The 54,794-nt window shown below is 43.7% G+C and overlaps 1 protein-coding gene across 4 annotated transcripts; it reads left to right on the forward strand.

Annotated features, from left to right (window-relative positions):
* Positions 1 to 488: 488 nt before the first annotated feature.
* On the forward strand, positions 489 to 47,959 carry LOC130368750 (stimulated by retinoic acid gene 6 protein-like). 4 transcript variants are annotated; one of them, XM_056572904.1, is made up of 19 exons: positions 489 to 570; positions 8,101 to 8,183; positions 14,097 to 14,193; positions 16,479 to 16,576; positions 16,659 to 16,798; positions 17,041 to 17,161; positions 20,284 to 20,332; positions 20,540 to 20,662; positions 20,880 to 20,953; positions 24,248 to 24,359; positions 24,528 to 24,648; positions 24,741 to 24,816; positions 25,845 to 25,914; positions 26,135 to 26,183; positions 27,500 to 27,617; positions 31,862 to 31,981; positions 33,920 to 34,083; positions 41,086 to 41,205; positions 47,467 to 47,959. In XM_056572904.1, exons 2-19 carry the CDS (start codon positions 8,158 to 8,160, stop codon positions 47,637 to 47,639), a joined length of 1,851 nt encoding a protein of 616 aa, XP_056428879.1. In that variant the 5' UTR covers positions 489 to 570; positions 8,101 to 8,157; the 3' UTR covers positions 47,640 to 47,959. The 4 variants fall into 4 exon arrangements, with proteins under 4 accessions (XP_056428879.1, XP_056428880.1, XP_056428876.1 ...); XM_056572905.1 differs by lacking the exons at positions 489 to 570; positions 8,101 to 8,183 and adding an exon at positions 9,384 to 9,573; XM_056572901.1 differs by lacking the exons at positions 489 to 570; positions 8,101 to 8,183 and adding an exon at positions 9,393 to 9,821.
* The last annotated feature ends 6,835 nt before the right edge of the window (positions 47,960 to 54,794 follow it).

Below are 54,794 nucleotides of genomic sequence, written 5' to 3' on the forward strand. Positions count from 1 at the left end.
TACTCTGCTGATCAGCATTTGAAACAAACTGTTCCGAACGCTGAAGCTGGCGCCGGGAGCTTGTGACGTCATAGCCCTGCCCCCTCATTATGTCATGCCCCGCCCCCTCATTGCAAGTCTATGGGAGGGGGCATGACGGCCATCAGGCCCCCTCCTATAGACTTGCATTGAGGAGGCGGGGTGTGACGTAATGAGTGGGTGGGGCTATGACGTCACGAGCTGCCAGCTCCAGCATTTGGAACAGTTTGTTCCAAACACTGAGCAGTGGAGTACCCCTTTAAATAGAGTCGTAAACCAGTAATGTCTGCCGTATATTTGAAAGTATGGAAAAAATGTAGATCTTCTTCACCTTCCCTGAACAAACTGGACATTGCTTCTAATTCTAGATTTTTTTCAGGCTCACTGCAGGAAAGGACTAGTACAGGATCAGATTTAGGCTTTGTCTGCAATATTTGATACTGAATTGGCCTCTCATAGGTTTGATTTATCAAAACAGCATCTAAACTAAAAGAAGTTGTCCATGGAGCAAAAAAGGTTCTGGTTGTCTTGGAAGTTCTGAGATAGGAGGCGGTAGGTACTGACTCCAATAGCTGCATGATGTTAGCGATGTTGAGGAGACATCTTGCACCTCTCTTTTAAGGTAGTTTCTAACTATCAGATGTCGGTTTATAGTGCTTTTATCTTTCAATATTTCTAATATTAGAAATGTTTATTTTAACCATAGATTTTAATTAAATGTAATGCAGCGAGATATTGCATATAAGCTGTGTTGTGGTCTTTTTTCATTAACGCATGCCTTCTAAAAATGCATTTCTTTTCTGTTAATGCCTACTACATGGGTTGCTCTTCCTGTTCTAAAGTTTTTTCTTTGCTCAGCACTTTGTTTTCCCCAATCAGATGGCTCCGTTATCTTTATGTTGGTTATGTGGAATACCAAAAGGGAAGCTGCAGCTACACCCCCCTCCACCATGTCTACTGTTACGCCGAGCGCTCCGGGTCCCCGCTCCTCCCCGGAGCGCTCGCTACACTTCCCTCACTGCAGCGCCCCGGTCGGTTCCACGGACCCGGGGCGCTGCGTTACCACCTCCGGCCGGGATGCGATTCGCGATGCGGGTAGCGCCCGCTCGCGATGCGCACCCCGGCTCCCGTACCTGACTCGCTCCCCGTCAGTTCTGTCCCGGCGCGCGCGGCCCCGCTCCCTAGGGCGCGCGCGCGCCGGGTCTTTGCGATTTAAAGGGCCACTGCACCGCTGATTGGTGCAGTGGTTCCAATTAGTGTTTACACCTGTGCACTTCCCTATATCACCTCACTTCCCCTTCACTCCCTCGCCGGATCTTGTTGCCCTAGTGCCAGTGAAAGCGTTCCTTGTGTGTTCCTTCCCTGTGATTCCAGACCTTCTGCCGTTGCCCCTGACTACGATCCTTGCTGCCTGCCCCGACCTTCTGCTACGTCCGACCTTGCTTCTGTCTACTCCCTTGTACCGCGCCTTTCTTCAGCAGCCAGAGAGGTTGAGCCGTTGCTAGGGGATACGACCTGGTCACTACCGCCGCAGCAAGACCATCCCGCTTTGCGGCGGGCTCTGGTGAAAACCAGTAGTGACTTAGAACCGATCCTCTAGCACGGTCCACGCCAATCCCTCTCTGGCACAGAGGATCCACCACCTGCCAGCCGGCATCGTGACAGTAGATCCGGCCATGGATCCCGCTGAAGTTCCTCTGCCAGTTGTCGCTGACCTCACCACGGTGGTCGCCCAGCAGTCACAACAGATTGCGCAACAAGGCCAACAGCTGTCTCAACTGACTGTTATGCTACAACAGTTACTACCACAGCTCCAGCAATCATCTCCTCCGCCAGCTCCTGTACCTCCTCCGCAGCGAGTGGCCGCTTCTGGAATACGACTATCCTTGCCGGATAAATTTGATGGGGACTCTAAGTTTTGCCGTGGCTTTCTTTCCCAATGTTCATTACACTTGGAGATGATGTCGGACCAGTTCCCCACCGAAAGGTCTAAAGTGGCTTTCGTAGTCAGCCTGCTGTCTGGAAAAGCCCTGGCTTGGGCCACACCGCTCTGGGACCGCAATGACCCCGTCACTGCCTCTGTACACTCCTTCTTCTCGGAAATTCGAAGTGTTTTTGAGGAACCTGCCCGAGCCTCTTCTGCTGAGACTGCCCTGTTGAACCTGGTCCAGGGTAATTCTTCCGTTGACGAGTATGCCGTACAGTTCCGTACCCTTGCTTCAGAATTATCCTGGAATAATGAGGCACTCTGCGCGACCTTTAAAAAAGGCCTATCCAGCAACATTAAAGATGTTCTGGCCGCACGAGAAATCCCTGCTAACCTACATGAACTCATCCATCTTGCCACTCGCATTGACATGCGTTTTTCCGAACGGCGTCAGGAGCTCCGCCAGGATATGGACTCTGTTCGCACGAGGCGTTTCTTCTCCCCGGCTCCTCTCTCCTCTGGTCCCCTGCAACCTGTTCCTGTGCCTCCCGCCGTGGAGGCTATGCAGGTCGACCGGTCTCGCCTGACACCCCAAGAGAGGACACGACGCCGCATGGAGAATCTCTGCCTGTACTGTGCTAGTACCGAACACTTCCTGAGGGATTGTCCTATCCGTCCTCCCCGCCTGGAAAGACGTCCGCTGACTCCGCACAAAGGTGAGACAGTCCTTGATGTCTACTCTGCTTCTCCACGTCTTACTGTGCCTGTGCGGATGTCTGCCTCTGCCTTCTCCTTCTCTGCTGTGGCCTTCTTGGACTCTGGATCTGCAGGAAATTTTATCTTGGCCTCTCTCGTCAACAGGTTCAACATCCCGGTGACCAGTCTCGCCAGACCCCTCTACATCAATTGTGTAAACAATGAAAGATTGGACTGTACTATACGTTTCCGCACGGAGCCCCTTCTAATGTGCATCGGATCTCATCATGAGAGGATTGAACTGTTGGTCCTCCCCAATTGCACTTCTGAAATCCTTCTTGGACTTCCCTGGCTTCAACTCCATTCCCCAATCCTGGATTGGTCCACTGGGGAGATCAAGAGTTGGGGGCCCTCTTGTTCCAAGGACTGCTTAAAACCGGTTCCCAGTAAACCTTGCCGTGTCCCTGTGCTTCCTCATGTAACCGGTCTCCCTAAGGCCTATATGGACTTTGCGGACGTTTTTTGCAAAAAACAAGCTGAGACTCTACCTCCTCACAGGCCTTATGATTGTCCCATTGACCTCCTCCCGGGCACTACTCCACCCCGGGGCAGAATCTATCCTCTGTCCGTCCCAGAGACTCTTGCCATGTCTGAATACGTCCAAGAAAATTTAAAAAAGGGCTTTATCCGTAAATCCTCCTCTCCTGCCGGAGCCGGATTTTTCTTTGTGTCCAAAAAAGATGGCTCTCTACGTCCTTGCATTGACTACCGCGGTCTCAATAAAATCACGGTTAAGAACCGCTACCCCCTACCCCTCATCTCTGAACTCTTTGATCGTCTCCAAGGTGCCCATATTTTTACCAAACTGGACTTAAGAGGTGCTTATAATCTCATCCGCATCAGAGAGGGGGATGAATGGAAAACGGCATTTAACACCAGAGATGGACACTTTGAGTATCTGGTCATGCCCTTTGGTCTATGCAACGCCCCTGCCGTCTTCCAAGACTTTGTTAATGAAATTTTTCGTGATCTCCTATACTCCTGTGTTGTTGTATATCTGGACGATATCCTGATTTTTTCTGCCAATCTTGAAGAACACCGCCAGCATGTCCGTATGGTTCTTCAGAGACTTCGTGATAATCAACTCTATGCCAAAATAGAGAAATGTCTGTTTGAATGCCAATCTCTTCCTTTTCTAGGATACTTGGTCTCTGGCCAGGGACTACAAATGGACCCAGATAAACTCTCTGCCGTCTTAGATTGGCCACGCCCCTCCGGACTCCGTGCCATCCAACGCTTTTTGGGGTTCGCCAATTATTACAGGCAATTTATTCCACATTTTTCTACCATTGTGGCTCCTATTGTGGCTTTAACAAAAAAAAATGCCGATCCCAAGTCTTGGCCTCCTCAAGCGGAAGACGCCTTTAAACGACTCAAGTCTGCCTTTTCTTCGGCTCCCGTGCTCTCCAGACCTGACCCATCTAAACCCTTCCTATTGGAGGTTGATGCCTCCTCAGTGGGAGCTGGAGCTGTCCTTCTACAAAAAAACTCTTCCGGGCATGCTGTTACTTGTGGTTTTTTTTCCAGGACCTTCTCTCCGGCGGAGAGGAACTACTCCATCGGGGATCGAGAGCTTCTAGCCATTAAATTAGCACTTGAGGAATGGAGGCATCTGCTGGAGGGATCAAGATTTCCAGTTATTATTTACACCGATCACAAGAACCTCTCCTACCTCCAGTCTGCCCAACGGCTGAATCCTCGTCAGGCCAGGTGGTCTCTGTTCTTTGCCCGATTTAATTTTGAAATTCACTTTCGGCCTGCTGATAAGAACATTAGGGCCGATGCTCTCTCTCGTTCCTCAGATGCCTCTGAAATTGAACTCTCTCCTCAACACATCATTCCTCCTGACTGCCTGATTTCCACTTCTCCAGCCTCCATCAGGCAAACTCCTCCAGGAAAGACCTTTGTTTCTCCACGCCAACGCCTTGGGATCCTCAAATGGGGTCACTCCTCCCATCTCGCAGGTCATGCGGGCATTAAGAAATCTGTGCAACTCATCTCTCGCTTCTATTGGTGGCCGACTCTAGAGACTGATGTGGTGGACTTTGTGCGAGCCTGCACTATCTGTGCCCGGGATAAGACTCCTCGCCAGAAGCCCGCTGGTTTTCTTCATCCTCTACCTGTCCCCGAACAACCTTGGTCTCTGATTGGTATGGATTTTATTACTGACTTACCCCCATCCCATGGCAACACTGTTATTTGGGTGGTCGTTGATCGATTCTCCAAAATGGCACATTTCATCCCTCTTCCTGGTCTTCCTTCAGCGCCTCAGTTGGCTAAACAATTTTTTGTACACATTTTTCGTCTTCACGGGTTGCCTACACAGATCGTCTCGGATAGAGGCGTCCAATTTGTGTCTAAATTCTGGAGGGCTCTCTGTAAACAACTCAAGATTAAATTAAATTTTTCTTCTGCATACCATCCTCAATCCAATGGACAAGTAGAGAGAATTAACCAGATCTTGGGTGACTATTTACGACATTTTGTTTCCTCCCGCCAGGATGACTGGGCAGATCTTCTACCTTGGGCCGAATTCTCGTATAATTTCAGAATCTCTGAATCTTCCTCCAAATCTCCGTTTTTCGTGGTGTACGGCCGTCACCCTCTTCCCCCCCTCCCTACCCCCTTGCCCTCTGGTCTGCCCGCTGTGGATGAAATTTCTCGTGATCTTTCCACCATATGGAAAGAGACCCAAAATTCTCTCTTACAGGCTTCTTCTCGCATGAAAAGATTCGCAGATAAGAAAAGAAGAGCTCCTCCCATTTTTTCCCCTGGAGACAAGGTATGGCTCTCCGCTAAATATGTCCGTTTCCGTGTCCCGAGCTATAAGTTGGGACCACGCTATCTTGGTCCTTTTAAAGTTTTGTGTCAAATTAATCCTGTCTCTTACAAACTTCTTCTTCCTCCTTCTCTTCGTATCCCTAATGCCTTTCACGTCTCTCTTCTTAAACCTCTCATCCTCAACCGTTTTTCTCCTAAATCTGTTCCTCCCACTCCTGTTTCCGGCTCCTCGGACATCTTCTCTGTCAAAGAGATCTTAGCCTCAAAAAAGGTCAGAGGAAAAACTTTTTTTTTAGTGGATTGGGAGGGTTGTGGTCCAGAAGAGAGGTCCTGGGAACCTGAGGACAATATCCTGGACAAAAGTCTGATCCTCAGGTTCTCAGGTCCCAAGAAGAGGGGGAGACCCAAGGGGGGGGGTACTGTTACGCCGAGCGCTCCGGGTCCCCGCTCCTCCCCGGAGCGCTCGCTACACTTCCCTCACTGCAGCGCCCCGGTCGGTTCCACGGACCCGGGGCGCTGCGTTACCACCTCCGGCCGGGATGCGATTCGCGATGCGGGTAGCGCCCGCTCGCGATGCGCACCCCGGCTCCCGTACCTGACTCGCTCCCCGTCAGTTCTGTCCCGGCGCGCGCGGCCCCGCTCCCTAGGGCGCGCGCGCGCCGGGTCTTTGCGATTTAAAGGGCCACTGCACCGCTGATTGGTGCAGTGGTTCCAATTAGTGTTTACACCTGTGCACTTCCCTATATCACCTCACTTCCCCTTCACTCCCTCGCCGGATCTTGTTGCCCTAGTGCCAGTGAAAGCGTTCCTTGTGTGTTCCTTCCCTGTGATTCCAGACCTTCTGCCGTTGCCCCTGACTACGATCCTTGCTGCCTGCCCCGACCTTCTGCTACGTCCGACCTTGCTTCTGTCTACTCCCTTGTACCGCGCCTTTCTTCAGCAGCCAGAGAGGTTGAGCCGTTGCTAGGGGATACGACCTGGTCACTACCGCCGCAGCAAGACCATCCCGCTTTGCGGCGGGCTCTGGTGAAAACCAGTAGTGACTTAGAACCGATCCTCTAGCACGGTCCACGCCAATCCCTCTCTGGCACAGAGGATCCACCACCTGCCAGCCGGCATCGTGACATCTACTTTACCATCATGTTATGTCCATATTACTACTACCAAACTCCAAAGAGAAAAAATTGCTGGCACCAGCGTAACAACCTCCACAATGTATCAGACTCAACAGCTAATGAATAGATTCAGGTGCATCCAGGAAGCAATAACGGTACACGCCAAAAGAAAGCAGCATATATATAACACCAAAGAAGAAAGAAAGCGGAGCACTCACCGTGATGATTGCAGGCAGGTCACCGGGAACCTTCACTTTATGGACCTCATCGGTCTAAGCAGGGAGGTGGCAGGTGAATCCGGGGGGAGCACAGACGTCGGGCCACGAACTGTATCACACCCCTAGGCGTTATTTCAGGCTGCTGTAAAGTTACCTGTAAAGGCCTGACGAAGCGCCTGGGGGTGTCATACGGTCCGTGGCCCGACGTCTGAGCCCCCCCGGATTAACCTGCCGCCTCCCTGCTTAGACCAATGAGGTCCATGAAGTGAACGTTCCCGGTGACCTGCCTGCAATCATCACAGTGGGTGCTCCACTTTCTTTCTTCTTTGGTGTTACATATATGTCCTTAATACTGTTGACACATTTTTGTGGGACTAGGACATTTTGTAGTAAATAATGTTTGTGAACATTTACTACTTTACTACTACAAATAAAATGATGACATTTCCTGTTTTTCTCCCTACTGATCCTGTCAACAGAAGCTCCAATAAAAATGTCATATGTAGACTGTCCACTTATTATGGGCTTATATCAAACTAGCCACAGTTTAAAGGCTCATTCATTCTTACATATTTTGTTTAGTATTTTACAATAATATTTGTAAGCTAAAACCGAGAGCAGAACATAAACTTAAAGGAGTATTCTGCTGCTCAGCATTTGGAACAAACTGTTCCAAATGCTGGAGCTGGGAGCTCGTGACGTCATAACCCCGCCCCGAATGACATCACAACCCACCTCCTCAATGCAAGTCTATGGGAGGGGGCGTGACGGCTGTCACGCCCCCTCCCCATAGACTTGCATTGAGGGTGCGGGGCGAGACGTCTTGAGTTCCTGTTGCCGGCTCCAGCATTCGGAACAGTTTGTTCCAAATACTGAGCAGCTGAGTACTCCTTTAAGTCATTAGATTTTTTTTTTTTTTTAAAGACCCTGTTCATAATCTAGCTCTAGTACCTCTGCTAGAACATTTACCAGTTGCTGACTTTAAGGAAAAGACACATTGAATACGTTGATTTTTTTTCCCTTTTTGGTAACATTATCTTGCAAGCCACAAGAGATATTTTTGCCTTTGTCTGTAAGTAGTTTAATTGATGGTGTGGGTTTTGCGTATGAAGCTTTGCTAATATGTACATGTTGTAATAGGAGGTTTCTTTTATATTTTATGTGAGGCATATGTAATAAATGTCACCATGTGTGGACACATTTTAACAAATCATCCTGGTAATGTTTTCATTGGTTTCCGGCTGATAACACATTCCCTGTGTTTTACTTTTCGCCTGGCTGGAAGCAAATTGTAGGCACACCTTATGACCCATTACTACAGCAGCAGCAGCCGTAGAGACCCATGGAGTCTGTTCCAACCTATGAAATGTGAGTAGAACTTAATGAAGGACGAATATAGTGTTATTATGATAGAACCTTCAGATTAAATATGTATGAAATGTATTCTGTTTTATTGTGGTACTGTACTGGTTAAGTGAGAATTTCAGGAACATATAGATCTATCAGCTGAAGACTCTTGCTAAAGACAGCCAGTCCTTTATGATGGATCCAACACAACTGTTGTTGCCTTGTTGTTAGGTCCAGCACTGAAGATGCCATGCAGTGTATAGTGTATAGTAAAGGATATTTAACACCAGTATTTTATGTAGTGTAAAGGGTGTGCTCTTACATTCAGGGTTGGATATAGATTTTAAATTCAAACCCAAGACTGGCTATAAATAATGGAAATGTTTCAATGTCTCCTTATTGTTTGTTCCCTATTTATGATCCATTGTTCGCTTTGGTTTCAACAACTGCACCAAAAACACACCCTTAGGTTATGTTCACATTGAGTAATGTGAACGGAATCTCTGCTCGCAGAATTCCACAAGCGGACATTCCATCTGGCGGCCGCTGCTAAAATACTAAGGCGGTAGGACCACACGGCCCCATCACCATTGACGGCAATGCAGGACTCGTGGACTTCTGTGCAAAGAATGAACATGTTCTGTCATTGCATGAATCAATTTCAGCTATTGCCTAACTAGCAGAGTACTCGGCATTGCCGGGTCTTTCGACCTAAATTTTGTGGGAGAGGAAAAGCAACAATAATGCTCTTGTCCTAATATTTTGTCCTCATATCCGGGTTTTCAAACCCCCTACCTCATATGCTGTCCTCATATCCTGACCTAATATCTCTTCCTCATATCCCAACCTAATATCCCGTCCTCATATCCCGTCCTCAGGTGAGGCTGTGCTGTGATGAAGAGATGGCAGGCAGAAAATAAAAGTGGGCGTGGCTTGTGGGAGGGTGTGTACATACATACACACATTAGGGGAGATTTATCAAAACCTGTCTAGAGTAAAAGTTGCTGAGTTTCCCATAGCAACCAATCAGATTGCCTCTTTCATTTTCACATGCCTTGCGATCTGATTGGTTGCTATGGGCAACTCAGCAACTTTTACTCTGGACGTTTTTTTTTTATAAATCTCCCCAATTGAGTTTGAGATATATATATATATATATATATATATATATATATATATATATATATATATATATATATATACACATATATATACTGAGAGCCACTTCCCTTCTCGGAGTCACCAGGGAGAAGTTACAGTAACCGAGTAAAGTCGTGTGTGCAAGGGGGCCCGCGGCATCTGCATAGAAGGCTGGTCCGGGGGCTGGGCGCTGCTGCGGCCGTGTCACGGGCGTGAGGGTTTGTGCCCTGAGATACGCCTGTTTGCCAGGGATGGATGTGCTGCAGGCCTGGTTTGTTGCTGTGTGTGTCTATGCTCACCCTGGCATTTGCCGTTTTCCTCCTCCAGCACGCCCAGTTCAGTACCTCATTAACAGCCCACGGCTGAGCTCCGTCGGGGGAGACGGCGGTTGGGGGCATATGGTTTAGGGCTGGGGTGCCTATAGCGGGCCTCGGCGTGTCGGCATCCTGCTCTTAGCTGACCCTATGTGATGTGCTACGTCAGCGTTGGGGTAGCTCCTAGTTCTATCTATAGGTCAAAGTATGTGTTGTTTCATGTGGCTAAGTAAAATTTTTCAGCTGCATATTTATATACACACCCCCATATTGGTGATCGTAGTAGTCATTTCAGGTACATTTTTTTCATAAGTATTCAATTCATTAATACGCTCACTGTGGTAATTTCATGATTACACTCCCAATTTCAGTTATACGCGGGCATAGTATACACCGCACAATTGGTAAGCATTACTTTCAGGGCAAACGTTTTCATACACGTTCGTAGTTTGGCAAGGTGCATATGGTTTTAGTGTGTTTTCAGTACATATGGTCAACGTATTTACCTACAGTGAACACACATAGTATTTAGATATAGTTCATACGGTCACAGTTTTTATAGTTTTTATGCAGTGTGTACAGTTATAGTCTTGTATACGGTACATATGCATAATGTCATATGCAGTGCATACAGTTATAGTGTTGTATACAGTACATACGCTCATAGTGTTACATGCAGTGCGTACAGTTATAGTGTTGTCTACAGTACACACGCTCATAGTGTTGCATGCAGTGCGTAGTTATAGTGTTGTATACAGTACACACGCTCATAGTGTTACATGCAGTGCATACATTTATAGTGTTGCATACAGTACATACACTCATACTATTATATGCAGTGCGTACAGGTAGTGTTGTATACAGTACATATGCTTATAGTGTGATATGCAGTGCGTACAGTTATAGTGTTGTATACAGTACACGCTCATAGTGTTACATGCCGTGCATACAGTTATAGTGTTGAATACAGTACACGCTCATAGTGTTACATGCAGTGCGTACAGTTAGTGTTGTATACAGTACACGCTCATAGTGTTATATGCAGTGCGTACAGTTATAGTGTTGTATACAGTACACGCTCATAGTGTTACATGCAGTGCATATAGTTATAGTGTTGTATACAGTACACGCTAATAGTGTTACATGCAGTGCGTACAGTTAGTGTTGTATACAGTACACGCTCATAGTGTTATATGCAGTGCGTACAGTTACAGTGTTGTATACAGTACACACGCTCATAGTGTTACATGCAGTGCGTACAGTTATAGTGTTGTATACTGTACATACGCTCATAGTGTTATTTCCAGTTCATACGGTTATAGTGCTATATGCGGTGCATGCGGTATCATATTTATTTAGTTGCAGTACATACGGTTATAATATTTATATGTATTTGTCTATATTGCATAGCACTCATAGCATTTATAAGGTATATACATTTTCAAGGTAGCATTTAAAGTGCTTAAACGTTTATTTCATTTTCATACGTTAGTGTTTACAGTGCACATACCTTTGAAGACACATAGTGTCCGCAGTGTGTATACAATCATAGCATTTGGGGCACATAAGGTCTTTGCATAAGTAATTATATGTCTATTGAGGTAGGTGTGTATACGTTCCATCGTATTTGTAGTGTGTAAACTTGATAGCTTTTCAGTGGGTATAGGTGTTGAGTTTACAGTATGTACACGTGACAGCGGTTCATTTTGTGTAGTTGATAACGTTTTTGTTTCGTAATTTTTACTGTATTATGTCATAGTATTTATGTTCATGCCCTCATGGCATTTATAATGCTCATACACGCTTGACATCTATACTGTTTATACACTCATGGCAGCTATACTGTTGATATGCTCATAACATTCATATCGTGCATATGCTCATGGCATTTATACTGTTCATATGCTCATGGCACTATACTGTTCATAGACACTCATGGCATTTATACTGTTATACGCTCATGGTGTTTATTCTGTTCTTACGCTCATGGCATTTAAAAGGTTCACACGCTTGTGGCGTTTTTTTTATAATTTTCACACGCTCATGGCACTTATAATATTCATACGCTCAGGGCGGGTATACTGTTCATACTTATACTGTTCAAAGAACGGGTTAAACCAGGTGGGTTCCTGTTGCTACAGGCAGCCAGGACCCACTGCTAATGCCGGGCACGGCCGATCGGACTGATGTCCGGCATTAACCCTTTAGATGCCGCGATCAAAGTTGAGCGCGGCATCTAAAGTGAAAGTAAAAGAATCCCGGCAGCTCAGCAGAGCTGATCGGGACTATTGTGACAAAATCGCGATGTCCCGATCAGCTTACCGGATGACGGGAAGGTCCTCACCTGCCTCTCCGTCGTCCGATCATTGATCTACTGCTCCAGTGTAAAAAAAGAATGTAATAAAAGTTCATTAACCCCTTCCCAATTAAAAGTTTAAATCACCCCCTTTTCCCATTTTTTTTTTAATAAAATAATGAAATAAAGAATAAAAATAATCATATGTGGTACCACCGCGTGCGTAAATGTCCAAACTATTAAAATATAAGGTTAGCTAAACCACACGGTCGATGGCATACACGTAAAAAAAAGTACCAAAGTCCAAAATTGTGCATTTTTGGTCACTTCATATACCATAAAAATTTTAATAAAAAGCTATCAAAAAGTACCATCAAAACAAAAGTTGTACCAATAAAAACTACCGATGACTGTGCAAAAAATTTGCCCTCATACCACCCCATACATGGAAACATAATTTTTTTTTTATAGTGGTCAGAGTAGTGTTGATCATAAGAGTGCAACAAATGCATCGGGTAGCACCGCAGCGGTAACGACCCTAATTGACAGCCAACTGGTATTGGAATCCATGGATACAAACTCGCTGGGGGATAATTGGTCTCTCAACGATTGCCCTTTTTTTTGCTACAAATCTTGTGCCTTCATGTAGTAAATGTGGCAAAGTAGCATCCTGATGTAAGGGTAAATGCTTACGCACCCAACTCTTGCTGTCTAACATTTGTATTAAAATAGTTGCTGCATTCTCATTCTCTACAGCATTAAAAGAGTTAAAGTAGATTGCTATGAAGATAAACAACATTTTGTTCAAGAGAACGGCCATAAAAGCAGTCACTGTGTCACGTGGGTGTTGTTAGTAGAAACCCACTCCTTTTTCTCCAGCATAAAGTTTTATGTAAAGTTAATTACCCTCTTAAGTAGCAATATCCTGCATTAAAATCCATCAGAAGATCTTCTCTTCCTAAATAACAGGACAAGGTCGCATTTATGTCGCACATCTCTGTGAGCAATAATGGAAGATGAAAATTCCTACTGCACTGATGGTGATGTGCTAGTCTAAAACCGCAAAACATTGTAATAAAACAAGACTGTTACACTGTGAAAGAACATTACGTTCATATCTGAAAAGTAGCTTATGTTCAGGGTATATGTCGTGTCAGTATGCTGACATTAGTAATAGTGACTTATGTTTGGTCCATTTCTAAGCATTTGTGGGACTCCAAAGTAATGGTGTTCGTGCTTTGGAGTTCTGCCAGTTCAGGGCACCCCCAGGAAGGGTTGATTGCGATATTGATGGTTGCCCACTTCAGCTCTTCTAGGGCAGTAACAGTGTAGCTGGTATAGGTATCATATTTCTTGTAATTTTTGTTAACCATTGGCTTCATTGTTTAAATTATAGAAATAAGCAGGACTTTATGACTTTTTTAAAACATATTTGAAAAAAATATTACTGATTCAGTTAAAGAGAACCCCAGCCAAAACTACCTTATCCACAGGATAGGGGATAAGTAGCTTATTACAGGGCGTTTGACCAATGGGACCCCCGCAATCTCTGGAACAGGACCCAGCTCTCAGAGAGGAGCGCATGCAGCAGACGACACACGCTTCATTCATTTGTATGGGAGCATTCTATGGGAGGACTACAGCACTCGGGCATCTCCTGCGCTCCCGTAGAAATTAATGGAGCACGTGCCATCTACAGGTAGAAGACACATGCTCCTCACTGACAGTCGGGGTCCTGTTCTGAAGATCGTGTGGGTCCCAGTGATCAGCTACTTATCCCTTATGTTGTGAATAGGTAGTTTTGGCTGGAGTTCTCCTTTAAAGCGCAACTGTCATCAAATCTAGGCCATATAACCTACACACAGCCTCTGTACTGTGTACACATGTCGCAGCGCACACAGGGGATGAGCGATGGGGTGCATGCACTGGGACCCGTGTGTCAATCACACAGCGGTCCCAGTGCTGATGTGCAGGGGATACCATCTCTTCAAATTATTATTGAATCTTTCAAATTGAAAGAATTAATCTGCACTGCATATTCCAGAAAGTATATACGGGATAATTTTATAGGGTTATGCTTATCTTTTTATTTCTATAGGTCATAAAGCTATAGAACAATTGATCATAATAAATTGTTTGTGATTATTTTTAATGTGTGCTGCTGCTGTTCTTTTTCTCCTTAAGTGTGACCGCCTCCAATGACTCCAACAGTCAAATCTCAAGCACTTGTTCCAAAACTATTCGAATAGAACTCTTTGTCCACTATTCTCTGATCCCTGCGGTAAGTCTACGTGAGGAATCATTGTGTCTCCCATGCTCAGCGGCATTCTAGGTTGTTACTGCATACCAGGTTCTTTAACATATTAAAGTAAGGACACTACTTGGATCAACTTAAGTTAAACATAATAAGGTCTTTTTAGTATGTGGCATTTGGTTAGGAAGAATCACAAAGCCTAGTGGTAGCCAGAATCTTGTCTTTTATTTCTGTGTAAAAATCCCTGTGTAAGAAAACCGAGCACCTCTAAGTGGATATGTTTAAATGGGTCCCAAAGTGTCAATATTTTGTATGGCCACCATTATTTTCCAGCACTGCCTTAAGCCTCTTGTGCATGGAGTTCACCAGAGCCTCACAGGTTATCTGGAGTCCTCTTCCATTCCTCCATGATGACATATTAGAGCTGGTAGATTTTAGAGACCTTGCACGCCCCAATCTTCCGTTTAAGGATGCTCCACAGATGCTCAATAGAGTTTAGGGGGAACCCATGAAGGGTGGTGGGGAACAGTGAGGAATACACCCCTCATAAACACAGAGGACTCATATTATTCTTTGATAGCTGCTATAAAGAAGACTGTTACCATACTACAAAGCTCTTAAAGGAAAATGGTCACCCGTTCACCCACACTAAACCTGATACACCTGGTTATAGTGTGGGTGAACAGGAGACCGATGCAGGGTCTCTGACCGATATATGTACCTGCACGCCGGCGCCCGGTCCCATTGTAATTTGGCTTCTTCCAGCGCTGAATTGCGTGCTTGAGGCGGGCCTGCAGGCTGGATTTGAATATTCATGGTCGCTGTTCACGTGAGTGCTTGTGCCTACTGAGTGTTCATGTGACCAGCGCCCATGAATATTCAAATCCAGCTGGCGGGCCCGCCGCCAGCACGCAATTCAGCGATGGAAGAAGCCGAACTTCAGAAGCAACGGGCGACGGCGTGCAGGTACATATATCACACCCCTGAGGAAGTTGCCGACGGGCAACGGAACGCGTGGGGTCTTTAGGGGGGCACCTGCCTGGTAACTCCTCCATTAACCGTCCTGTGTCATCTTATCACGCTTATGCTAAATGAGAATACAGGTTGTATATGGGCTTTTGAAATGACTATAGTGTTATGTGGTAGCTTATGTGTATATCACAGTGATGTTATTGACGCATTGTAATAGGCAGGTGCCCTGGGTGGGGTTCCCTTGTTGAGGGGGCTCACCCCGTTTTGTGCTTTGGCTGTCTTTGGCCTTTTTAAGTGTTTTTAATGATCTTGTCTGTCTTTCTGATGTATATATTAATAAAGATAACTTTTTGATATTTACTTTATATGGGTGTGCGCTGTTTTTGCGTGTTTCTTTCTCTTCTGTATATTGTGTTATATTTGATACGTTTAGCAGCACCCCGTTTTCTAATTGATGTTGCTGAGCCCGCTCATACTATAGTACAGGTACATATATCGGTCAGAAACCCTGCATCGGTCTCTTGTTCACCCACACCATAACCCGCTGTATCGGGTTTTGCGTGGGTGAACTGGTGACCAGTTTCCTTTAATTGGACTAGTATAGGGTTCTCTTATGTGGCCTAGCTGTTTAGATAGTAACTCTCACAATAAAATGTCAATCAGCTTCTCTATTTACCTTTTACAGTAACCAATAATTCTATACAATATACAACTATCATGTACAAAAACTAGGGAAGTGTTTCCCAACCACAGCCTCCAGGTGTTGCAAAACTACAACTCCCAGCATACCTGGACAGCCTTTGGCAGCTTTTGGCTGTCCAGGCATGCTGGGAGTTTTAGTTTTACAACACATGGAGGCACCCCTGTTGGGAAACACTTTTACAACACATGGAGGCACCCCTGTTGGGAAACACTGCCCTGGGGGATAAGTATTAGATTGTGTACGGGCCCCCGCTCTCTCCAGAAACAGGGTGTGTCGAACCGTGCACAAAGTGGCAGCCAACTACCGCCCCCCCCCCCCCCCCCCCCTCCTCTCCATATATCTCTCTGGGAGAACCATTAGGCTATTTTCTGCTCTCCCATAGAGATATATGGAGGGGGCTTGTCGACTGCCGTTTCAAACTGGGGTCAAAAAGCCCCATTCCTGGCGAAAACCAGGCCCCGTACAGAAGATCGCGTGTACATGATCCTTTTCCTTTAGTTTCTACAATGCAAATTGTTACATTCTAATGTAATAGTCTACATTCTAATGTGATACGTGATCTTTTATAGTGCAAATATACAGAAATTACAAATGTAAGCATAAAAAAACTAATTCATAAACTGTTTATGCTTTCTAGGTTCTAATTACAATTACATTGTCCTATCTACAAAGACAAGAAAAACATGAAAAAACGATAGAAAAAACACCACTGGGCAAGAGATTTGGCATTGTGGTGTAAGTCTTATTTCCTCTTCTGTTGGTCATAAATGTCAGTGTCTGTTGGCATTATATCTTGTAAGTGTTCTTTATGTTTCAGGCCAGTGAATTTTATAAGCAGTTACTCAAACAGATGGTCTTATGGGGCCGCATGTGGAGCCACAGCTACAACAGTTTTTCTATTATTCTTCAATGAATATTCTAATTACTTTAACTTTGTTGCACCAACCTGGGCCAAAGGTATGTGTACAAGTCCTTGTCTATAATATGGCTGGGAAGAAGGTCAACCCCCTCTGCATCAACATCATATAATAAATAACTATAATAAGATTTATAAAAGAACATGCCTTAAGGCCCTTTTACAATAGTCAGCACTTTTAATTTTATATATATATATATATATATATATATATATATATATATATATATATTACATAACATTGTTTTTATTAAATGTTTTCTCCTGTTGCCTTTATGCTTAGCTCTAGTCTATCTTCTATCTGCACTGGAGGTTGGGATGGATTACTATCCTTTCTTTGCCTGCTTATCTACTGACCGTAGACTTGTAGGTTCAACCCTAGGATTCTGTTACTCCCTTTGCTGGTAAGTAATAACACGTTCTGTTATAATGCTGCCGACAGACATGTCCCAGGCTTGATGAGAAAGAAAACAACATGGCTGAATTTCTCCCGTATTAACCAGCTGCTAATAATAGCGTGTGAATGCACCCTTAGGCTAAGTTTCCACTTGGTTTTTTGTCCTGCGTTTTTTGGTTTGAAAAAAACGCAAGAAAAAATGCCTGAGAAAACGGCAGTGCAATTTCCTGCGTCTGCGGTTTTTTCATTTGTGTGGAAATTGCACCTTGGCAGTTTTTTTTGTTGGGTACCAAAAAAAAAAAAAAGGGGATGCAGTAGTGATGGAAAAATTTTATTCAATGAAATTTATATATTTTATAACAAAATTGTAATTCATTTTTAATAAAGTGTGTGTGTTTCACTTTTTCTAATTTTTTTTAAATTTTTTAGGTAGTACTACTACTCCCAGCATGGAACAGACTGTTCCATGATGGGAATAGTAGTACCTGTACAAATAGACATATCGCCCTGGCTGTCAGTCGTGACACCCGATGCGATCGTCCATAATATAGCAGAGATGCGGAGCGACTCTATACAGCACTCTGCATCTCTGCACTATACTCCGGCCAGTGATGTGGATAGAACATCACTCATTCATATTTTCCACCCAGAGTGGGGATTGGCCGGATGGTTGCAGCCAATCACAGCTCTCAGAGGGAAATATGAGTAAGTGGCCGGCCGGAGTATAGTGCAGAGATGCAGAGTGCAGGAGAAAGCCGCTCCATCTCTGCAATAGACAGGACGATTGCATATGGTGTCAGTAGTGATACCCTCTTTGATCTGTTCTTACCTGCAGGTACTACTACTTCCAACATGGAGCACACTCTGCTCCATGATGGGAGCTCTAGTACCTGCATTAATAGACAGATCACAGCGAGTGTAACTTCTGACACCTGTTGCGATCTGTGTATTAATGTATGTACTACAGCTCCAAGCATGGAGCAGAGTGTGCTCCATGTTGGGAGTAGTAGTACCTGCAGTTAAGGAAAGATCACAGTGGATGTCACTCCTGACACCCGCTGTGATCCTCCTGTATAATTTATAGATGCGGCCGTTCTTCTATTGTCTCCTTCACTGATGTATATATACACCTATTCATATTTCCTTCAGAGAGCTGTGATTGGCTGGAACCATCTGGCCAATCACAGCTCTGCGGGAAATATGAATAGGTGTAGATATACATCAGTGCAGGTTACCATAGAAGAGTGGTCGGCCACATCTATACTTTATACAGGAGGATCGCAACGGACGATCTGTCAATTAGTACAGGTACTACTACTCCCATCATGGAACAGTGTGTTCCATTCTGGGAGTAGTAGTACTACCTAGAAAAAAAAAAAATAAAGAAAAAAAGGGAAAAACATACACACGCTACATTTTTATTATTGTCGGCTACATTTTTGCCCACACACATAAATTGATCTCTGTTTTAAAAATGTATAAACATTTTGTTGTAAAAAAAGAAACATTTCGTTAGATTTAATTTTTTCCTTCACTACTGTATCTTTTTTATTTTATTTTTTTTATGGTACCCTACGAAATGTTATTAAAAAAGGTATCTCCATCCCTTTTTTGGATTGCTAAAGTCCAAAAAAGAATAAAAAACGTCTGAAAAAATGCCAAAGTTAAAACCCACATATCTTTTTTTCTTGGCGTTTTTTTCACTCCCATACAAAAATGTCACGATTTTGACAAAAAAAAAATCGCCAGTGGCTCAACATGCTGCAATTTTGGAAAAACGCCAAGGAGCTGAAAAACGCCAAAAAAAGAGTGAAAAAACGCCAAAAGGATAAAAAAACGCCAAAGTGAAAAACGCCAAGTAGAATAAGAATTTTGCGATTTCTCATTGATTTACAGCTAACATCTGTCCGTAGAAACTTAGCCTAATGATGCAGTTAAGAAAACTAGGAGTGGATTTAAGAAAGAGTAGTATAGTATCTGTCCTGAAGGTCGGGTAAAAAAAAAAAATTATTAATTAAAAGCATTACAAAAATGCTTGCACTTTCACAGTGACAGGGTAGTTTTCACAGATAAATCGCATTAATGATATTTAAACAAATGAAACTGACCTGGTATTCACACGTGAGAAATGCTGTCATAAATGGATTGCGGATATATATATATATATATATATACACACACAGTGTTTCCTCAACATACGATGGTAATCCATTCCAAACGGACCATCGTTTGTTGAAACCATCGCATGTTGAGGGATCCGTGCAATGTAAAGTATAGGAAAGTGGTCTACAACCTGTGGACCTCCAGATGTTGCAAAACTACAACACCCAGCATGCCCGGACAGCCGTTGGCTGTCCGGGCATGCTGGGTGTTGTAGTTTTGCAATGTCTGGAGGTCTGCAGGTTGTAGACCACTGTTAGAGGAAGTTGTACTCACCTGTCCCCGCCGCTCCGGACCGTCACCGCTGCCCGGGATGTCGCTGTCCATCGCTGCCGCCGCGTCCCCTAGGTGTCCCCAACGCTCCGGCAAGGCCTCTGCTTCCCTGGCATCCGCGCTCTCCGTCGCCGCCATCACGTCGCTCCGCACGCCGCTCCTATTGGATGATGGGACGGCATGCGCAGCGACATGACGACGATGGAGAGCGCCGATGATGCAGGGGATCCCGAAGAGGACGCGCCGGAGCCCCGAGGACAGGTAAGTGATCGTCAGCGGACCACACGGGGCACCGTAAATGGCTATCTGGCGGCAGGTGAAGCAGTCAGCACTGCCGGATAGCCGTTTATGCGATGGCCCCGACACACAGCAGCATCATATGTCGATGCTGCCTTCAACATACAATGGCCTCTGAGAGGCCATCGCATGTTGAAATTATCGTTTGTCGGGGCCATCGTAGGTCGAGGGGTCACTGTGTATATATATATATATATATATATATATATATATATATATATATATATATATTCACTGCAACAAAAACAGCCACATAAAAGCTAAGTAACTAAGTAAATAAATGTTGGTGATTGTTTTTATGCTTTGTATTCTTACTGTGCAAGTCCTGCCAAAGTCTAAAAAGCTATTACATGTATCTATCAGTCATAACACTAATGCATTGTATTACTATCCTTGCAGGTTTTGTGTGCAGCTGGCAGACCTATTACAATGCCAGAGATTAGCTCATGTGAGTTTTCTCTATTCTCTTTACCAAACATGTAACGTTCGGTATAATATCTAGTTGTAGCCACCAAAGAATAGTTTCCCTAGTAACAAACCATCGTACAGAAGGAATATATTATCAGATTAAACATTCAGCTGTGAAATCGCATTTCCCTTTTATTGTATGCTCTTCATAATGATCCATTAAACATGAGTATTATCTCTTCTGCAGACCTCGGTCATACTCCTCTTCACACCCATCCCATCGCTGGCCTGCTGCCTGTTTCTGGTGGGAAGATTTCTACAATTGTTAATAATGACAGTTCTCTCAATTTACAGACAGATGGAAAGTAAGGTATGTTAAAAGGAACTGGGTTGTCCTCTAGTATTATTTATTTTATTTGTTTATATAACGCCTACAGATTCCGCAGCGCTTATAATTATGGGGTACAATTATGGGGTACAATTATGGGGTACTGCCCCTTCCCAACACTCTTATGTCAGACATTCTGCAAACTTTTACACGCACTTTATCAATATAACATGTTGTCTATATAATTGTATCATCGCAGGATGAAGAGGAACCTTTGTTACCTCTGCACTTGACCAACTACGTTAGGCATCTCCTACAACCTGCTCCTGAAACGTAAGTGTGCTTAAAGTGTGCCTAAAGCATTAGAAACACCTTTTGACATGTCAATCAGACATATTAAAAGTTGTTAATTGCACTGTGTCTTACTCCTAAGACCAACTGCAATTGTGAGTTATTAGTCAGGGAAGCGGGCGACATTGTGCTCTGCTACCAGGCCAACTGTATACAGTGGTCCCTCAACATACGATGGTAATCCGTTCCAAATGGACCATTGTTTGTTGAAACCATCGTATGTTGAGGGATCCGTGCAATGTAAAGTATAGGACAGTGGTCTACAACCTGCGGACCTCCAGATGTTGCAAAACTACAACACCCAGCATGCCCGGACAGCCGTTGACCACTGTTAGAGGAAGTTGTACTCACCTGTCCCCGCCACTCACCGCTGCCCGGGATGTCACTTTCCATTGCTGTCGCCGCGTCCCCAAGGTGTCCCTGATGCTCCGGCAAGGCCTCTGCTTCCCCGGCATCCTCACTCTCCGTCGCCGCCATCACGTTCTTACACACGCCGCTCCTATTGGATGATGGGACGGCGTGCGCAGCGACGTGATGACGACGATGAAGAGCGCCGACGATGCAGGGGATCCAGAAGAGGATAGCCGTTTATGTGATGGCCCCAACATAAAAAAGCATTGTATGTTGATGCTGCCTTCAACATGCGGTGGCCTCTAAGAGGCCATCCCATGTTGAAATGATCGTATGTCGGGGCCATCGTAGGTCAAGGGGTCACTGTACACTTCTATCTCTCTACAGAATATACAGAGAAATGGACAGATCTCTCGGTAGACCAGGAAGCAAAGCGCAATGTCGCCCGCTTCCCTGACTAAAAACTCACGATCGAATTTGGTCTTAGGAATGAGACTCGATGCGAACAAAAACTTTTGACATGTCTAATAATCATGACAAAAATTGTTCCTAATTACAGTAACAATTTTTTAAATAATAATTTTTATTTTGCAATAAAATACAAGGGCAATACAAATATGGGTACATGGTACAAAAAAAAGAAAAGAAAACATCAATGTTATTATACAGTACACTAGTACAAATCGTTTACAGTGAGAGGCATACATAAAATCTCCCTCACAGGTCATATAAAAGCAGGCAATGTAATCCTATAACATTAGGTACAGTAACACTTTAAAGTGAAGCTAGTATTCCCATTTAGAAAGGGCACAGTTATGTCACTTGTCGCTTAAGTGGTTTTTCAGTCCAAAATGTTTTTCCCATAGGTCATAGGCATTTACAAGTTTTTTTTTCAATAAATGGCACACTCCTTGTCTGTGACCGGGAGGTGGAAGTTGCGGGGCCCAAGATGGTGTGGGTGCAGGAATAACAGGCACAGGAAGATGCAGAGAAGGTCAAATGGGTCTTTACTTAGGAGATTGTCTCTTACCCCCAATACCGATGGCTGTTAAAGGGTTACCCAAATTTATAAATAGAGGTGCTGCCATTAAAGTGTGTCACTAGTCCTGAAATGCAGTGTTTCTGGCTGATGCCTCCCTTAGGTGGCATGTAAATGTCCCTGGTTGCACCAGGGGTTATGCCTTAAGAAATATACTAGAAAAGTCCTCACTCCGTTTACATGGTCTTGCCATGAAGATTACAAGGAGCAGCTTGGCATCTACTTGTTTTCACAGAATAATAACTTTTTTAAGATATAACTTTTATTACAAGACCATAAAACAAGGGGTACCACAAAGGCTTATAATTCCTCCCTAATTTCTGGAGTAATACTCAGTAATACTCTGGTGTAGCTGGCAGTGTTGCCTAACCTCTAGCTATTTCTAGTGTCTGCGGGTTTTAAAGCGGTTATCTGGTAATTTTTTTAAACTTTTTACTACTGTCCTCAGCCTATATAATAAAACAAAAAGTTTAACTCTCCTTCCTCCACTCCCTCATAGCCTCAGGTATCAGGATTCCCCCTCTCTGGCCTATCTCCACTGACAGTCTGCTGAACCGACCAGAGCTGCAGACGTGAGGTCACAGCGACACGCAGCCAATCACAGTGTCCCATCTCAGACAGTGATTGGTGAACGGCATTGCCAATTTCCCCAGTTGCAGATGCTATGATATGCAGCTCTTAGGAAAGCACTGGCTGCAGATTGGGCATCCTGATATCTGGGTATAAGTGGGAGCAAGAAAGGGGTGCTAAATTTTTTTTTTTGTTTTATTAGGCAGTAAAATAAAATAATTCACCAGATAACCCCTTTAACCTTTGGTAACCATTTCAGTGCCTGCCAGTTGCATTGGTACAGGTAGTAAAAAGTGCCAAACATTAGAAAAAGCAGTTTCACAACATATATTTGACTTAAAAAGAAAGCATCAAACTAAGCCCCATATAGTGCTCTGGAACACAACAAGCAAAAAAATAAATAAATGGTGTGTCCGGCTCTGCTGCTATTCCCGAGGTGCGTGTTTTAATTGAGCTATTAGTTGCTAGCGTACTTTAAATATAAGACAAACTGTGGTCACATAATTTCAGGGGGGAGACATACAGGGGGTATATCAAGGTGAGGCTACAGCTGCTGTTTTGCACAATCTCATGCTTTGTCAGGTCTCTCCAGAGGCCTGAGGAAGCATGTGATTGTGTGAAATGGCAGCTGTAGCCTCACCTTGATATACCCCCTGTATGTCTCTCCCCTGAAATGATGTAAGTATACATCTTCAATAAAGAAGAAAATCAGAAGATCCGGTGAGTGCCGTATTTTCCTTTCTATTGTACAAGAGTAATGTGCTAGCCTCCAAAAACCTGAGTTGACTTGGGCCAAACTGAAAACCTGGACTGGACAGGAAGGCACAGGCCCCACTACCAACCTGCCAGTCATTCCATACATATCCAGGCCTGACAACAGAATTTACCAAAGTCCCTTACAACTTTGCTGAGGATTTCCAACTATCCCAGGATTTCTCAGATCTCACCCAGTTTTACCTGAAACCTAGTACCCAAATATGACAGGTATCATGTTTACACTATGGCCCCCTGGGACACAACACTCACATTGTTTGTCGCTTGCAGAGTATGACATGAAAAGTCATACATTTTACAAAAAATTGCATAACCTCAATTGACATTTATAAGCCACAGATTACACTGCGTGACATTTTTGTGGAGCAATGTATACAGGCTTTGGTCTGTATCGTCGTACTTATGTAATTGTGTAACAATGCAGGAGCATCTGGATGATGTGTATGAATAGTTGTTCAGCTTCTTATATCCAGTCTCCTGCTTTCGTTACGTGCATGTCTCTCAGTCTTGCTGCTCTCATATCAACTTTCTTTTCCATCTAGGAATGAGCAGAACGCTCCACAGAGGTGGAAGATATACACGTGGGATATGCACTTCAAATTTCCTACCAGGATAATAGTCACAGCGGTGCTCTGTTTGACCTGTTTGTACAATGTATGTCACACATAAACTGTACCTATCTACAGTATATTAATGGCTAGAATGTAACAATGTAGTCAGCCAGGATAGCTAGAGCTTCAGTAGAATATGGCAAAGGTGACACTTTACAGACAACTGGGCCCATGTTCCGCTCCGCACAGCTAATCACATGATTCCTCTCAGTTTGTCCTTGTAGATTTATTTGTCTCACCAAAAGCTGTGAAAGGTCTGGACAGATGGATACTGGGAACAGTTAACCTCTCCTATTCCGACCAAACCAAAGGGGTGTTACTACGGTTAAGAGGTTAGATACCAAATGAGAATATAGTGACGTTGTGTGTTTTTTGTAATGCTCCCAGCTGCTGCAAAACCGTCTTTTTGCTTTTCTGTTTTCAGCTTGCTGGTTTTATTCGACCTTTCCTTCTGCCTTTACAAGTGTTATCTTTGTCCTGCATGTCCTTGCAAGCTACAGGTATGACCATTCCCATATTGTGTTCACCAATACTGATGCTAGTTCCTAAAACAAAAACTAAAAACTAAAAATGTATATACATACAGTATTACAGTTGTCGGTGTCCTGGATGTGGTATGGATATACTTAAAGGAGTACTCCGGTGCACACTTTTTTCATTTTATCCCGTCCGGGCTGCAAAATAAAAGAAAACACACTTTCTCTTACCTGCCAACGAGCCCCCGGAGCTCCGGTACAGGTGTTCGGTCCCCGGGCTGTATTCTTCTTACTTCCTGTTAGCCCGGCACGTCACACGGAGCTTGAGCCTATCACTGGCCAAGGCGGGACATCGCTGCGGCCAGTGATAGGCTGAAGCTCCGTGTGACGTGCCGGGCTAACAGGAAGTAAGAAGAATACAGCCCGGGGACCGAACACCTGTACCGGAGTGTACCGGAGCTCCGGGGGCTCGTTGGCCGGTAAGAGAAAGTGTGTTTTCTTTTATTTTGCAGCCCGGACGGGATAAAATGAAAAAAGTGTGCACCGGAGTACTCCTTTAAGAAAGACTAAAATTTTAAATTCCAAAATATAAAAATAAATTATTTTTGCATGTACAATATCGCCAAATCACCAAAAGTAATCCATGGTACTGCCAAACTTTTTCTTCTTTTTATGTGTAATCTCCATAAAAAAATTTATAAAAACATTTTACAAGAAAAGTAGAAACATAGAGCAAAGAGCCAATAGCAAAAGCCCCTATAAGAGGCAGAAGCAAGATATCATATCAAGAGAAATGTCGTGCCCGCCCCTGTTTCTGAGCTAAAGGGGTTTATTGCCCCTCTGAAGATTCAGGTAATCCATCAGATGGGTGTGAACATTATTATAATAGGGGTGTGTTCAGTGCGCTGTACTAAGATGGGGTAGCATGCATATTATTGTATTATGGGGGGATCTTGTCGGAGCACGGCTAGTGTGGAATAGGATGTGACTAGGATATGTACGATATAACATTGCTTTGTAGGTCTCTGCCAACATTTTCATGTTTGTTTTAGAAAAGAAATGAAGAAACTTTATAAAGGTGACTCGGACATTCCAAGCACAGGTCGCCCTGCTGTTATCCTGGTAATGCCATAATCCTCTACAATATTAGTATTGCTCGAAATCTGCTTTATTACAGGCAATAGCTACTGTAGAACATAAGGGACTAAAAGAACTGTTGAGATTTCCATTGTTATTATCTTTACGGAAAACTCTCTTTTAAATATGTGCACAGCCACCTGTACCAAAGTACATACATAAAAACACGTGTTTCTTCCATTTCTTAAATGTGCTTGCATTTTAGGCGGCCAGTATCAGATATACCGGAAATCAGATTGCATATTTGCTATGGGGTAAGTGGAAAATGACTTATCTGCTGTCTGTAAATAAAATTTTATACATAGTATTACAGAAACATATAGGGGGAGATTTATCAAAACCTGTGCAGAGGAAAACCTGCCCAGTTGCCCATAGCAACCAATCAGCGTGCTTCTTTCATTTTTATGAAGGCCTGTGAAAAATGAAAGAAGCGATCTGATTGGTTGCTATGGGCAACTGGGCAAGTTTTCCTCTGCACAGGTTTTGATAAATCTCCCCCATAGTGAAGTTATTTTATACATTTCTCTTAGAGACTGTGTGAAAAACTTATACCGTATTTTTCGCCCTATAGGACGCACCGGCGTATAAGAAGCACCCAATTTATAGGTGCAAAATCTAAAAAAATAAAGATTTTGAACCCTATAGTGGTCTTCAACCTGCAGACCTCCAGATGTTGCAAAACTACAACTCCCAGCATGCCCGGACAGCCGTTGGCTGTCCGGGCATGCTGGGAGTTGTAGTTTTCCAACATCTGGAGGTCCGCAGATTGAAGACCACTGCATAGGAGATAATACTCACGTGTCCCCGCCGCTCCGGACCCGTCACCGCTGCCCTGGATGACGTTCCATCGCTGTCGCCGTGTCTCCGTCGCTCCGGAACGTCTCTGCTGCCGGCCGGGTATCCTCGCTCTCCGTCGCCGCCATCACGTCGTGACGCACGTACGCGACGACGTGATGACGAGGAAGGAGAGCGCCGGCCACACAGGGGATCTCTAAACGGAGAAGACACCGAGGAGGCAGGTAAGGTCCCTCCCGGTGTCCTGTAAGCACTAACCCGGCTATTCAGTCGGGCTGTTCGGGACCACCACGATGAAATTGCGGAGGTCCCGAACATTCTGACTGAACAGCCGGGTTAGTGTCACTTTCCCTTCAGACGCGGCGGTCAGCTTTGATCGCCGCGTCTGAAGGATTAATACAGGGCATCACCGCGATCAGTGATGTCCTGTATTAGCCGCGGGTCCTGGCCGTTGATGGCCGCCGCGATAGGGGTGTATTCGCCGTATAAGACGCACCGACTTTTTCCCCCCAGTTTTGGGGAAGAAAAAGTGCGTCTTATACGGCGAAAAATACGGTAGCTCTTCTTTATAAAAAAAATGGCGATTTTTCATCAGTTGTTTTTAGTTTTGTTTCCGTATTGTAATGTAAGTCATTACCCTAGTTACATATGCTGACATGCAGTAGAAATGTACACATACTAATAATATAATGATTTATTATTGAGGAATCCAATAGAAATATCTGTACGGAGCCCGCTGTGCACCTTTTAATGTCTCTTCTATGTCTTTCCCTAGGATACTTTCTACTGCACATCATGTTCTTCTTGATAAGTCTGATCATAACTTTCTGGTTTGTCGTCCCAATCAAAGAGGGGAAAGGAACGCTGGTTCTTCAGATCTTTGGTTATGCAGTGTAAGAATCCTGCTTTCCTATGGACCTTCCATACCAAAACCACCAGCTACCTCATAATAATCACCTATCCTAAGGCCATCAATATTATGAGCTCAAATGTCCCCTTTTTAACACTGGACTCACACACAGTATCTTATTCCGTTTTTAGCCAAAACAAGGAGTGGAACTAATACAGAGAAAACTATAATGGAAAGTTTAGCATTTTTTTTGTGTGTTTTTGGCCATGGTTTTGGGTTAAAATACTAACCAAAATACTAACCCAGATTTATCCATTTGTCTGAGGACAAAAACTATCTGGTTTTGCCCATAGCAACCAATCACAGCTCAGCTTTCATTTCTTAATGAGCTCTGGTAAAGTGAAAGCTGAGCTGTGATTGGTTGAGGTGTTTCTTTAAGGCTGGGTCCACACTACGTTTTGTCCCATACGGGAGCGCATACGGCAGGAGGGAGCTAAAACCTCGCGCTCCCGTATGTGACCGTATGCGCTCCCGTATGTCATTCACTTCAATGAGCCGACCGGAGTGAAACGTTCGGTCCGGTCGGCTCATTTTTGCGCCGTATGCGCTTTTACAACCGGACCTAAAACCGTGGTTGACCACAGTTTTAGGTCCGGTTGTAAAAGCGCATACGGCGCAAAAATGAGCCGACCGGACCGAACGTTTCACTCCGGTCGGCTCATTGAAGTGAATGACATACGGGAGCGCATACGGTCACATACGGGAGCGCGAGGTTTTAGCTCCCTCCTGCCGTATGCGCTCCCGTATGGGACAAAACGTAGTGTGGACCCAGCCTAAGACAGTTTGATAAATCTTGGTCAATGTGTATGAACCCGGCCTAAACAAACAATAACATTTTTTAGTTTTTTTAAAGAAAATATAGGATACACAGATGGGTAAATATAACTTTTAACCCCTTTCCACCCTAGGATGTATGCATACATCCAAGTTGCTAGCTAGTAAGCGCAACTGAACGTATGCATACATCCTAGCGATCTCTTTCACAGCGTGATGTGCTGCAGGAGATCGCCGGCAAGGCCACTCCGTCTATCACAGCCGGAGTCCTGCCGCAGCTGCTGAGATCGGGATTGCGCCAGTCTTTGCAGCTTTAAATCATAGGTCCCGATCACGGAATATATGGGGTTGACAGGAGGGGGCTCCCCCTGTCCACCAACGGCGATCCCGCAATGCGATCATGGGATTCCGTTGGCAGCAGGAGGCCAGCTGATGGCCTCCTGTCTGCCTAGTATGGCAGCCTGTGTGGTCCAGCCATAGGCTGGAACGCACAGGCTGTTATTCAGTGTGGTACTGACTGTTACACTGTGCTGCAGTACAGATGTACTGCAGCATAGTATAACCTGTAAAAAGTAAAAAATAAATGGCTTTTAAATAAATTAATAATGTGTAAAATAAATGCCTATTTCTCAATAAAACCCTATATTTTCACCTAAAAAATAAAAAACCTATACATAATAGGTATTGATTCGTCCTTAATGACAATAAAATGATAATGGTATTAAACCCGCACAGCGAACGATGTAAAAAAACAACAAAAGCACAACAACAACAAAAAAACGCAAATTTTGGTCCAAAATGTGGAATGTAAAAAGATTAAAAGGTATTAATTGCAAAAATGGCACTAATAAAAAGTACAGCTTGTCCCACAAAAAATAAGCCCTCACACAATGGTGTCAGAACATGACAACACAAAAAAGGGAAAAAAGGATTTTGTTGACAAAAGGAAAAAGAACCTAAAAATCTATATAAATTGGGTATCACCATAATCGTACCGATCCACAGAATAAAAATAACATACTTTTGACCATACAGTGAATGCCATAAAAAAAAAAAAAATAATAATTTAAGAAAAGCCAGAATATTTAAAATTTTTCAATATTTGGGAGTTTTCCACAAAAAATTCTGTATTATTTAAAGGAAAACGGTCACCCGTTCACCCGCACTATAACCCGATACACCGGGTTATAGTGTGGGCGAACAGGAGACCAATGCGGGGTCTCGGACTGCTATACCTACCTGCAGTCCGGCACCCCATTCCTCCAAAGGTCCCCCTTCTTCCAGCGCTCACTTGCCCACCGAGACGGGCCCGCCAGCTAGATTTAAATATTCATAAGCGCCGGTCATGTGAGTACTCAGTAGGCACGTGAATATTTAAATCTAGCCAGCAGGCCCACCTCTGTGTGCAAGTGAGTGCTTGAAGAAGGGGGACCTTTGGCGGAGCTGGACTGCAGGTGGGTACAGCAGTTCGAGACCCCACATCAGTCTCCTGTTCACCCGCACTATAACCCAGTGTATCGGGTTATAGTGCAGGTGAACAGGTGAGCGTTTTCCTTTAACAAAGATTTACCACTAATATAAATTACAATATGTCACGAAAAAATTATCTTAGAATCACGCCGCTTAGTAAAAGCATATAAGAGGTATTACCACCTAAAGAGACACAGGCCAGATTTGAAAAATTGGGCTTGGTCATTAACCCCTTAACGACAATGGACGTAAATGTACGTCATGGTGCCGTGGTACTTTAACGCACCTTGACGTACATTTACGCTCCGCCATGACCGCGAGCACTGGACCCGTAACCAGGGAACCACCGGTAATGGCGGATATCTGCGATCATGCGGATGTCCGCCACTAACCTCTCAGATGCCATGATCAATACAGATCACGGCATCTGCAGCAGTGCGTACTTTAAATGGATGATCGGATCATCCATAATGGCGGACAGAGGTCCCCTCACCTGCTTCTTTCCGTCTCCAGGGGTCTTCTGCGCTGGTATGAGATCGAGCAGACCAGAGCAGAAGATCACCGATAATACTGATCAGTGCTATGCCCTAGGCATAGCACTGAACAGTATTAGCAATCCAATGATTGCTATAAATAGAAAAGTAAAAACAATGTAAAAAATAAAAAGTTTAAAAATTAGAAAAATCTCCTCCCCAATAAAAACGTAAATCATCCGTTTTCCCATTTTACCTCCAAAAAAGCATTAAAAAATTATTAATAAACATATTTGGTATCACCGCATGCATAAAAGTCTGGACTATCAAAATATATTGATAATTATCCTGTAAAGGGAATGGAGTAAACGTAAATAATAAAGTCCAAAATTGCTGCATTTTTGTCACATTTTATTCCCAAAAAAATGAATAAAAGATGAATAAAAAGTAAAACCTAAGCAAAAGTGGTATTGATAAAAACTACAGATCACGGCGCAAAAAATTAGCTCTCATAACGCCCCATGTACGGAAAAATTTGAAAGTTATAGGTGGTCAAAATAGGGCAATTTCAAACATACTAATTTTGTTAAAAAAAAATTTTAAGTGATCAAATTTTAGAAAAGCATATATCATGGATATCATTTTAATCATATTGACCCACAAAATAAAGAAAATATGTCATTATTACTGTAAAGTGTACACCATGAAAACAAAACATTCTAAAATTTGCTAAATTGTGGTTTTCTTTTCAATTTTCCCACATAAATAATATTTTTTGGGTCGCGCCGTACATTTTATGGTAAAATAAGTGATGTCATTACAAAGTAAAATTGGTGACGCAAAAAACAAGCCCTCATATGGGTCTGTGGATAGAAATATAAAAGAGTTATGATTTTTAGAAGGCGAGGAGGAAAAAACAAAAATGCAAAAATAAAATCGGCTGTGTCCTTAAGGCCAAAATGGGCCTGGTCCTTAAGGTAAAAACAGGCAGCGAGATATGCCATGCGTATTGATCGGCAGGGGTCAGATTTATAGGTCGCGACATTGGCGTTATTAGTACCACGATCTAACCAGCTGAGCTAGACGCTCAGCTGGTTAGAGTGTGGTACTAATAATGCCAAAGTCGCAGGTCCGATCCCCGTACGGACCAATCCGTCTTCTCTAAATCCATATGCAGCATGCCCGATTTAGCAATTGGTGTGGGTCTCTGCATCCGGAGCCCCACTGCTAAAAACTTCTGACACTTTACTATAAAATCTCAGGCATTTAAAAAAATGTTATCGTTTAAATGTTTATATTCTGAGGATCATGATGCAATTTTCCGAACAACTTTAGCAGTCCAGGCAATAGTTTGAACCCTTCCCAGTAGTTACATGCTATTAGCCAGGATGAGGCTCCTCTTACATGATGCATTTAGCTTCCACAAGGGAAAACCAATTTTGCCTGGACTGCCTATGTAATGCTAATGTTCTTGAACTGTATTTATAGCTGTGTGTCATATGTCTTGCAGATTGGGAATGGTCATCATGATTGCGGTGATTGTTGCTCAGATCTTGGCAGCACAATTTATTTTCCTACAAGATAAAATCTCATCAAGTGATAAGAACAAGCCACTAGCTATCAATAACAGGTGATTTCTTTTAATAAACATATACAGCTTATGCCAATATTTCATTCAATGAGTTTATCTGTATGCACCTAGGATTTCTATCTCATGCCTTTCAAATAAATGACTTGATGCATGCTAGGGATTCCCCAATTCACATGATCATCTGGCTATCTAGCATTTCTGAATCTTAAAAATTATTATTATTATTTATTTTTTTTAAACATTATACAATGTATTTTATTTTATTCTTTTGATTTAAATGGGTTTTCTGGACAAAAACTTTTAATGGTCATCAGTAGTTGAGCAATACCAGAAATAAACAATGTACAGGAGCCATAAGCCTTGGCACCATACGTTGTTTTTACTGTTGGCGCTGAGTAACTGCAGAGAAGCTCCCATTGAAGTGAAGAGGATCTGCAATGCAATTACCCTGCACCAACACTCTGGTAAGCCATCAAAACAACCAATATACCTGAACACTGATTCCACAAGGGTCCAAGAAGCACTGTGATCATGTAAGGTTGCATTCACACTACGTTCCCTCCCTACGGCGGCCGAATCCAACTGGGAAATTTCAAAACCGGGAGCTCCCGTATCCCAGCCAGACCGGTGCCGAAACCCATTCACTTTAATGAGCCGTCCTGAGTCAGACAGTGACTGCGGTCGGCTCATTTTTGCCCTGTATCCGGTTTTGTGACCAGACTTAAAACCATGGTATACTACGGTTTCAAGTTTGGTCACAAAACCGGATACAGGGCAAAAATGAGCCGACCGCAGTCACTGTCTGACTCGGGATGGCTCATTAAAGTGAATGGGTTTCGGCACCAGTCCCGCTGGGATACGGGAGCTCCCGGTTTTGAAATTTCCCAGTCGGATCTGGCAGCCGTAGGGAGGGAACGTAGTGTGAATGCAACCTTACCCTTTCTGTACGTTTCTTACAGTATAACTTGTATACTGGTCCTGAATATGATCACATGTCAACCATCACATGAATGGTATGCTTATTTTGAATATGATCACATGTCAACCATTACAAGACTTGTATGCTGATTTTGATAGGTGTATATAAAATAAAGGTCTTTTACAATTGTACTATTGTTTAACAAAAACCCCCATTAGGGTTGAAACGTTGCACTGTAACACGGAGGAATGAAGAGTTTTTTCTATTATCACTGCCTAAGCATGTTCTTACTTTCTTCTTCTTTGGATACGGGACTGGAAAATTTTGCATTCATCTTTATTGCAAGTGTTTGGAAAGTGCTGCGGACTATGCTTTCTATGAAAACAACCCCTGTCTATCTACAGTATATTAGGGCTAGAGATGAGCGAACTTACAGTAAATTCGATTCGTCACGAACTTCTCGGCAGTTGATGACTTTTCCTGCATAAATTAGTTCAGCTTTCAGGTGCTCCTGTGGGCTGGAAAAGGTGGATACATTCCTAGGAGACTCTTTCTTAGGACTGTATCCACCTTTTCCAGCCCACCGGAGCACCGGAAAGCTGAACTAATTTATGCAGGAAAAGTCAGCAACCACCGAGCTGATAAGTTCGTGACGAATCGAATTTACTGTAAGTTCGCTCATCTCTAATTAGGGCACATGGATGTCACAGAGAAAGATCCCCTGTTCAGGCCCACTATATGAGGCAGAATGGAAAGCTTTCTTTCTGGCAGTCATTCATTGGAATTCTACTTTCCCCTGGGGAAATACCTGCCTGGATGTGGCTTTCCCTGGCAAAATCCACTGTTTCCAGTTTGAAGAGCTGGACCAGCCCTGCTGCATTCTGAAAGGTGTTGTCCCTAAAAATATATCCCATTTTAAACAAGATTCAACAGGGCACAAAAATGAAGCAGGCATTTTATTGCATCATATGATGGATAATCTGGGTTTATATTAATTACATTAAGACAGTTAAAATAATTTTGCTTGGTAGTTTTATACTTCATGCTTTTTTTTTTAGGAGAGGATTTCAGAATTTCAGCTACTTCTTCATGTTCTATTCTGCTATCCTTGGCTTTGGTGCATGTTTGGTCAGAGTCTTATTTAATGTACTCTTGGGAAGCTGGTTGCTCGCAAGGATTGACCGTCCACTTTTCCCGAAAGGTTATGAGGGTGCTGATATAGGTAAGTAACATAATCTATACATTGAATTAGCTCGGAACCAAGTTTTGTGACCCAAAAATGTACCCAAATTCCTTAAAGTATAGATTTTTCAGTTCAAATCAGAAGTGGCAGAAATCTAAGCTACATACACAGATATTCCCTGTGGATTTGAAGAGTATTTACTGTAGAATCGCTGAAGATTTTAGGTGTAGGTTATCATGCACAGGGGCTAACCAACTCCAGGCTGCCGAGCACAGAATCTGCACTGATTCTGTATCACAGAAATGATATGTCGCTGCTTTTGTTTCCATGAAGCGGATTTTAATCTGCATCAGAAAACAACTTTAGTACACTGTTTAAACTATGGAGAGGATTCCCATTGAAAACAATTGGAATTCACATGAATTTTATGCCGATTTTTATATATATATATATATATATATATATATATATATATCATTATTGTTTTAACGATTTTACAAAAATAAAACTTCAGCTGGGGCATTTCCTGGACTATTCAATAGACAAGTAATAAGTGGGCTAATAAACATCAGTACATTCATCCAGTCATTTGTATGAACCGCAGATAACAGTGAAGCGTATGAAACAGAAATAAGCATAAGGGTAACCATACCCAGGTAGTTAATCACAAGAAATATAAACATTCAACCCCCCCCCCTGTACAACAAAAATATAGGTACCACCTCGCATGGCTCCCTGGCGGCTAACTAGACTACTCACAAGAAGGACAATGCATACGGTAAAGAAGGAAGCAGTCAGAATGGTTCCCCCAGCATGTATGCAGATTCTGAAGCAAAATCTGCAGATTCCTCCTGAAAAAAATCCCTGTATGCACAAGTTCTAAGGGCATGTTCACAAGGTTAATAACCTCATGGTTTTTGGAGAAAAACCCGGGCCAATTTTCACATAAAAAAAAACTATGCAATCAACTTTGAAGTTGACTTCAATTGGAGACAGAAACCAAGCAGAAAAAAAGTGACATGTTGGCAGGGGTTAATTTAGCCGCTCTGCTGCCAGAAAGGTGCCCCTATATATACCTATATACAGTATGTGTATATACTGTATATATAGCAAACAGATGCGCAGTAGCACTCCAATCGGGGATTCAATAAGTGACTTTTGTTTCATCAGACAAGTGAGTGATGTTTGTCAAGGAATACAATGAACACAATAGCTAGTTGATCAGACATCTTATCCCCTATCCTTTGGATAGAGGATAAAATATTTTTGCCCGGAATACCCCTTTAATATAGCTTTCACCAGAGAACCCAGCAGAGTTCTGCTTCCTTTGACAAGCACTAATTATTCCTTTATAGAGCACACATTAATAGGGACACTAACACAAAGTTGTGTACTCACCGCCTTCGGTATTTTCAGGGCAGCATGTTTTATCTCCAGCAGACAGACTGGCCAGCATAATGACAGACATGTCCTGATCATCGGCCCCCCTTACAGTAATGAAAAGCAGCCCAGGATGTGTCAGTCAGCGGGAAAACCTGGCCTTGGTTTTCTTATCCCTGCCAAATGCTGTCCCTCTTCTGAGAGCAGGTTGCCCTGCCTGAGACCCCTTATACAAGTGGCTTCATGGCAGAAGTGGCCCCATGTACATATAAATAACTATATATAAGTCAATAACTTTATATATAATATATACACACACATACACACTAGCAGAGTACTCAGCGTTTTTCTGTCTTCCTACCTAAACCTTGTGGGAGAGAAAAAGCAGCAATGATGCTCTTGTCCTCATATCTCTTCCTCACATCCTGTCCCCCGCACTAACTATTCTTCACACCTGCTTGACGGACAGTCATCAGAATGTTTAAAAGTCCCGGGCAATCTCTGCAGCCTGAGAGTAACATGATCAGGAGATGTACCGGAAGTCTTATGGACTTGCATGGGAATTCAGAAAAAAAAAAAACACCCTTGCTTAAGGAGGTGGTTTACAGTTAATTTGTCAACTATATTTTTAGTTGACATATATATATATATATATATATATATATATATATATATATACAGTAGAATCTCCCAATGGCAGACACTCACTGGGAATAAAAAAAAAGTGCCCACTATTGAGAGATGTACCTTATTGTGAAAATGGCTAAAAATTCTTCCAAAATGACGGAATACTGTACTGTACTCACTCCAATTACCTATAAAACATTACCTATACCTATAAAACACTATAAAAAGCAATATTACAGTATAATTTCCCAGTGTTGTTTAATCTCCCCTTATCCCCCCCTGTGTATCATTCCACCCCCCCTTTTATACCCTGTACCATCTTATTCCCCTGTGCATTGTGCCAAATTATCCCCCTTACCTCCTGTGCCACATCCTTTCCCCTTGCCCTCCCCCCTCCCTGTGCCATTTCATTCCCCCTTCATTACCCTTTGTAAATTCATCACCCCCTCTTTATGAAGTGGCACAGGGGGATTAAGGGGGAATGAAATGGCACAGGGCGTGGTAAAGAGGGGGTGATGAATTTGCAAAGAGTGCTGTAAAGGGGGAATTAAATAGCACAGGGGGATCAAGAGGAAATCATGTGGCACAGGGGTAATAAAGGGGGGGAATGATTTGGCACAGGGGAGTAAAGTGGCACGGGTGGATCAGGCAAGAAGAGTGGGGTGTGAATAATGTGGCTGGCGGACATACAGAAGCAGCAGACCACTGTTTAAACATCTGTCTTCTGCTTCTGTGCTGGGGCTTCTGCAGGGGGTACAGCAAATGTATTGGCTGTACCCCCGGACAGCGGCCCTGTGTACAAGGTAGGGCCTGCACATAAGCCTGGTTGTCCCCTATTGGGGGTGCTTTGTCTCCTACAGGGAGTGTTTTGTCATCTATTGTGAGTTTTTTGTCCCCTATTGAGAGTGTTTTGTTCCCTATTGGGAATGTTTTGTCCCCTATTATCCCCTATTGGGTATGACCGCAACTGCTATTGGGAATGTCCCCTATTCGGAGGGTGCAAATACATTAAGTCTTATGGGTCTCTGCGGGGGAATTAAAAATGTCCACTATTGGGTGGTGTCCCCTATTGGGAGGTGTCCGCTAAGGGAAATTTCACTTGCATAACATGTATGCAAAGTTTCATCAAAATATCTCCAGCCATTTAGAAGTTATGCTAGAACATACATACACACATTCATTGAGTTTTAGAAAGATAGATAAATAGATAAACTAAACATCCTTTCTTTTCCTCGAACACTGCCGGCCTCTCTACCCTTCCCCTTCTCTTTGCTAGCTACTCTACTCCCATGCTGCCCCTCTTCTGGCACTAGGTGACTTTGCGTGAGGTTGCTTATGTAAATGGCCTCATGGCAGAAGCGCCCCTGCATATTGCTTCTTTTCCACACGGTTACACGCTGAAGCTCCTATCAGGGGTGTGGAAATTTAAAAAAAACTACTTGTCCAAGGGACTAAAGCGGAACACAATCTACTTGTCCCTCAAGAAAATCTACTTGTCCTGGTAGATGAAATAATTTCAACCAAAATAGTCTGATCCCCCCCACTAGACCACCAGGGATGGATATAAGATCCTTTAGACACTGCTGTCAAACCATTAGATCACCGCTGTCTAAGTTAATAGCGGCCACGGTGATCGCAGCATGCCAGGCTATTAGCGGCGGGAGAGCTGTAGCTCCTCTGACACCCGAGGGAAGCCCAGTAAAGTCTAGATGTAACTTTTTGATCACCTTATAAAAAATTTCTCATATGAAGTGATCAAAAAAGATTAATTCTGGACAATTTTTTTACATTTACACCGTTCACCGTACGGTTTAATAAACATTATATTTTAATAGTCTGGACATTTCCACATGTAGCGATACCACTTATGTTTATTTTTGTACATTATTTTTATTTAAAGAAAATTGGAAACTTTTATTAGGAAAGGGGCTTATTCACATATATACACACTTTTTAAAATATTTTAATCACTATTTTTCAGTCTCAATAGGGACTTATGTGTTACTGGGGGTGTTCTGTGTTCTTATGTGGTGCATTTTGTGTCAGAAAATGCTGGAAGTTGCATTTAGTTACTAGATAACTACGACTCCCAGCATGCCCTGATACAGCCTATGGTTGTGTGGATGTTGCAGCATGTTGCACTGTATAGTAGTACAGTTAAGGTTATTGTGTAACATGCTGGGAGTTGTAGTTTTGGTTCGGGTCAGCTGCAGAGCCATAGGATGTGTCAAGGAATACTGGGAATTGCAGTTAGTAACTACAACTCCCAGCATGCCCTGATACAGCCTATAGCTCTGCAGCTGACCCGAACCAAAACTACAACTCCCAGCATGCCCTGATGCAGCCTATAGCTCTGCAGCTGACCCGAACCAAAACTACAACTCCCAGCATGTTACACTTTATAGTTCTACAGTTTAGGTTATGGTGCAACATGCTGGGAGTTGTAGTTTTGGTTTGGGTGTGTTTGTGTGCATCCGTGGGACTATTGGTTGGCGGGTGAGTATGAAGGGGGCGGGATTCTGGGGGTGCAATTTAGGGCGGGTGCCACTAAAAATAAATACAATTAGATGGCACAACTGCCCTAATGCCCGACGTGACAGTCCGCTCCTATACAAAACATTCATAGTTACATAGTTACATAGTTACATAGTTAGTACGGTCGAAAAAAGACATATGTCCATCAAGTCCAACCAGGGAATTAAGGGGTAGGGGTGTGGCGCGATATTGGGGAAGGGATGAGATTTTATATTTCTTCATAAGCATTAATCTTATTTTGTTCCAGGAATGTATCTAATCCTGTTTTAAAGCTGTTAATTGTTCCTGCTGTGACCAGTTCCTGAGGTAGACTGTTCCATAAGTTCACAGTTCTCATGGTAAAGAAGGCGTGTCGCCCCTTGAGACTAAACTTTTTCTTCTCCAGACGGAGGGAGTGCCCCCTCGTCCTTTGGGGGGTTTAACCTGGAACAGTTTTTCTCCATATTTTTTGTATGGGCCATTAATATACTTATATACGTTTATCATATCCCCCCTCAAACGTCTCTTCTCAAGACTAAACAATTGTAACTCCTTTAATCGCTCCTCATAGCTAAGATGTTCCATTCCCCATATTAGTTTAGTCGCGCGTCTCTGCACCCTTTCACCAGCCACTGCACCCTTTCACCAGCCACTGCCCCATATCATACATATACACACCCCCCCGCCACTGCCCCCCCCCCACATCATACATTACATACACACATACACTCACACCAGACATATACACACCATACATATGCAGACATCATACATACAGCAGCCACTGCCACCATATCATACATACACCTCCCCCGCCACTGCCCCCCCCACATCATACATTACATACACACATACATATGCACACATCATACATACACCCGCCGCTGCCCCCCCACACATCATACATTACATACATACACACATCACACTTAGACATCATACACACATTATACATTACATACACATCACACAGACAGACATCATACATTACATACACATCACACACAGAGACATCATACACACATCATACATTACATACACATCACACACAGACAGACATCATACACACATCATACATTACATACACATCACACACAGAGACATCATACACACATCATACATTACATACACATCACACACAGAGACATCATACACACATCATACATTACATACACATCACACATAGACAGACATCATACACACATCATACATTACATACACATCACACATAGACAGACATCATACACACATTATACATTACATACACATCACACAGACATCATACACACATCATACATTGCAAACACATCACACATAGACAGACATCATACACACATCACACATACACTCACACCATACATATCCACCAGTGTTTCCCAACCAGGGTGCCTCCAGCTGTTGCAAAACTATAACTCCCAGCATGCCTAGGGCATGCTGGGAGTTGTAGTTTTGCAACAGCTGGAGGCACCCTGGTTGGGAAACACTGATATACACCATACATATGCACACATCATACATACACCTGCCGCTGCCCCCCCATCATACATTACATACACACATTACACATACACTCACACCCTACATATACAACCACCCTTCCTGCCGCCGCCTGCATTCTCGGTCTCCTCACCTGAGCCGGCCATCAGAGCTGTAGTCACCGCCGGTGTGAGGTGAGATTTCCGTCCTCCCCCTCACCCCCCTGCTCTATGTTTTCCCCGTGCAATCAAGCAACCTCCCCGTGGTGGATTAGGTCCTGGTGAGACAGAGCAGGGGGAGGGGGAGGGATAGAGATGTGTGCGGGGGATGGAGCTGTGTACAGAGCTGTGCTTGTCCTTTCTCTCCCCCTGCTGTGTCTTCTGAGCTGCGTCCTCCATCCTCCGGGAGGGGAGATAAGGGGGCTCTGCGGTCAGATGGAGGCCGCCGCCCCCTCCATACACTCTGAGCGCCGGTGTGAGGTGTAGACTTCCATCGGCTCCTGCGCCTCACTCCGGCATTAAAGAAAAATAAGGGGGAAGTCGGTCTGTCCCTGCTTGCCCAATACAGGGCTAAATCTATAAACAATTCACCTGCCCGGCGCCCAAAACTACTTGTCCCGGGCGTCGGGCGATAGGATTTCCACATCCCTGTCCCATTGAGATATGCACACACACTTTCTTCGTACGCCTCAGCAAAATATTTACCAAAACTGCTTTACTTAACATAATCCAGCTGGTGTAAAATATGTACAATATAATTAAGTATACATATAATGAGGGAGATTTAACAAACTTGTTGAAAGCAGCAGTGATGCAGTTGCCCATCTCAACCAATCAGATACCAAAAAAATTGCTGCAATAGGCAACTGCTCCATTGTTCCTTTCAATAAGGTTTGATAAATCCCCCCCCCCCCCCAAAAAAAAAACATATAGAATTTAAGGATTAAGTAAAGAGTAAAGTATGTGCTGATTGTCACAACTGAAATGCATATAATTTATATACAAAGGGTGATTGTGGTTATATATAGTTTGTTCTCTTTTTTAGGATACAGCACATGGACTGGCATGCTTCAAGTAGACCTGTATCATACTCATCCGATTGTTCTGTCCTTCTGTCACATACTCACACAGGGCGTCAAGTCGAGAAAACATCACACAGGTCCAGGTAGTATACTTTATTAACGGTATTACTAATTTATAATATGTAAAATTCATGGCAACTATTTTGATCAGTAAATAAGGATGGCTCTGTGCCGAAGGCCTAAGGATACTGCAGTTTTTATAGTGTTGCAGTTATTACTTGAGAAAGGATTTCAGCTCACCCCCATGGCACCATCATGGAATTATTAAAGGGGTATTGTGACTCATATTTACTATCACATTAGGGCCACAGGACGTTATATTAAATGGAGAGGCAAATCTAGCATTCTAGTGATATCGGGGGTGCCCCTGTAGAATAATACCTCCCAATTTGACTCTTATTACCTATCCTGTGGATAAGGAATAAGTAAATATCATGTTGTGGTGTGATGGTGTGCATTTTCACTAGTTTAGTCATTACTGTCCTCTTTACGACCAGAGAATTTTGGTACTTAATGACCAGACACTTTTCCGTCATTCTTTATGCTTGGTATTTTAATGGCTCTTTTTTATTCGTTGGGTTAGAAACATAGAATCTTACAATTTGTTTGCTCCATATGGCTGTTGTTTAATACCTTTTAGTAAAATAATAGTTTTTTAAGTTTTATTTGGGGTAAATTACAAAAATGTTTTTCTTCAGTTATTCTTCTTTATGCATTAAATGTAAATATGTTTGCTAAAATAAAATGTTAGAATGTGTTTTTAATATGTATAGGCATGGGAGGTGGGAGGATGGATGGATAGATAGCATCTGGCTATGATGTGATCACATTACATTGCTTTTAAGGACTCAGGGGGGTATTTGTGAAGCACTTTACCCTTGTTTTTTTGGGTTAATTTGTCGCAGTGCGTTTTTTGGGCCTTTTGTTGCACCTTTTCATTTATGCACATTCCTTTCCTTGGTCGCAGTATGTGTGTTTTCAGAAGGGTATTTGCAGTGGTCAGGGATATATGAAAATGCGACTTTTTAAAAAGGTGCAAAATTTGGCGCAAACCCTTTAACCCCTTAAGGGCCAGGCCCTTATGCTGAGAAAATTGAAAAGAAAACCGCAATTTAGCAAATTTTGGAAGGTTTTGTTTTCACGCTGTACACTTTACGGTAAAATGACTGGTTTCCTTTATTTGGGGGTCAATATGATTAAAATGATACCCATATGATATGCTCTTCTATAACTGTACCGCTTAAAAAAAATCTCAGACTATTTTAACAAATAGTATGTTTGAAATTGCCCTATTTTGACCACCTATAACTTTCTAATTTTTCCATATACAGGGCAGTATTGTGGCTATTTTTTTGCGCCGTGATCTGTATTTTTTATCAGTACCACTTTTCTTTGGTTTTACTTTTTATAAACTTTTTCTAAATTTTTTGGGGAATAAAATGTGACAAAAAAGCAGCAATTTTGGACTTTTTAATTTTTTACATTTACGCCGTTCACCGTACGGGATAATTAACAATATATTTTGATAGTTCCGACTTTTATGCACGTGGCTTTTTTTGGGGGTAAAATGGGAAAAGCAGATGATTTACATTTTTATTGGGGGAGGGGATTTTTTACTTTTTAAAACTTTTTATATTTTTTTACTTTTTTTTATACTTTAATAGTCCCCATAGGGGACTATTGATAGCAATCATTAGATTGCTAATACTGTTCAGTGCTATGCTAAGCAGATCGGTGATCTTCTGCTCTGGCCTGCTTCATCTCAGACCAGAGCAGAAGACCCCTGGAGATGGACGGAGGCAGGTGAGGGGACCTCTGTCCACCATTATGGAGGGATCTGATCCCCGTGGCAGCACTGCGGGCAATCCGATCATCCATTTAAAGTACCGCACTGCTGCAGATGCCGTGATCTGTATTGATCACGTCATCAGAGGGGTTAATGGCGGGCATCCGCACGATCCCAGTTGTCCACCATTACTGGTGGGCAGGGCCGTTTGAAGGAATTTGGGGGCCCCAAGCAAAATAGACATGGAGGCCCCCCCACCTTACGCACGCAAAGCCTACAGGAACCACAGCATAGCCATACAGTTTAAGTTCACACACACTTTATATAAATAATAAAGAAGGTTTACAGTGCAATTTTCATGCACATTAAATGCGACAGCAGTATTTGCACTGTGCAGATACTGCTGTTGCATTTAATGTGCATGGAATTTGAACATTTTGAACAAATGAACATTTGCAAAAAACACCACTGTACCATACAAATTGTATGGTACAGTGGTGTTTTTTGCAAATGTTTAATGTATATTGGATACAATCCAATATACAGTGGTCCCTCAAGTTACAATATTAATTGGTTCCAGGACGACCATTGTATGTTGAAGCCATTGTATGTTGGGACCAGAACTCTATGGAAACCTGATAATTGGTTTTGAAGCCCCAAAATGTCATCCGAAGTAGGAAAAGGTGAGGATTAAAGAAAAATAAGTAGATAACTAATACAGAGAAAGCAAATCCTTACATATAAAAGTAATAAAGATCTGCTGGGAGCTGTAAATCACTGTCTATTTCAGTGTTTCCCAACCAGAGTGCCTCTAGCTGTTGCAAAACTACAACTCCCAGCATGACTGGACAGCCAAAGGCAGTCCAGGCATGCTGGGAGTTGGAGGTTTGCAACAGCTGGAGGGACCCTGGTTTGGACAGACTGGTCTATATAGAGGACAGGAGCTTCTTCAGGGTCCTGTACAGTACACACGAAATGTAGCCGCCCTCACCTGGTGACCAAAAGAAGCAGCTAACCCTGGCACAGGTAGAGTGCAGAACATGTAATACCTCCCTGTACTGTAGGGGGCGCTACCAGACACCAGTCAGTGCATACACTTCAGTAATACAGGTAAAGCGTACAGAACATGTAATACCTCCCTGTATTGTAGGGGGCGCTACCAGACAGCCAGTCAGTGCATACGGTATGGGGGGCACTACCTGCCTACTGGGGGGGGGGTTAATCTGGGGGTAGTACATGCCTGCTGGGGGAGGGGGTTAATCTAGGGGTACTACCTTCCTACTGGGGGTGAGGGGGTTAATCTGGGGGTACTACCTGCCCCCCAGTAGGAAGGTTGTACCCCCAGATTAACCCCCCCCCCCCTTGTAGACAGGCAGTACCCCCTAGATTAACCCCCCCTCCCTTGTAGGAAGGTAGTACCCCAAGATTAACCCCCTCCCTCCCTTGTAGGAAGGCAGTACCCCCCCAGATTAAACCCCCCCTCCCTTGTAGGAAGGTAATACCCCCCAGATTAACCCCCCCTCCCTTGTAGGAAAGTAGTACCCCGCAGATCAACCCCCCCTCCCTTGTAGGAAGGTAGTACCCCCCAGATTACCCCCCCCCCTTGTGTACCCCCCAGATTACCCCCCCTTGTGGGAAGGTAGTACCCCCCAAGATTACCCCCCCCCTTGTAGGAAGGTAGTACCCCCCAGATTAACCCCCCCCCCCTCCCTTGTAGGAAGGTAGTACCCCCCAGATTACCCCCCTCCCTTGTGTACCCCCCAGATTACCCCCCCTTGTGGGAAGGTAGTACCCCCCAAGATTACCCCCCCCCCCTTGTAGTAAGGTAGTACCCCCCAGATTACCCCCCCTCCCTAGTGTACCCCCCAGATTACCCCCCCCCTTGTGTACCCCGCAGATTAACCCCCCCCCCCCTCCCTTGTAGGAAGGTAGTAACCCGCAGATTACCCCCCCATCCCTTGTAGGAAGGTAGTACCCCCCAGATTAACCCCCTCCTTTGTAGGAAGGTAGTACCCCCCAGATTAACCCACTCCCTTGTAGGAAGGTAGTACCCCCCCCCCCTCCCTTGTAGAAAGGTAGTACCCCCCAGATTAACCCCCCTCCCTTGGAGGAAGTTAGTACCCCGTAGATTAACCCTCTCCCTTGTAGGAAGGTAGTACCCCCCCCTCCCTTGTAGGAAGGTAGTACCCCCCAGATTAACCCCCCCCCCCTGTAGGAAGGTAGTACGTCGGTACCCCAGATTAACCCCCTCCCCTCCTCCCCCCAGACCCAATAGGCACATAGTTTAGAACTTGAAATAACATTGCTTTTACTCACTGTCACTATCGCAGCACTAAACGCCGCGAGCGGTAATCCTGTGACGAGGCTGTGAGTTCGCGCACCACGCACCATCACGTGACACGTCACGCTCTAGGGCCGGCGTAAGGACGCCGGCCCTTGAATTATGGGACTCAGCGGGGTGACGTCATGATGGTGACGCGCGAAATTACGCATCCTGGACTGACTGAGTGAAGGTGAGTCGGAGCGGGGCACAAAAAGGAGCCGGAGGCAGGGACTTCAGTCTCTGCTTCCCGCTCCAGGCAGGATCTCGCACTGCTGGCCCGGCAGGCCGACAGGGCGAGCTGCCTGCAGAACAGTATAGCGCAGGAGGACAGGCAGAGACCGGCTCTGCTCGGGGGCCCCGGGCCAGCTCGGGGCCCCAAGCAGTTGCTTGGTTTGCCTGTCCTCTTGCGACGGGCCTGCTGGTGGGTCCCTGGCTGCTTATAGCAGCCGGAACCTGCCGCACATGACCGTGGACCCGTGCTCGCGGTCATGGCGGAGGCGTAAATGTACGTCATGGTGCGTTACGTACCACGGCACCATGACGTACATTTTCATCCATTGTCGTTAGGGGGTTAAAAAGGCGCCAATCACCTCCATAAAAAAGTGGCAGCATAGAAAACACACATTACAAAAATTAATTGAAATTACTCATTAATATAAGCAGACCACCTTGTTATTGAAATATATACACATTTTTTTTTTTTTTAAACATTTTTCAATATGGTTAGGATGGACACGTTTAAAGGTCTGGATGTTTGAGTTAAACAAATTTGAGTTAAAGTCTGGTGCAGTGTTAAATTAAAACTCCACCCATGAAAAAAAGGAATAAAAAAACACATACCACAGCCATTTTTTCGTAAACTCCCCCTCAGTTCTTACTTAGAACTATGTATGCTACAAGAAGAAAGCAGCAGTTCTAAACCACCCATGATCTCCTCAGGATCTCCTCCTCTTTGACAGCCAGGAACACAACCTGCTAGGCTGCATGAACAAGAGCTTTAAACTATGCTTTGCTGTTTATTTCCAATGGCTAGAGTTTAATGCAAAATCGGTCAGCTTTATTTGCAGCTAAGAGTTGCAGACACCATTGCCTGGTGGTGGATGCCAAATATATATAAAATTACCTTTTAATTTCTCAGCCAAGTATCAACGAGGCTGTGCTCAACTATTTAGATACCACAGCGTGGCACAGGTCCTCAGTTGGCCCCACCTCCCAGCCCCTGTACACCAGACAAATATGGACTGGGAGGCAAGGGCAAGTGAAGATGCGTGCCAGGTTATGGCGAACTAGGTTTGGAAACCCCCATTAGCTTCAGAACTGCTAACCGCTCTCCAACAGTGTCTGCAGTGTCAGCAAATACAGCTGAGAGATTTTGTTTACACTTACACAGGACTAGTCACCATACTTATTTGTGATGACTTATTTTCACTACTTCAGTTTTGTTTTAGCCACTATCAGTAATGTATTCTAAACACAAACAAATTAAATGAAAACATTTATACATCTCTATCATTAATTCAATCCTGATGTGAAGTGTGAATGAGGCCTCAGATTAAGGGCTTGTTCACACAAGCGATTTCTTTTCAAACTGAAAAGGGGTGGTGTCTCTGTGCGCTACCCGCAGCAGGTTTCCCTAGCGGAATCTCCGCTGTTGAAAATCCACCGAAGACCCTATTGATTTCAATGGGGTCTGCAGCAGATTTTCAACAACAAAGATTCCCCTGGTGAAAATCTGCTGTGGGTAGCTCCACTGGGAGTTTGAAAAGAAATTCACTTGTGTGAAGAAACCCTAAAGTGGAGTAAAGCATACCTTCAGCTAAAAATGTGACATAGATATCTGCACTATATCATTTGTACTTGTATGGTTTTTCCAAAAAAACAATTTCTTTGACCTCCCAGAAAAACTTTTAATTGGTCAGGGTCCCTCCCTCTCTAAAACAAGCATGGAGCTGGGCCCAGCTAAGCACTTCATCAATGGCGCATGTCTCCTGAAGCGAGATGGAATAGGCAGCGAACCAGGGAGTAAAGCGATCAGCTCTGCCCTTCTCCCTGCTTGTTTTCAAGATCAATGGAGGTTTGAACATTCAGATCCAGACAGATCAACATTTTAAACAGGTCTCTGTGACATGACAAAAGTTTTTGAAAAAGTTTTTTGAACTCTTCGGTCTTATATACTACTCTAATAAACTACTTCTACTTTGTTTAGAAAAAGTTTTATAAAATGTTTTCTTTCAGATGTGCTACAGGACTGCGGGAACAAACAGAGAAGGGCCAAATGGCACTTAGCATATACTCTGATCAAGAACCCTACATTGATACTATACAGGAAGTCAAATGTCTGCCATTCAAGGTCCTACCCTCTAAGTAAAGATGTTTTGCATCAATTACTGATCAACACTTTACAGTAGGAAATATGGAGACAGCAACCTCAACAGACACTGCTCAGCTCCTTTAAATAAATGATATAAGATAAAAGGATAGACATGGTGGAGGACTGTCCATCCTAAGGGAATGTCCTAATATGAAATCTGTATAGGTGAATCCTATAATAGAAAGATGCATAGCAAACATTTTTATTACTAAAGAAACTATGAATGTTCTGAAGTATTATATTTTGTTCAGTTTTTTTCTCTCTTTTTGTAGTGCCTTCTATTGTACTGGTGTCAAAGATGTTATGTTTGTTACTTATGTATGAACATTTTGTTTAAAATTAAAAGAATATATTAAAAAGTTACACTTAATTGTCTTAAGTTACACTCAAATTGTCTTACATCGTCCTATGGTAGACTATTTCACTGGTCAGCGGTTGATTTTCTCACTCCATGTCATAAACGCTTCATGACTAAAGTTACTGAATTAATGAAACATTGCATCCCATCCACATTTGCATATGATAATGATATTATATACTGTCAGACCAAGAATGCCCAGGGGGCAATGACAATGCACATTAGGCTGTTTCTGATGTGGCCCAAATGCTGACTACCTTGGACACTACTCAAGCTTGTTTTCTTCAGCAGTGTCCCGAACATCTATGAAGAAAGCCCCATGTGTCAACAGATTTCCTGCTAAAAATCTACAACTTGCCAGAAAAAGCCTATTTTACCTCCCTTATCTACACTATATGTGTGAAGGCTAACTCTGTTAGCCTGTATTTGTGGTAGGGGTGGGGTTTTACACTATAAGAACCCGCGGTTTCATTTGCATTGCACGCCGCAAGTTCTTCACGTTACATCAGCGGTCAGCTGACCGGAAGCAGGAAGCGGCATCTCTCGGTGGGTAAGTGTGCTGTCCTGGTCACGGTTCCCATAGCCTCGGTGCTGCGCTGCAGTGCCCCAAGGCCTGGTAAGTAGCTTATACGGGGACCGGGAGCAGGGACTAGTAGGAGTATCTTTATTGAATTGCGGTCACTATCACTGGTGGGGGAAGCGGCGCCTCCGGCACCGGACCATCGGCGCTGTTAGGTCGGCCTTACAGGGGTGAATAGCAGTCACTATTACTGGTGGGGGCAGTGGCGCCTCCTGCACCGGACCATCAGCGCGGTCCGGTTGGCCTTACAGGGGAGAGTAGCGGTCCTCTGCAGAGCCATTTCTACTGTCACGGAACGGGGGTCACATGATATATGGGGTCCCTTTGCCTATTTCCTCTCTGAAGATTGGGAATCAGATCCATTTGGTATCCTGCCACCGAGCGTCAAGGGACAAGTCGTCCAAGAAGAATGGTGTCCTGAGTCACTTGTCATGGATCCTAAATATTTGCGTTGAGGATCGTCTACAGATGTGCCCAGGCCTACTCCTGCTGTTGCGGAGGTTTGGCCACCCAGTCGGCACCAACCAAAGTGCCTCTGCCTACTCCTGCTGAGGAGGAGGTTTGGCCGACCCAACAGGCACCTACACATGATCCCCCAGTGGCGCAGCTGTACAAGTAGTGGTCACAGTGAGCCCGACCATCACTGATTCTGGCTTGTCACATGTGTCATGGAATACCCACGTCAGCCCTATGGAGGGGGCACACTTTCGTGGTTCTAGGTATATGTTACAGCCTAGAAAACAAGCTGACTGTCGAGGTTGGGATGGAAAGTTGCCAGGTTGCAGTGCCTGAATCCGGTAAAATGCTTGCTACTTCTTAAGTCGAAAAGACTGAATGTGTTTTATGCGGAAGCATTGTTGTTGTTACAGGTTACGCAACGTTTAAGAAGAAGTACCTGACAAACTTGTCAAGAAGTTTATTTGCAACCATATACGTAAGCATGTGCCCGGCTTTTAGCTGTGACACTTTACCGAGAACTTAAAACGTACCAGAACTGTGGAGCGGTACTAGAGAAAATATGTATATACTGTCAGAGTAATATATTTTTCTTTATATTTTTGCACAAGTGAATGCAAATGTTGTTGTACTATACTGTTTAAAGGAACAATGTAATACAAGTATATTACGAGTACAGCGTCTTTTGTTCATGGCAATATATATAGGAGGTATCCTGACCAGGTCGGTAGAAGCATATCCACTAGCTCACCACCATGACAAATACCAGCTAGGTACTGTGAATAAATAGTACCTTGTATAAAAGTAGTATAGTATGTCATCTATTTCAGTCAGTCTAGCATAGTCAAATGCTAATGTCATGTAAATAATGTATTGTGTATAAACTAGCCCAGTATAATAGCTAGTAGGACTGTATCCAGGATGTATATTACCAGTCCACAATTATCAAATGTACACGTCTAATCATTTTCCTGTACTGGACAGAGGGTTCTCCTGAGATATAAATAAAGCACGTATAGAGACAGAGTTGCTGTATACAAAGGTAACATTGTTGCATGGCATAAAACATGTATAGAGTTCTGGGGAGAAGTAGCTAGTGCCAATGGGCCCCAGTAGCTAAGGCATTGGGTAGACAGCCCAATTCACAACAAATGTGTTCAAGTATGCTTAATTGTGTTCAGTATGCAGTTACAAGTTTCATTGATCCCCCATGTTTATTATCTAAAAATAAAGGAGCATGTATGGACATTTTCACAAAGTGCTACATGGACTCATCCCCAGTTCTTTGTTATTAACTATTCAGACCTGTGAAGAAAATTCGACAATAATGCCCCAGGAACTGTTATCGCCAGGCCTCAGTGGCCACTTTCAGTTGTCCGCCCTCCAGGACTGGGCGTCGAGGACGGCTGTGTTAAGGAGGGGGAGTTTGTGGAGGCCCAGTACAGGAGTTGTACCCCCGTACCCTTGCTGCCCTGTCAGGCAGCCTCCTTACAGTGTCCCGGGGGCCTCCCTTGCACCTGTCCCATAGTGAATATGTTTTTCTGCTTGTATTATATTGTATAATGTATAGAAGGATGTTATATATTTAAGAATATAAACATGTGATCACCAGTTGTCATGTGAGTGTAACCCAGGAGGTATCAGTGACCATGTGACCTAAGGGTGACCTATGGGATCCCACCAGAGTCTCTTAAGCCCTTAAGGTCTCTGAAATCACTGGTCACCTCCGTGGGCCTGGCTAAACTGTATAGACTGTTCCATCTGTCACTCAGTAAAGCAACCATTGTCTGTAACTTGGTGTCTGAATCATTATTGCCCCCGTGCCTAGCCCAGGATCCAGCGGTATACCTTTGGGTGGTATTGAGGATGAACCACGCCCCGGCGTCACGAATACAAGGAGTTAATGCCATCTGCGCCTAGGGTAATTCCATCTGCCCTACATCACACACTCTCTACCACACAGTATAGGTTACCCCCCAAAAAATTACTCCCCTAACCCCCCACTCCCACAATGAGCAGCCCAATTTAGGTTATGGCTTATGGCCTGTACCATGCACTATATATAGCATGGTGCAAGCAAATGTTATAATATCAGTGCATACTGCTTTAAGTCTTGTTGGGAAGGAACAGGCCTGAAGTGCCTGCAGCCTACAAGAGTGTATGGTGTGCCATCCGCCACAGTATTCAACTATAGCCACCATGTAGACCACCATGTAGAACAACTTTACACAACCTTGTGCCACATCACCAGCCACCAATCCCCTTGCCTCTTCTGCAAGAAACAAACAAGCCAGCTAGTCCAAGCCCAAGCCTAATTCCCCACACAGAGATCAATACCACTTCCAAATCTCTCAGATGCAAATACACTGCTCAAAAAAATAAAGGGAACACTTAACCCCTTGGGGACGGAGGGTTTTTCAGTTTTTGCACTTTCATTTTTTCCTCCTTACCTTTTGAAAATCATAACCCTTTTAATTTTGCACCTAAATATCCATATGATGGCTTATTTTTTGCGTCACCAATTCTACTTTGTAATGACGTCAGTCATTTTACCCAAAAATCTACGGCGAAAAGGAAAAAAAATCATTGTGCGACAAAATTTAAGAAAAAACACAATTTTGTAACTTTTGGGGGCTTCCGTTTCTACGCAGTACATTTCTAGGTAAAAATGACACCTTATCTTTATTCTGTAGGTCCATTCAATTCAAATGATGCCCTACTTAAATAGGTTTGATTTTGTTGTCCTTCTGGAAAAAATCATAAATACATGCAGGAAAATGTATACGTTTAAAATGGTCATTTTCTCACCCCTATAATCTTTTTTAATTTTTTTGCGTACGGTGCGGTATGAGGGCTAATTTTTTGCGCCATAATCTGAAGTTTTTATAGGTACAATTTTTGTATTGATATGACTTTTTGATCGCTTTTTATTCATTTTTTCATGATATAAAAAGTGACCAAAAATACGCTATTTTGGACTTTGGAATTTTTCTGCGCGTACGCCATTGACCGTGCGGTTTAATTAATGATATATTTTTATAATTCGGACATTTCCGCATGCGGCGATATCACATATGTTTATTTTTATTTACACTGTTTTTTTAAATGGGAAAAGGGGGGTGATTTAAACTTATATTAGGAAAGGGGTTAAATGATCTTTATTAACTTTTTTTTTTTTTCACTTTTATAAAAAAAAAATTCTTTTTGCAATGTTATAGCTCCCATAGGGTGATATAACATTGCACACACTGATCTTTTACATTGATCAATGGTTTCACATAGGAAACCATTGATCAATGATTCTGCTGCTTGACTACTCATGCCTGGATCTCAGGCACTGAGCAGTCATTCAGCGATCAGACACCAGGAGGCAGGTAAGGGACACTCCTCCTGTCCTACAGCTGTTCGGGATGCCGCGATTTTGCCGCGGCATTTCCGAACAACCCCCTGAGCTAACCAGCATTCGTTTACTTTCACTTTGGACACGGCGTTCAACTTTGAACACCGCGTCTAAAGGGTTAATAGCGCACAGCACCGTGATCAGTGCCGCGCGCTATTAGCCATGGGTCCCGGCCGACGTCCCCAAGAGGTTAAACAACACAATGTAACTCCAAGTCAATCACATTTCTGTGAAATCACACTGTCCAGTCAGGAAGCAACATTGATTGACAATCAATTTCACATGCTGTTGTGCAAAAGGAACAGACAACAGGTGGAAATTATAGGCAAATAGCAAGACACCCCCCAATAAAGGAGTGGTTCTGCAGGTGGTGACCACAGACCACTTCTCAGTTCCTATGCTTCTTGGCTGATGTTTTGGTCACTTTTGAATGCTGGCGGTGCTTTCACTCTGGTGAGATGGAGTCTACAACCCACACAAGTGGCTCATTTAGTGCAGCTCATCCAGGATGGCACATCTATGCGAGCTGTGGCAAGAAGGTTTGCTGTGTATGTCAGCGTAGTATCCAGAGCATGGAGGCGCTACCAGGAGACAGGCCAGTACATCAGGAGACATGGAGGAGGCCCTAGGAGGGCAGCAACACAGCAGCAGGACCGCTACCTCCGCCTTTGTGCAAGGAGGAGCAGGAGGAGCACTGCCAGAGCCCTGCAAAATGACCTCCAGCAGGCCACAAATGTGCATGTGTCCACACAAACGGTCAGAAACAGACTCAATGATTGTGGTATGAGGGCCCGATGTCCACAGGTGGGGGTTGTGCTTACAGCCCAACACTGTGCAGAATGTTTGGCATCTCCAGAGAACAGATTGGCAAATTCGCCACTGGCACCCTGTGCTCTTTACAGATTAAAGCAGGTTCCCACTGAGCACATGTGACAGATGTGACAGAGTCTGGATACACCGTGGAGAACGTTCTGCAACCTGCAACATACTCCAGCATGACCGGTTTGGCTGTGGGTCAGTAATGGTGTGGGGTGGCATTTCTTTTGTGGACTGCACAGCCCTCCACATGCTTGCCAGAGGTAGCCTGACTGCCATTAGGTCCAGAGATGAGATCCTCAGACCCCTTGTGAGACCATATGCTGGTGCGGTTGTTCCTGGGTTCCTCCTAATGCAAGACAATGCTAGACCTCATGTGGCTGGAGTGTGTCAGCAGTTCCTGCAAGAGGAAGGCATTGATGCTATGGACTGGCCCGCCCGTTCCCCAGAACTGAATCTGATTGAGCACATCTGGGACATCATGTCTCGCTCCATCCACCAACTCCATGTTGCACCACAGACTGTCCAGGAGTGGGCAGATGCTTTAGTCCAGGTCTGTCAGGTCAGCCTGTAGTGTGGTTTTCCACTTTGATTTTGAGTGTGACTCCATATCCAGACCTCCATGGGTTGATAAATTTGATTTCCAGTGATAATTTTTGTGTGATTTTGTTGTCAGCACATTCAACTATGTAAAGACGAAAGTATTTCATACAATTAGTTCATTCATTCAGATCTAGGATGTGTTATTTTAGTGTTCCCTTCATTTTTTTGAGCAGTGTAGTTCATTTAAAGTTACAGCCAACTTCACACAGCCACAGACCCTATTGGCTTCAATGGGATTTGTGGCAGATTTTCCGCAGTGGAACTTCCGCTGCTGAAAATTTTGCACAGACAGCCGGTGAAGATCACACCCCCTTTCAAACTCCCAACAGGAAACACGCTGCGAGTTTGTATGATAATACACCTGTGTGAACATACCCTAACACAGTATTTATGTGACATGTTATAGCATATACAGTACATATGGTCTTATGAGAAAAATAAAGTCTATGGAATTTCTGTAAAGTGTTTTCGCCAAGCTGTGACAAGCAGACATCGCTCAGCTAAGTGCGGCGGTCTTTACCTTTAAGCAGTTTGTAGGTGACATGTCATTCATGTAATTTTTTTTTTTTTTTACACCCCTCTGTGGAACTTGACCACTAGGGGTCACTAGTACAGAAGCATATATATCTATCTATATATCACAGCGCAAAAAATAAGCCCTCATTGAGGCCAGTAACCAAAAAATAAAGTTATAGCACAATTTTTTTTTCTAAAAAGGTAAAAAAATTATTTAATTAGTAGAACACGAGGCAAACTATACAACTTGGGTATTGTTTTAATTGCACTGACCTAAGGTATCAAGATCACATGTTAGTTTGACCGCACGTTTAGAAGCGTAAAAAAAAGAAAAAGTCCCAAATTTGCTAAATTGCTTTTTTTAATTTCAATTTCACCCCACAGATGATTTTTATTCCGTTTTGGAGCATATGTTGTGGAAAAATGAATGAAGACATTACAAAGTACAATTGGTCCTGCAAAA

The sequence above is a fragment of the Hyla sarda genome, chromosome 4, assembly GCF_029499605.1.
Source record: "Hyla sarda isolate aHylSar1 chromosome 4, aHylSar1.hap1, whole genome shotgun sequence".
Classification (NCBI taxonomy): Eukaryota; Metazoa; Chordata; class Amphibia; order Anura; family Hylidae; genus Hyla; species Hyla sarda.

What these genes read in the sequence shown, in the direction of transcription:
- LOC130368750 (XM_056572901.1), top strand. Translation starts at nt 9,772, where the DNA reads ATGTGCTACGTCAGCGTTGGGGTAGCTCCTAGTTCTATCTATAGGTCA. An exon ending in TTCTGTTACTCCCTTTGCTG is followed by an intron (nt 17,162 to 20,283) that starts GTAAGTAATAAC and finishes CTATCCTTGCAG; the next exon opens with GTTTTGTGTGCAGCTGGCAG. An exon ending in CAGATCTTTGGTTATGCAGT is followed by an intron (nt 27,618 to 31,861) that starts GTAAGAATCCTG and finishes TATGTCTTGCAG; the next exon opens with ATTGGGAATGGTCATCATGA.